Source organism: Vicia villosa, linkage group LG6 (genome assembly GCF_029867415.1).
Source record: "Vicia villosa cultivar HV-30 ecotype Madison, WI linkage group LG6, Vvil1.0, whole genome shotgun sequence".
Lineage (NCBI taxonomy): Eukaryota > Viridiplantae > Streptophyta > Magnoliopsida > Fabales > Fabaceae > Vicia > Vicia villosa.
In genome coordinates, this window is record NC_081185.1 from 131,608,179 (window position 1) to 131,680,267 (window position 72,089).

Below are 72,089 nucleotides of genomic sequence, written 5' to 3' on the forward strand. Positions count from 1 at the left end.
TCATGGAGGTAATCATTCAAACAATGGAGGTAATCATTCAAACAATAATCACCCAAAATCTAATGTTGAGTGCTATCGCTGTCATAAATATGGTCATTATCAAAACGAATGTAGAACTAACTTGAATGGCCAAAATGGAGAAAGGACCAACTTTGCAGAAAGAGAAGAAGAGGAATCTCTCTTGATGGTGTGCAATGTGACCGAGGAAATTCCAGATAATCTGTGGTATTTGGATACCTGCTGCAGCAATCACATGTGCGGTGATACGACGATATTTTCAGATTTGGATGAGTCTTTTTTTTAGCACCGTCAAGTTCGGAGACAACTCCAAAATTAATGTTGCAGGAAGGGGAAATATTATTTTCAAGGCCAAGGGAAATAAAAGTCACAAGATCTCTGATGTCTTCTTTGTCCCAGAATTGAAGACCAACTTGATCAGCCTAGGACAACTTCAAGAAAAAGGGTACGAGATTCTGATCAAGAATGGTGTTTGTCGCGTTCAAGATGAAAAATTAGGGTTGATTGCTCAAGTTAAAATGACAAATAATCGGTTATTTCCGTTGAATTTGCACAAATCCACCGGTTCTTGTTTCTCAGTGAAGATACAAGACTCAACATGGTTATGGCATTTTCGCTATGGCCATCTAAATTTTGGAGGTTTGAAAATGCTACAGCAAAAAAATATGGTGACAGGTCTTCCGGAAATCACACCTACAACTCAGATCTGTGAAGATTGTGCTGTCAGCAAGCAGCACCGAAACTCTTTTCCCTCTGGAAAATCCATCAGAGCCAAGAAGATGCTAGAGGTGGTCATTCCAACATTTGTGGCCTTATAAATCCAATCTCAAATGGAGGTAAACGGTACTTCATTACCTTCATTGACGATTACAGTAGGAAGACATGGATGTATTTTTTGAAAGAAAAATCGGAAGCATTTGATGTTTTCAAGACATTCAAAGTGTCTGTTGAAAAGGAAAGTGGCTGCGTGATTACGGTTCTGCGTACAGATCGTGGTGGAGAGTATACGTCGCATGAAGTCGCAAAGTTTTGCGAAAATCATGGAATTCAAAGGCAGCTTACAGCAGCATATTCACCTCAGCAAAATGGTGTTTGCGAGCGTAAAAATCATACTATTATGAACATGGTCAGAAGCTTGCTAAACCGAAGTGGAATCTCTAAAATGTTTTGGCCGGAAGCAGTGAACTGGAGCGTCCATATTTTGAATAGAAGTCCGACTTTTTCTGTTCAAAACATGACTTCTGAGGAGGCATGGAGTGGAAACAAACCAACTGTCAATCACTTCAGAATCTTTGGGTGTGTTGCCTACGCTCATGTTCCAGATCAGAGAAGAACAAAACTCGAAGACAAAGGAGTGAAATGCATTTTTTTTGGTGTTAGTAATCAATCAAAGGCTTACAAGCTCTATAATCCTAACACTAAGAAGATTGTTATTAGTCGTGATGTGATCTTTGATGAGCAGAATTTTGGATCAGAGATTTAGACAATGGTTGAGCATCGAGATATACATGTTGATTTTGATGAAATAAATGAAAGTAAACAGCAGCAACAGCCAGCAAGCTCAGATTTGCAACTGCAAACAGCAGAACCTACTCCTATTGACAGCAGTCAGCAGAATAGTGGATCACCGACAACACCAATTGCAGAAGTGCGCTCTCAGCGTGCTAGAAGAAGACCGGGATGGATGGCTGATTACGAGGTACAAGGCATACACAAACCAGAAAACCCTTTTACACATTTTGTGTTGTTCTCAGATTGTGATCCAAGAACTTTTGAAGAAGCTGTCAAAGAACCAAAGTGGAAAAAAGCAATGAATGAAGAAATTTCTTCAATTGAGAAAAACAACACATGGGAGCTGGTTGATCTTCCACAAGGGCACAAAACTATTGGTGTGAAGTGGGTTTACAAAACAAAATTAAAAGAAGATGGAGAAGTTGACAAGTACAAAGCAAGGTTAGTTGCAAAAGGCTACAAGCAAGAGTTTGGGGTGGATTATACTGAAGTATTTGCTCCGGTTGCAAGGCATGATACCATCAGAATAATTGTTGCTTTAGCTGCACATAACTCATGGCCCATCTTCTAATTGGATGTAAAATCCGCATTCTTACATGGTGATCTCCAAGAGCAGGTGTTTATTGATCAGCCTCCTGGATACATGAAGTCTGGATGTGAGGACAAAGTCTATAGACTTAAGAAGGCTCTGTATGGATTAAAACAAGCTCCACGCGCTTGGTACAACAAAATTGAAGCTTATTCCCTGAAGGAAGGGTTTGAGAAATGTCCTTTTGAACACACACTTTTTGTGAAAAGTGGGGAAGGAAGAAAATTGTTGACCGTGTGCTTGTATGTGGATGATTTGATATATACTGGGAACGATTTCAACATGTTTTAAAGGTTCAAGCAATCTATGATGTTGGAATTTGATATGTCTGATTTAGGGAAGATGCATTATTTTCTCGACATAGAAGTAGTGCAATCAAAAGCTGGAATTTTTATCTCACAAAAGAAGTATGTGCAAGAGATTCTGAACAGATTTCAGATGTCAAATTGCAATCGTGCTGCTACACCTACTGAAGTAGGCTTGAAACTTGTTTGAAATTCGGATGAAAAGAAGGTTGACAGCCACCTTTACAAGCAAATCGTGGGGAGTTTGATGTATTTAACAGGAACAAGGCCTGATATCATGCATGCTGTAAGTTTGATCAGCAGGTATATGGAAAATCCTAAGGAGAGTCATCTCTTGGCTGCAAAGAGAATTCTTAGATACTTGCGAGGTACTACTAATTTTGGAATCGTCTACAAGAAGGGAGAAAATGCAGATCTGATTGGCTATACAGATAGTGATTATGCTGGAGATATTGATGATAGAAAGAGTACTTCTGGCTATGTCTTTATATTGGGTTCTGGAGCCATCTCATGGTCATCAAAGAAACAAGAGATAGTCACTCTATCAACTACCGAAGCAGAATATGTTGCTGCAACAACATGTGCTTGTCAAGCATTTTGGCTTAAGAGGATTCTTGAAGGACTAAATTTTGGGCAGGAAAGGGAAGTTGATGCTACTGCAATTTACTGCGACAACAGTTCAGCTATCAAACTGTCCAAAAATCTTGTTTTACATGGAAGAAGTAAGCACATAGACGTGAAATTTCATTTTATCCGGAATCTCGCAAAGGATGGAGTAATTGAACTTCACTATTGTAAAAGTGAAGATCAAATTGCTGATATAATGACAAAGCCATTGAAGGTGGCTTCATTTCAAAAGCTCAGAGCATTGTTGGGCGTGTGTGATAAACCAAATGTCTGAATCAGTTTAAGGGAGAATGATAGAAATATTATTTATTATTGTTTTATTTATTATTTATGTTAGTAACGGATTTGTTTTGAGTTTGTCCTAGTCTTTAGGGATATTTGTTTGAGTTAGTAGTGGGTGCTGAATTTTAGGAATATACTGTTAGTGATTCTCAACATTATTAAGTAGTTGCAATCTTTGTTATTTTGAACGTATCAATCAATAAAAACAGCAGTTTTTCTGTGCCTCTTTACTCTAAGTTAACATCTTCTGGGCCTAGGCAAACATGACACATGAAATTGTGGGCACCACTCAGGATTCCTCTATGAGTCAATTTGCCTCTAGTTAGAATTATATGTTGCAAAATAATCTCCCACCAAAGACTTGCACCTTACTCAGAATAAAATACTTCTAAATAAGATCCAATTCTCTTTGAAGCCTTTCCTCTACAAGCCAATCCGAATTGCATAAAGACTCCAGCCTGCTATAGCAGGATCTAGCAGAAAAGCCATCAGGATTAGGCCACCAAACAAAGGTATCGTGCAACTTCCGAACCGGTTGAAAGCCCTACAACAATCACAACAACAAATCGAAATCACAGCCTACAAAAGCAGGAAACAAGTTGACATTCACACCCAATTCCCAGGTCCAAGATCCCTCCTACCACTTGCCACAATCCGCCACCTTTGAATTACCTTCACACACACAGATAAACCTGGACTTTTGGAATTAAAGCCAGAAAAGTCACAGTGCAGCCGTGCAGGCCTTGGGCAATGAAGCACACACATAGAATTCTTTAACACAAGCAGAGAGATCATCACTTTTGATAATGTCTTAAAACCTTTTTAAGAAACACAAGTTAAAATTGTCCGGCCCTTGACACTTCTCGCCATCGCACAATCGCGCTTCCTCCTTAATTTCTTCTTCAGAGAATGGTTCCTTTAGACTAAGGCAATCAACAACTGAAAGGTGCTTAAAGTCTACCCCCTCCAAATTTGGTCTGAGAGCCTTGGGTTCTTAGAATCTACTTTCTAAATGACTCAGAACTTCCAACTTGACATCCTCAACCTGCTCAAGCAAACCCCTCTCTGACTTAAGAGCTAAAATACTATTTCTTCTATATCTCTTCTACATGGTTGCGTGAATAAACTTTGAATTAGAGTCTCCCGCATTTAACCACTTAAATATAGATTAGTCCCCACAAGCTTTCAAATCCTTCCAAAGCTTTCTTTTATAAAGTAAATGACAAGAAGAATAAATCTTAACCAAATACAAAGCCATTCCTTTCCACTCCAGATTAGTCCCCACAAAAGCATCCCCTGTGAAACTGAAGTTGACCTGAATTATTGCGCTGCCACAACCAAAGTTGTCACGTAATGATTGTTCATGTTGGAAAGGTTGACCCCGCACTGAGACAGACAGTTGTTTGGTTGAATTCTTGGGCAAATTTTTGAGCTACATGTACCATGAATATCCTCTTTAGTTCTTGACTCGAGAGGATATTCCCTCCATTCAACAAGATTGCACATCTTTGCAAAAACTTCAGGGTTACAACTTGCTTCAAACGGGATTCAGATAGATTTAGAGCCAAAGCTTGAGTGGAATCAGTTGCCTTTAACAATATGATAATGAAAACAACATAAATAATAATAAAAGTAGATTACAAATTCAGCATAATTTCAATAAAAAAAAACTTTATCATTTCTCAGTACTTGATCAATTTCTTTGAAAGACCTCAACCTACTCCACTTGCTGGCGTCATTACGATATTGGTGGATAACAATATTTCTTGAAGCAAGAATCTTGCATCCCCTAATGCCACGCCCACCCATCATAAGTTAATAATGATTTTTCAATAAGACCATCTATGCCGATTAATGGATTAAGATCGCAATTTTCAATATTTTTGTAACTCTATTACATGATCTTTGAGGCTCCCTTTGAAAAAACAAGCAATATCTATAAATTTAACTTTTTCTATATCCCTTAATCCCATAATAAAGTGATAGTTGTGATGCTACCTAACTACTATTCCTGACAAAATGTAATAGAATTAGAAACTAACAACCAGAAGAAACACAAGTTATAACTATTGTTCAGGAATGTGAAACTTGTGTATAAGTCTCATTCAGACATACGGATGCCTTTCAGAGACTAACCGAATTCCACGGTGTATGTCAACGTGTCCTCTTAGCCATCCCTTTGTCCGCTATATACCCTCTACACTGCCTTGGTAGATAATAGGCAAATAGCTCATGGACAAAAGCAACATTCTTTTATAACAGATATAAGAGAGTACTAAAAGCAATGGCTGCTAACATGACAAGGATAGTCTAAAGCGAGCAATTCAGAAAGGATTATCAACTTTTGATCAACAAATCGGTGGTGGTATTAGATGCACAACGCATAAAAGGAAGTTGCGGTAAGTAAACCATAGTTTGTTATAAAGCTTGAATCCAAATCTGAAAAAAATAAATGAAGAATATAGTCCCACACCGTTAAGGTTCGGAGAAAATAGTTAGTTTATATAAGCCACGCGTAGAGCAATGGTCACGACCTTACTTGAACAGGATCTGTTCTATAGGCTCGTACTACTGTGTCCTTGATTTCAAAGGAGACAGGAACATAAATCTGGCGGATGAACTATTACCGTGCGATCAGAGCGTGATTAATGGCCTTGATGATACTCAGTTTGAGCTATCATCCTTAGGCTGTAGATGATCGTTCTCGGCAGTGACATCACTATCGGGGTGGTCGTACGGTGTTCTGACAGATTAACCCTTTTATTGTCTTCATACAACTTCTTCATTCACAATTATTTTATCAAACACACCCAGAATACATACTACTACTAGTAAACAAGTGTTTTTTTTTATTTACCTTGATTCCGGAACAGAACATGGTAGAAAGATGAAATCTCATCCCTTCCTCCATGATCGGTCCTTCTTTGAGCTGAGCGTTACGGTGTCATCATCTCCCTTCCCTTTGGCTTTTTGTCTACTTTGTTTCGCTTGTAAAGCTCCTTCAGTTGCCACGTAATAGAACTGTGACACGTTTTCTTATCATATCGGATTTTCTTACCATCTATCTATATAATTTATTAAATAAAATTTATTATTTGATCCATCAAAAACAATAATTACTTGATTGTTTCAATTTTTTTTCAAAATTGATTATTGTGTCACGTTTTCTTATCATATAGGAGTAATGATTTTATTTTAATGGACTTTTTTAATTTTGAAGTTGAAAAACCATGACGAATCCGATAGACTCGTTGTGATTGAAGTTGACTTTTTTGAAGCTCGTCAGATACAAGAAGCAATTATGAAGAAATCTACCCCAAACAAGCAAAACACCAACATAATAGTCAGAAGAAACTTGGGACAAAGTATTGAAGAATGATGAGCAAAGTTTTTTAAGATGAGATAGACGAAACATTATAAGTGTATATGAACGACATGATTGTCAATTTAAGTGAAGAAGTGTTGGAATACTTGGAATGATGATAACTTGGAGGAAGAGTTGGAATGATTTATTGACATTAAATAAGCAATAAATGAGCACAAGTAAGAGTTAATATGAAGATGAATTTGAAAAGATTCATTTTAAGTCCCACATTGGAGGGAACACAAATATTAGTAGTGTATATATATTCCAACTTGAACAATTGTTGTTGGGTCCAAGGGCACCTACAATTGTTGCCAGGAAGACACACGCGCGCCGCCCCCGTCCGGCTGGCTCGGTTCGGTGTACATGAATTAATTTTTGAAACCCGAATTAATGGTAATTAATTAATTCGGTAAAACTTAAATACTATTAAATATGAAATTAATTAATATTTAATATTAATTGATACGAATTGGTGACGTGTCCTAAGACCAAGTCTTAACCTAGATTTTGACTAGGTTTACTTGTCCTCCAAACTTGCTGACCAAGTAAATAACGGCTACCTTGACTGGGCCGGTTCAACTCTTCCACTATACTTTCGCCCACGATTTGGTCCACTCTGTTGGATCCCTTTTGCCTATAAATACATTTCCCTCATTCATTTGTTCTGCACTCCAGAATTCACAACCGAATTCTTCCTCCTCTCTCTACTCTACTTCATTTATATTTTCTTTTCTGATTAACGAATGAAATTTATTCCAGATACTGCGACTGGTTTTTAAACCATCTGAAGGTGTAATTCGACCGACACATCATAGTGCAAGTGATTGTCGAATTGTCTGAACGAACTGTTTTATCTTGGAGACGTCCTCGTATTTCGAACTGCTTTGCATTATTACTGGCAGTACGGTGAAACGTCTTAAAGAAAGCGACCTAGTACGCGACTCATCCCGATAATTTTCTCTGTGCCAATATTTTCTAATTCGAAAAACAACAAGAAGAATTGCATGACCAACATCTCACCCACGTCTTTCGAAGAGTCCGACAACATAATATGAGGCTAAATCCTAAAAAATGCACGTTTGGGGTGAGAGCCGGGAAGTTCCTAGGCTTCAGAATTGGGGAGGGGGGATAGAAGCAAACTCGGACAGGCAAAGCAGTGATGCAGATGAATGCACTTATATCAAAGAAAAAGTGATGATGTTGGAAGAGATGTTAACAACTTCTTGCTTGCAGATCTTTTTGCCATTCTTTGTTCATGAGATTCAAGCGCCCTTGAAGCTCTTCTTTTGTCATGCTTGACAAGTCATTCGATACTTCCATGGCTAGTACCACGTGATCAAATTTTTGAAGCAGTGTCCTCAAGATCTTTGCAACTATCAATTTTGATGTCAACACTTCTCCACACATCTTGATTTGATTCACTATTCTCGTTACTCTAGTGAAAAAATAGCTACACTTTCACTTTCTTTCATCTGAAGCAACTCATACGCTCTTTTGTGAGTTTGTAACCTTATCTCTTTCACATTCTCAACACCTCTAAAAGATTTCTCCAAGATGTTCCATGCTTCCTTCGATGAGTCTACATCACCAAATTTCTCAAAGTTGTCTGGTTCAATGCATTGATGGATTATAAAGAGAGTTTTATAATCATTCTTCTTCAGATCTTTATGTGCATCCTTTTGTTCATCATAGCATTCTCGCTAATTGGCGTTACTCCATTCTTCACAAGATATCAAACACCTTGATAGCAGAAGACAACCTTCTCATGCTTACACTAATTATCATAATTATTGTCATTCAAGATGAGAAGATTTGTTGAAAAATGCCCGTTTGGATGAGAAGTCATTGCTCTATGCTTCTCAAGAATCGCAACCAATGCTCTAGATACCAGATGTTGGAATTAATCTTAACGAAACAAGATTCAATCACTTTCTTGATTGATTCAAGATTCTTGTTCTTCACTCTTCACTTGAGTGAGTCAATCACACCTTGATTACAAGACGATTCCCTCACACAAAGATTTGAGAAGAGAGAAGATAACTTGAAGGAGAAAAGGGGAAGAGAAGATGAAATTAGATTTTTGAGAGAAGAGAAGAAGAATAATATTATTGTTTCTAATTGAATACAGAGTTTCTTTCTATCTAAGTTCACAATTGTGAATTCTCTCTATTTCATCTCATAACAAACAATAGGTGCCTTCCTATTTATAATGAGATTATTTGTACATCAAACAGTTTTAAACTAACTAATTGACTTACTAACTTTGATAGACTGTATTCAACTCTCTGTCGAATACACACATCTTCTACTTGTTGTATTTGACTTTCAGTCGAATAGACCCAACTTCACTACTACAAGCTATGTTTAACCTTATGTCGAATACATACATATTCAACTGCTATGAACTAAATTCTACTCTATCAACTACATACTACTTCGACTCTGTCGAATTTACAAGTATTGCTTAACACAAAGAATTATATTCTTAATAGATATGAGTTTTGTTTTGCTGGAGAGAAACTATTCAAGGCTGCAACACCAACTTAGTCGCACGACTCAGGCCAGAGAAGTCTCAAAATCACCATCCAAATGAGCCTGATCATGTCATGATCGATGCCTTCCTGTGGTCTTGTTGTAAGAAGCCCCTACCACATAAAGTGATGCGGCCGATTGGCATCCCTGTGCCTCTTGAACATCTAGAGGTATTTTCATACCACTCTTCATTTAATTTCCACTTGCATGTAAAACAATGTACATAATACTATTATTAGTGTAATGCATAGGTGTTGGAGGAGAGTTTGGACTGGGAAGATATACAATGGTGGCAAAAAAGTGTTTGGATTGCAGGAAAGGAATATACCCTTGCAAGGGTGCATTTCTTGTCAATGAATTCATTTTCTTTTGTTGGGATACTATTTATGTTTTTCATGTCATGGTGAGATGAAATAATCAACGTAATGTATGTGTACTTATTTGGAAAGTTATTGCCTCTTGTAACTGAAGCAGTTTAGTTTATGTAGCATGGCTATGTTGTCTTGAGACCAATAAAAATTGGTGATTGTCAATATTTTTTTAAACCATGCTGATTGCCAGGGGCCTAGCTCATTCGATTGTATCTTTAATCCAGATTGCATATTCAACAATCAATCAAGTATTAGCACATTATTAACATATTTTATATTAAGAGTAATCAGTTTCCATGTAGCAAAAAAGCAACACAAGAACCTCTAGTGTACAATGTAAAAGAAACACATTAAGCTAAAGAATATGCATTATCAAATACAAAATCCACCCATAATTTTGAGATAAGTATAACAAACTGAGGAACATGTGACAACAGTTGTTATGTATTACACCACTGCAAGGTAATGAACTCTGATACTGACTGATACATTACAAATTTAACCAAAACATCCTTTATACATTTCAATGTAGAGATTTCTGACAAAATAAATGCAGTGTACACAAAATTTCATGTTTTCTTTACTACTTGCTAATGAAAAGGACAAATAATGTATCCAAAACAATATCTTCAGTCATTGCAGCATGTAGATGTGAAATCGTTAGGAATTTGAGAGAAAATAAGATCTTGGTAATTGTGAGTCTGAAGCAGACCAACCAAGTTGGATAGTATAATCAGCAGCTCAAATGTGCAAGCCGGCAACTCCATGATTGTAGCCAGCAGCAGATATATCAAGTTCCATCCCATCCATTTCAAGGTCATCTGCACCAGCCTGACCAGTGCATCAGTAAAGACAAACCTCCACAAAAACCAATGATACAATATCTCGTAAAACAACAATCCAAGCAACAGAATTGACAAAATACTCCATTAGCATTCAAAAATTTGAAATCTATATTTGACTGTACAAAAAGTTATGAGACCTATTCAACATGATAATCAACAGCAATTCCCCAATCAATCTCAACTAAATGGAACACCACACTTGCCCTGCAAACATGGCAATCTCAATTAAATTGGTAATATAATGTTAATTTGTGACAACTCTAACAACTGGCCCATTAGCTCAGTTGGTTAGAGCGTCGTGCTAATAACGCGAAGGTCGCAGGTTCGAGACCTGCATGGGCCATTTATTATTATTTTCATTCATTTATTTTTTTCTCCAAATAAAAAATCACCATCCTTGAAACATTTTTTTGTCAAAATCACCATCCTTGAAACATTTTTTTGTCAAGCAGAAAAGGAAAATGAAATAACAAAGAACTTGGCAAAGGAAAATGAAATAACAAAGAACTACATGGAAGGAAGTTGAACACGGAGGGCATCGGCAATCAATGCCCGCTGAAGCTGTTGTGGTGGATAAGCATGGAAGCAATAGACCTCGTGCTGCTCAGCTCCAAGTCTCGATAAAATATCTGCACAAGCATTATCTTCTCTGAGAGAATGGACCAAATTTAGGGACCAATTTCTTTTCATGAGGGAGCGTATGTCAGCCACCAAGCTACGATAGGCATCGTGTTCAATATTGGCCTCTTCAATGTGATTGATAGCTTCCAAAGAATCAGTTTCAACTAACATATTTTTGTAACCCAAATCCCAAGCAGTGATCAAACCTTGACAAATGGCATAAAGCTCAGCTTTCATGTTAGTTGCAAAGCCCAGAGAGCCATAGAACCCACCAAGCCAATTCCCCTCCACATCACGAAAGAGACCCCCATAACCAGCATTTCTAGGATTTTCCATGCAACAACTGTCCACATTCAACTTAACAAAATGCCTGGTAGGTGAGGTGTGTTCTTGTACTAGAGACTTGATCATAGAATACAAACCATTATCTGTTAGAGAATCTCCCTCAGGGATGGAATTATTTCCATCCTTCCAGAGAAGAAAAGTGGTGACTGAAAACCTCAAGCAGTCAGCATCATAGTCTTCACAGTTATTTGGCAACCAGGACTTCCGAAGGAACCTATGCATCCAATCATGAAGAGAAATTGAAAAAAACTCTTCACACACTTGAGGAGGAACCATTTGAACCCAAATTGCACAAGCTCGCCTACAGTCTCTTAAAACATGGATAGTAGGAGTCGCTTCCATGGTACAGAACCTGCACTTTGCAATAGTAGGCAAGCGTTCACATAGGACTGCCAACAGGAAAGTCTTGAAACATCGGGGAACCTTGAGATGGCTTATCCATCTCCAAGATGTTAAAGGAGAAGAAGATAAGCAATTTTCTCGTGAGACACATTGGTTGGCAGAAGAAGTACTGCATTCAGGCAGACTTTTGCGCATGAGTTGTGCATCTTCCTTACATAATACACGCCACCCACATTTCTTTATAACTAACTTACTCTTAAGACTAGAGCTGAAAAATATTAACTGAAACTTGTCTTGAACATAACACCAACGGGATGAAGGAACAGGAATATACAAAACCAATAGATGAGGGTGCTTGGAATTTGGTACCCCAGAAATGAAACCATGCTCCAACAACTTTTGACATAGCTGACCCAAAATATTATTTGTAGTGGCAGGAACTTTTGAAATCCAACCGACACGATAGTCCTGGGAAGGTGTAGAAGAAGCCACATCTTCTACGACAAGACAGACTAACATTCCCCACCACTCACTTCTATCATACCGTTGACGAAACTGAGCTATATCCGTTGATATTGACACAGTAGAATCAGCCCATATGTAGTTATCTTTTAAATATTGTATGTCCCGATCAAAATAATTTTGATAGAAAAATGTTGACGGAATTTCGTTTCCAGGACTTACCATTAAAGTTTTAATTGGACTTGCATCTTGCAACTGTTACAGGGAAATCAGAATGTTAAAAAGTGAACTACAAACTGTGTTATAAAAGAAAGAGATGCATGATTATAGTGTAGTGTACCTTGTCAAAGGCAAATGATGCCAAGTGACCCCATATCTCTTGTGGATTTGATAAGGGTTCCATTGAACCACAATCACTTGCATTTACAAAATGTACATTTGGTGGTAACTTAGGCAATGATTGCAGGTTTTGGCAACTCTTCAACTCAAGTCTTTCTAGCTTTGATAGTTTAGATATGCAGCCATCACGAAGGTTCACAAAATTGTTCCCACTTAAATCTAATGTTACCAATGATGATAAACAGCCAAGATCATCCGGAATTGATTCATCATAGAGATTGCAATAGCTTAAATCTAGTTTCTTCAATGAGGATAAACCAGAAAAAGAAGGTAAGATCAATTTCTTGGGCATTGTATGAGTACCAAACCTGAAAAACTTACCCAAAGGGAGGCGGGAGCTCTCTGAGGTCCATGCAATTCCTTTGCATCCATAAAATAAAAGTAATACAAGATTTTTCAAATGGACAATGGATGGAGGAACTTCTCTTATAGCACTGTCACTCACATTAAGACACTCCAAAGCCTCATTTTCATGCAAATTATCAGGAAGCTTGGAAAATTTTGAGCAACCAGATAGGTTGAGCCTTTTGAGAGATTTCAACTTAGAAAAGGTATTTGGAAGGGAAACAATATTTTTACATTCCCGTAAAACCAAGCTATGAAGACCTGTCAAGTAACCAATAGTTGGAGGTAGTTCAGCTATGGAAATCTCATCCAAAGCAAGTATGGATAGATTTGTCATGCTTTCCCCAAAATCAGGAAGCTTTCTAACTGCTGTGCAGCCTGATAGAATGAGAAGCTTCAAAGAATTCATTTCCAATTTTCCCGGAAGGCTTTTAAGATTTTTGCAATCTTCTAATGTCACATATGAAAGCTTTTTAAGAAGTCCAAGAGAAGCATGAACCTCAACCAGGTTTATGCAGCCTTCAAGATCCAATTTTTCAAGATTTGGAATTCCAGTGAAATCTGGAGTTTGATGTAGATTTTTGGAATTTCTCAAATTAATGGTCTTCAAATTTTCCAGAAGCTGAAAATATATAAATAAATACATTATCTACATTTTCCTACGGAAAGATCTTGCATTGACTACATGTATGTATGACTAAAGTAGTCCTTATATAAGGTTTGGGGTTGGGGAATCATTACTGCCCATAGATGTATACACACACATGCGTACATCTTATCTCTTAAAATTTAATAGGATGTTGAGATTAAATGTAAGAATGTTACCTTCATTCCTCTCCAAAGGTGCTTTATTTTGCTATGACACATATCAAGGTCAACAAGTTCATTCGACTGGTCTCCAACTGGCAATGACTCGAGAGGATATTCCCTCCACACAAGCACTTTTAACCCACTGGGAAGACATTTGAGACCAAGTGGAAGTTGCAATTTATTTAGTATCATGAGCAATCTAAGATTACCCATCTTTGCAAAAGCTTCAGGGTTCCAACTTGCTTCGAATGCTTCAGGAAGACTTAGAACTACAGCTTGAGTGGATTCAGTTCCCTTTAACATATGACAATAAAAACAATATAAGTAACAATGAGAGTAAGTCATAAATTCAGTACAATTTTATTAAAAATCTTACCTTATTACTTCTCAATACTTGATCAATGTCCTTGACAGACCACAACCTACTCCGCTTACTGGCATCATTAAGAGATTCATGCAGAACAATATTTCTACTCATTTCTTGCAGCAAATCGTGCATCCCCAAATGCCACCCATCATCAGTTATCAATGATTTTTCAATAAGAACATCTATAGCTATCAATGGATTAAGACCACATTTTTTCAATATTTGTGTTACATGATCCTTGGGCTTCCCTTTGAAAAAACAAGCAATATCTAAGAATATTGCCTTTTCCATATCCCGCAATCCATCGTAACTTATTCTTAATGTCTTGTAAACATCATTTTGCAGATCCTGCTGCAATATTTTCAACGCATCTTCCCATACAGATGCCCTTCGTCCACAAAGGAATGAACCCAACACTTTGAGTGCCAAAGGAATACCTCCGGCATATTGAACCACCCGTTTTGATAACTCAATGAAATCTTCTTTAGGTTTTGCTCTTCTAAAAGCTTTTTGACAAAAAAGTTGAAGGGATTCATCTCTGTTTAAGATTTGAGCATCATAAGTTTCACACACGCCTAGTGATACTAGGAGATGCCTGTCTCTAGTTGTTATTATTACCCTGCTTCTAGGACCAAACCATTCTTGCTTTCCAGCTAAATTCTCTAGTTGGATATCAGAACTTAGGTCATCAAGGACAAGGAGAACTTTTTTGTTGAATAAAAGATTCCGTATTGTCTCCTTTCCTTGGTCCAAACTTTCAATTCTCAAGCTGCTTATTTTTAGATTTGAAAGCAATTTTCTTTGTAAGCAAAGCAGACCATCTCTTTCGCTAGAAACCTCTCTAATATTCTCAAGAAAGCAACTGAAATCAAATTGGTTATGGATTTTCTTATACACAAGTTTGGCTAGAGTTGTCTTTCCTATGCCACCCATGCCCCATATCCCCGCAAAGCGAATTTCCTGAGACTCTGTCCTTAAAAGTGAACACATGGTGTTTATCCTCGAATCAATTCCAACCAATTCATCATCATACTGTGGCAATTTAGGTTGTAACCTTTTCCATACTTCAGCAACAATTTCTTCAATGAGTTCTGTTTCACGTCTGTAATGAATAAATTTGAAATGAGTTTTTTTTTACTCAAATAATCTCATAGCATTCATTATAATAGAAGAAATACAATCACAAATGTATGGAAAATTATTGCGAGGAGCATAAGAAATAGATGCCCTAACTAAAGAGTAAGCACTACTATTTGTTGATCACCTAGAAAAAACAATTTGATAGTTGTTGTACAATTGTAAGCACTACTATCTGTATTCTGTGTGAATAGATTTAGTCTTGAGCATATCATGAACTACAATCCATGTAAAGAGTTGCAAGTGCATGGCCCAGAGAAATAATTCATTGAATTGCTTGAAAGAGACCCCAAGCTTCCCCTTCCACGGCTTTCATTTTCAGAGGTTTCCTATTTGTTTCAGCTGCCAACACTCGGTCCTCATGATTTTGCAAGCACAGCTTGACACCTGTGCTCCGTCCCGGTCTTTAAAAATAGCTACATCAAGGTTGCATTTAACATAACCATACACTAGAGCAACCACGACCACCTAAGGCTGCTGCTGCAGCTGAGTTTAAAAATCACCATTCCGCTGTCTGTTAGCAGCCTGCTAGGGGCTAAGTGGCTTCTCCGTCTCATGTACCACTCGCTCAACCGGATGTCCTCCCATAACAACTGGTTTCCCTTCTTCCACAAACTCCATCAGCTTTGATTTGGAAACAAGAGCGTTTATGTGAAAGATGATGCAAATGCTCAGCCGGGGCACTTAACGGGTTTCTATGGTATTCTTAACCATAGACAGAGAAAAAAAATCCTTGGAGCATCCTAGATTTCTTGGCATCCTAATCATCACTTCCATGGTGCATATTAGGAGATTTTAATGATTTACTTTAGCATGATTATAAGAGACCTACTACCCATCTTAAGTGGTTGCATAGTGGTTTTTAGGAAGATATGGCTGATTGTGGGCTTGTAGATATTCCTTTGCAGGGGCACGCTTGGTCTCTTAGCCTGAGATGGACTCAATTGTGGAAGAAAGACTAGACAGAGCTATGGCAACAGATGGAGCAAAAAAGGGTCAATCTTTCATACTTGAATCTCACCACCTTCAATTCCCCATTATCTTCAAAAATCATCTTCCCGTAAAGCTAGAAGTATTCATAGCATCATGCTCAACAAACTTATCTATGTAGTTTCCAAATGCTTCACTACTTATTTGGACATAAATCCCACTAGTAGATCATGGATTTGATTTCGAAACATCACATGGTATATAGGGATCTTGTAGGCACATCTTCAGGACCAATGAGACTCGGCAATAATAAGTAGCAATCAAAGGACCAAGGGACTTGGTCCATAACTCTACCAAGCAAAGGCTAGGGTCTGCATAAGGTTCTTATGAGCTTGGTACGTCAAAACTTCTTCATCATCCCTCAGATGTAGGCTCTCTATTCTTGCCACGGCTGTAAAAACAGCCAACACTCTATTCTCATACCATCATCTCACAAAGGAGAGAAAATTGGAAATGAGTTATAACTAATATTTGACATGATAAAGGAAAAAAAGGGTCATGATTAGTAACATTTTTCAACTCATTTAATTTATCTTTTTCATGTCTAATAATTTTGTATAACTTCTCTTTCAAGTTAACAATATTTCTTAATTTGTCTAAGACGACCAAATCGACTTATAGTTTGAGCAGGAGTATAATTGTGTTGAGATTAGTAACTCGCCCTGTAGCACTGACACCTCTAAAAAAAATGTGTGTCCATGTCAGAAACCAACACTTATGATTAAATTTAATTAATTTATTTTTTTAAATTATTACCGGTGTCGACAAGTCTATCGCAGTGACTTGTTTCTGGTGTCCTAGCTTCATAGAAAACTCGTGACACATGATTATGTTTCACTAATTATCCTCTTAACCTTAATCTTTATATATTAAAAATGTATTAACCATTAAAATTATTACTTCCAGTATATAATTTCACATAAAAACGTACCGCCCCTTGGAGCTCCAGCCAGACAACTCAGCAACCTGAGTCAAAGCCTCCCTCCACTTCCCAACTTTTTCACTCTCATCTCCAAACCTTTCTCCATGTTTAACAAAAGCCTCTGCATAAGACCCTCGCTGGTGCCTCACATCGGTGGGATCCACGTCGTAGAACACAGGGAACACATTTTGACCGAATTGAATTCGAGATCGGAGGATGGTAACCAGCTCATCCAAGCACCACCGCGAAGAAGCATAGTCGGGAGAGAGAATCACCACGGAAGAGAGCGATTGCTCGATCGCGTTGAGGAGCTCCGGCGCAATAATTTCGCCACGTTGAAGTTCTGTGTCGTCTTTGAAAACAGTTAGGTCGCTTCCTTTAAACGCAGCGTAGAGGTGATCGGTGAATTTGTTGCGAGTTTCTTCTCCTCTGAAACTCAAGAACACGTGAAATTTCCATGGTGGAGAATTGCTAGCCACTGCCATAGAAAGGAGGAATACAAATTTTCAACGCTTTCTTCTCTGTATGTTTCTTGTTTTGCAATAACTGAATTAGTTGAACTTTCACTTCAAGTGCAACTAATACACACATCAACATTTATGGAGAAAGTAGTGTAATATGTAATGGCCACTTCACTGTCTTCCTCAACATAAATAAGTGGCCCCTTAAAAAAGGAAAAGAAAAATCAAAATAAGCAATATTAAAAAAAATTTAAAATATCTTAACACTATATTGGAAATATCATAAAATAAACAAAGTAAAATAGAGAGGAGAAAAATATGATAAATTTTTGAGAAAAAAAGCACACAAACAAGTAGAAGAAAACTGCTATTTTATTCCAACTAGAATTAGAAGAAAATATCTTAACACTATATTCATAACAAAGTATAATAGAATTAGAAACTCCCAACTAGAATAAACGGAAGTTATGACTATTGTTCAAGAATGTGAACCAACCCTGTGCATAAGTCTCATTCAGAGACCTATGGATGCCTTTCAGAGACTAACTAACCGAATTCCACGGTATATGGCAACGTGTACTCTAAGCTATCCATCCCCTCATCTTCTATATGGCATTGTCTAGGTCCCCACCAAAACCATTAATGCAATATCCTTCCAAATCATGTTGTCGTGATGTGCTGGTGCGGAAACTAACAAGTACAACTCACGAGGGGCCTAGGTAAGGTCCATGGTATAAACGGATCTTGTAGGGAAGGAAGAGCCATTATGACTGTGGCCATTGTAGCCGTGCGGCTGGGACATACGAAAAGTGTGACCACCACCACCGTAGCTTAATTGGTTGACTCTACCTAAGTAATGGTCCATCACAATAATTGGTTGATTCCAACCAAGTAAAGTAATGCTCAGCTTCACATCAACCGGTTTATCAACCAGCTGGGTGAATTTGTTGCTTCCTTCCTTCTGCTCTAAAACTCAAGAAATTTTCACTACGCCACTGCATGTGCCATTGAAATGAGAAATTTATCAATTCAGAACACTTTATTTTGGTCTCTCATTTTGCTTCCTGCATAAACAAACAGCAAATGTTTATCTATGTTTGTTTACTACAATTACCGGATTGGTTGAGCTTTCAACTACATGATATACACATCAACAGTTTGACAGAAAAGGGTTATTGAGCATAAAAGGAATTTGCGGTAAGTAAACCATAGTTTGTTATAAAGCTTGAATCCAAATCTGAAAAAAATAAATCAAGAATATAGTCCCACACCGCTAAAGTTCGGAGAAAATAGCTAGTTTATATAAGCGACGCGTAGAGCGATGGTCACGACCTTACTTGAACAGGATCTGTTCTATAGGCTCGTACTACTGTGTCCTTGATTTCAAAGGAGACAGGAACATAAATCTGGCGGATGAACTATTACCGTGCGATCAGAGCGTGATTAACGGCCTTGATGATCTCAGTTTGAGCTATCATCCTGAGGCTGTAGATGATCGTTCTCGGCAGTGACATTACTATCGGGGTGGTCGTACGGTGTTCTGACAGATTAACCTTTTTTTTTGTCTCATACAACTTCCATTCACAATTTTTTTTATCAAACACACCCAGAATATATACTACTACTAGTAAACAAGTGTTTTTTTATTTACCTTGATTCTGGAACAGAACATGGTAGGAAGTTGAAATCTCATCCCTTCCTCCATGAAAGTCCTTCTTTGAGCTGAGCTTTATGGTGTCATCATCTTCCTTCTCTTGCCTCTTCTCCCCCCAAAGATTGATCGTACCTTCATCACTTGACTTGCTTTACTAACCACAAAGTAAGAAAATGAAGCGTTTACTTTGGATTCAACTAAGAAAACTTTTGGCTTTTTGTTAAACCTCCTCGATTTGCCACGTAATACAATTGTGACACGTTTTTTAATCATCATCTTTCTATATATTTATTTCGATTATTTGACCCATCAAATATAATTATTATTTCATTGTTTCATTTTTTTCAAAATTATTCTTCCATATATTTAAAAACGTTCATATTAAATAATGGTTTTATTTTAATGGACTTTTTTTAGTTTTGAAGTTGAAATACCACGACGAATTCAGTAGATCTGTCGTGATTAAAGTTGACCTTCTTAGAACTCGTTAGAGAAGGCATAATGAATTGTTTAAGAGCTAACGCCAATTTTTTTGCTATTTTTCCTACAAGATGTATGAGATAGATCTCAGCGTGGCTCGTAACCAGCTGAACGTGATCCCAGTGATCGATACATATCACTATTTATAATTTAATTTGATTATGGATGTTGTTTTTTCTATCTAAAGAAGAATTAATCGGGAAAATTTTGAAATTATTTTATTATTTTCTTTTACATTGTTTTTTATTACATTATTTTTTATGGAAGATGCTTATTTAGTGTTTGTGTTTTTGTTGGAATGGAGAAAAAGAAGATTTTGTTGAGAACAAAAGCTTGGAAGCTGAAATTGATTTTCAAAATCATTGAATATTTTGATTTATATTTAATTTAAATGATGTAAATTTGATATGCATTTAAGGAGAATATTATTGTGGTTTGACACATGATTAATGTTCTACCAAAGATTTAATAATTATATTAATCAATAGTAACTATATATATATATATATATATATATATATATATATATATATATATATATATATATATATATATATATAATATTTGGATTTGTGGGAGTGCATAGTATTTGGTGTTGATGTCTGAATTTTTTTCGGTTATTTTACTTAAAGGAATGCACCACTTCAAAATTTTTGATAAATAATTTTCAAAAAAAAAATAAGTTAACCGTGGAAAAAGAAATAATATAAGTATAGACAAAAAAATTATTAGAAGAAAAGTCAAAAATATAAATAAAATTTTGATAATAATGAAGATTAGAATCTTTTAATGATGGACTACACATTATATACAACTGCCTTTTTTCTCTATTGTGACATGATTTTGGTTTAACTTAAAGCAGACAACTCTTGGATATTTCTGTTGTACTTAATTTATTTTTTATATATTTAATTCTCTTAAATATTTGTTATGAACTTTAAATATTTTTTTTATACATTTTAATTTTTAGCAACTTTTTATTTGCATCTTTTTATGATTACTTAAATTAACATAAAAGTTTAGTTTTTTCAATAAATTGTTATATCACATCTATTCTTTTTTCTCTATATGTATATTTTATAAATGAAATGTAATTTAATCAACAAATTTCTATTCTATTGTAATTAATTTTTTTTTCATTTTTTTAATATTATATTTTGTAAACAATTTTGGTAAAACAATTTTGATAATCCACAGGCAATTATCCATTAAAATAATCGGTTATGTCAAGAAAACGGGTACCAGTACCAAAATTTGAACAAACACACAAATTATTATATTTTTCATATAAATTTATGGATCATCTTTTTCAAATATGTGAAAAAGATTAAGATAGTTTTATTAAAAAAGATTCAGTATATATTTTAAAATTGTATAATCTCTTATATAATAATTATCTTATTTGATAAAAAAACTAAAACGATTGATTTATTTAATAAAAGTTACAATAGTTTTTTATCTTAAATCAATTTATTCCTGATATTATTCTTTACATTTCATCTTTTACATGTATAACTATTTCAACTTAAATTTACTTTTATTCTTTATTTTTTTTTCAACTTCACATTTTAAGGATAGTTTGCAAACAAATGCGCGTCCAAAATCATATCCCACCCAAAAACGTACCCGTGCGTATGCACGGGTTTGTTAATTTTTAATGCAACATTAATTTTTAACTTTAATTATTTTATAATTATTGTGTGATTTATTTTAATTTAATATCAATATTTGATATTTATGGTAATAATAAATATATTCATGTTTACCAAAAAGAAAAGACAACATGATTTTTTAAATATATTATTTTTATTACTTAGTGTAAATAAATTAACTGGTGTGAGAATAAAAGAAATAATACAAAGAAGTGGAATCGATCAAAGACAGATAAAAAAAAAATTAAAATTTCAATGTGATGTGAAGACATCAATGCATTTTTTAATAGTAATGATCACATGGTTATAGCTAGGTTTTATCCCCAGTTTAGAATGAGTAGTTTCTACAACATAATGAAAAGCTCGAGTGAAACAATGAGAATATCAACAATGGAGCAACATGTATGGAAGTGGTAGTGAGTGAAAAATTTTCAAAAATTAATTTTTCACTTCCTTTTTCAATAAGTGACAAGGCAGGTATGAATTTTCAAACTTATGAAACGTAGGTTGGTAGTAAATACTGACAGAAGTTCTTTATGGTACACTATTTCTGTTGGATTGGCTTAGCCTTAACCATTGTGAGGAAATCTTTCCATTGTTTACTATATGCAGGAGACCATCAATTATTTCAACTTGTTTGTATCATGCTAAACCAATTGTTGCATTGTTATGTGGAAAATCTGTGAAAGTGATTTAGGCACTTGTTTGAATCTGAGAGTTCTTTTAGCCTATTCCAACGTAAAACTTATTTTCTTCTGTGAGAGTGTGATCCTTTGCTAACCATTCTTTGAGCCCGAGGTCAAGATAAGCATCATAATATGCACCAAGGAAAATACCTGGTGAGTTTTGATCTCAATAAAAAGTTTTGTTTTGGACCATCAACCATAAAATTTGGTGATGTGTTTTCTCTTTGACCTTTTTAGAAAGTAGGGGAGCATTCATATAATCTAAATACAGGTTGATCTCCAAGTTGGGGAGAATCACAATCCAAAGAAAAGTAAGTACAAGTGATAATCGGTGAAGGACAAAAGAAATTCGTAGCTCGAAAAAAAATATTTATGAAAAAAAAGAAGAACATCGTTTGAATCTAACAGTTGTTGAAAAAAGAGAAAAAAAAAACCGAGCTACGAATGAGAAAAGATGACCAGGTGAGAAAGCGAAAGTTTTAAAGAAGGAGGAATGAGTTATGATTCGGATGCTTCCCTAGATTAGGAACAACCCTTGATTATCTTCTTTTCTTTGAATCTAAACCACATTACAACCCTAGAAAGACCTTTTGATTCTCAGATTCCACATGACTTGATGCTAACAATTTGGTGAACGTATGATATGGATCCTTGTTGATTTAATTGATTGGATGAGTGTTTAACCCCTCTTTTATTCATCATACTTTTTGATGAGAGTGATTAGTGCTGATTCAATTACAATTGTGTAGTGTTTTGAACTTCTGGAGGTAATTTGCTTTCAAAATTTGTTTCATGTGTATATTCTGAGTTTGCAGGAAGAGGAGGAGTAATTTGACTTGGTTACTAAATTGAACCACTTGAGAAACCTTTTTGAAAAACTTGTTGCATGACTGTTGGTATGTTTTGTTGGAGGTAAATAATTTTGTTTAGGGACAAACAAAGCTCTAAGTTGGGGAGAGTTTGTTAGGAGTAAATTAATGGTAAATTCATGTGTTAATATAAGTGATTTCTTCTCTAAACTAATGCAAATTGTGATAGATCCATAGGTTTTTAGTGAGAATTGAACTGAAAAGGTTTAGTTCATGTGTAAAGCAAATCAAATCACTTGTGGGTACTGTTGATGCAGGTTTAGAGCTGAACTGGAGCTTTAGGAAAACATGAAGAGGAAAGGAAGCTGGAGGTCTCAAAAGCAAAGCAAAAAGATGAAGTTTGACAAGGGCGCGCCGCGGGAGTTCTAGCCAGCGCCGCGCCAAAGTTTCTGTTTTTGATCGTGCCGCGCACATCCGTTGCCGCGCCGCGGCCTCGGCGTTAAAAGCCCAAAACTTATAAATAGAAGCCCTAGATTTCAAAGTAAATACAGATCCTTTGTGAGCGAAATTAGGAGAGCATTCTGAGTTTGCAGTCAAGAACAACAATTGAAGGCCAATTCTTTACCAATCGAAGACATTCCATTGATGAAGATGAATCCCTCCATTAATTCTTGTGTGTTCTTCATGTCTATGGAGAGCTAAATTCCTCTTGTTGAGTTTAAGGTAGTAGTTAACCTATGAATATACAATGCCATTAATTATTTCCTATGAACAATTGTTTGAATTTATTATCAATAAGAAACCTTGTTTTTAATTTACACCATTGTTGAATCTTTGATCGAAAGAAAGGATTTTAACTTTTGCCCTAGGTTACTATATTGATTCAATCTCAATTTGCAGAGATGGAATTGTGATTGAGTTTTCATAATTATCTTTCCTTATTACTATTATCGATATTTATATTTGGAGAGATCGAATCTCATACCGGTAAAAGTTCATCTAATTTGATTTGCAGACATGGAATCATATTTGAGGATAAGTGAAGATAGTAATCCAAATGATTGTTCAATTGTGAATTAATTGATAAATTGTATAGGAATAGGTTGATGAACCCTAAAGCTCAACATATTTCCTTAATCATTAACAAACGTTCATTATTTGCATTTAAATTAGTGTTTACATTTGATAGTATTAGAATCATAAAACAAATCCAATCAACTTTTCTCACTAAAAATAATCAACTATAGAACGACAGTGATATTAAACCAATCCCTGTGGATACGATATATTACAGAAAATATTTACCCACAAATACTTTCAACAATCACCTCTGTGACTCGTTTTGAGCTTGCGATTTGGATTTTCGGGTCTAGTTTTGCGCGTAGGCAATGTTGAATTACTGTTGGGTGATAATGGGTGAGAAAATATTAATCATAGGTGATGATGAATCAATTATTTCATGATTAAATGATAGATTTTATTGGTATGTGTATTATGTGCAAAATTATGATTACTGTTGAATTATATTGATGTTGCACTTAAGTTATGTGCATGTTATTTATCGTGATATTATTGGTGAAGCGTTAATTAATTAAGAATTGTTGGTGTGTACATGATATGCAACTTATGAATGGTGATAAATTTGGTGATATTTCATGTTTGATTGTATGCCTATTATGATTGTGTGTTGGCATTATTGGTGGTATGCATGGTTGTAATACGGTGAATTGACTTTATCGAAATGTTGCGGATAGCAAGAGTCGCCACCGACTTTTATTTTCTCCAAATATCGGAAAGGCTAAAAGAACAGGAAAAACCTTTTAAATAAAAACAGGGTTCGGGGGGTAATTATGCAAAGGGAAGGTGTAAGGCACCCTTTGCATCCATGGTTTTCCATGGGCTCTTAATTGCTTTGCTCTTTTGAAGGAAAAAAAGTATATAAAAGAAATAAGACTTTAGCTTGTAAATAAGCGTAGCTTTTTGAAGGTTTATGAGAAAGAATATGAAAAGATTTTTAGAGCAAGGCAAAGCAATTAGGGGCAATTACCTTATAGTTTTAAAAAACATTCTTTTAGCCTTTCAGGGTGAAAGGGTATATCCATGCCATAAGAGGGCAGGAAGCCGTTCATTTGGAGGTTGAAGGGTCATCGAGAGTTCGTTCGCCATAAGACTGTCCCATGCCATAGAGAGGCAGGTAGTTTAAGGGAAGAACCAGAATAGCCTTTCGTAGGCAGCCAGAGGATACCTCAGCCTTTCGTAGGCAACTTCCGAGGGACGAGATCATGTTTAGTGTATCGAAGGCAACATCATTAGGGACCCATGATCTTAATTGAGGCAACATGGCTGAGGTATCCTCGTATTCGAGGGACATGACTTATTCTGCAAAAACACAAGGCAACAAAGGCAACAAGCAGCAAAGAGGTTACCCCAAAAGTGTGCGTGGGTGCAACAATCACGTGATTAAATTCAGTTATTTATCTTGTAATTAGTTATCCTAATTCAGTTCAAGGCTTGCACTCCCTAAGATTACTAACCACAACAATTAATATTAAATACGGGGAAGGGGAAAAAGAAACCAGCGGGAAAAAGGGAAATTGAAACCAGCGGGATAAACAGAGCAATAAGTTTGAAACAAGTAATAATTGAGATCAGGGTTTAGGGTTACCGACTATTCGTAGCTTCGGCAATTGGCAAACCCTGAAAAGGTGGGAAAAATAGGAAACAGGATATATGTGAGTGCATTATCAGTTCAGCCATAAATATGGTTAACCCTAATCAATAAAAGTAAAAATACAAGAAAAGGGTAAAGACACTTAGCTTCGATTGACGAAGGTTGATGGGCAAAGATTTGCCTTGAGCCTTAAGCATTGACCCTGACCATTAGAGAATTGGCAAAAGAATAAAAGGAAAAAGTAAGTGTAGGAGGAGTTCCATTGACAAGGGAATTAAACCCTAATAAAATTAAATAAGAGGTAAATAAATATTTAAATAAGAGAGGTTAGAACTTAGCTTTGCATTAGGCGTGGCGCGTAATCGGGAGGAAACCCCGTTGCTAACCCTGGAAAAAAAATGCACAAAGAAATATTTTTCAGTGCAGGCGCGATCTTCGTAAACCCCGATCAGGGTACAAATTAGCCATGGTTAATAGAATAAATAAAATCAATTTAATTAATTATTGGTTTTTCAACCTAATTAATTAAATCGGTGGAAATAAAGTTTCAATCAAATGTCTAACCCTTGCGTGTATTTTTTAATCAATGAATGAAATTAATAATCAACTAAATAATTTAAACAATTTAGATTAACTTAAGAAAACAATTAAAATACAATTTAAACAAATAAATATATTTTTATTATTTATTATATTTTTAAAAAAGGAAATTAAGTTTTATGAAAAAAAGAAATTGGTTTTAAAAAAAGTTTTAAAACAAATAATTAAATCAAAATAAAAAAACTAAATTATCTAATTAAAATAAAAGAAATTTAGAAAACTTAGCTGGTGATCAGGTATGGTACATCTATGGTGGATCATGGTACGCCAGCAACTTCTGTGCGTTGGATTTGGAATAAGAGAGATCTGAGGGTGGGTTGCTGAGGGTGCATCATGAGCTTCGCTGGATGTGCCGTATTGAATCACGTAAACAAGTAAATGGTGAAAAATAAAATTTGCAAAACCTTAGGATCGAACTCAGGCCCTGCCTCTCACCAAGATCACTCACGCGTTTTCCACTATACCAAGACTGATTTGTTGTTAGCTTAGTAAACAATAAGGTAAATATATGACGCAAACACACAAACTTCCCAAAGCAAAAGCGCGCCAAGGATTTTTGAACCGAGCCAATGATTACTCGCCACGTATGCTTCTTCTTCATGCATCCGTTGTCTTAGATATGGCTACGGCGACGGTTTTTTCCAACCATGGCTATAGGACCTGAGAATCTCAACACCACAGAATAACAGCTATAAACGAAATATAAGAACATGACTCGATTCGGAATCATCTCCTGAATACGTCAGTAGCGTTAGTTTTGTTTAATTCGTCCTAAAACAAAAAACCCCAAAAGAGCACCTTCGAGCCCTAACAATGGTGATAGGTCTGAACACATATCAATCCTCAATTAACTCTCCAGGAATCGTCAAAACATTGATATAAACGTAATTATGCAAGCAAAATCTGATTATAATGCGTGAATGATCGAGATCGTGAAGGTTTAGAGGTGTGCAAACCGTGACTTCTGGACATGTTTTCTGGGCGATTCAAGACCTTGCGATGATTGATATAGCTTCAGAAAGTCCTCTGGAACGTGTTTGATCTTTTAAAATGCTTTGAACAAAGCTCGATATCCAAAACCGAATTCACAATTTTCTTGAGTTTTTGGAATAGGTGTTCTTGCCTGCAACCCTTGTCCATCCCCCTCTCAATGCAAACAAATTGTATACTTATAGTTGAACACATTAGGGCAACAATTCTGCATCAAATCCTTTTTGAATCCAATATTGGAGCATGATTGAAAATTTTGTTTAAAAGCTTCCATAATTGTCCAAAGTTTGATTGAATGTTTCCAATCTTCATTAACACGAAATTAGATCATCTATAATGTCTAATTGGTGATTGAAATTGATTAGGAAAATCTCTCCCACCAAATCTTTGATTATTATCTCAATTATTTGATTTATACCATTTTTTAAATGAATAAAAATCAATATAAAATAAAATAAAAATCATTAATTCGTGAAATTAAGATTATATCTTCTTGATGACTTGGGAAACAAGATTGAATAAAAAATATTGGGTTCTTTTGCAAAAAGATTCATTTTGGAGCCCTTTTCTTCATATTTTTTCCTCAAAAGTTGTCCAACTTTGACAAGGCATATCTCTCTCAATTTTTAAGGTATGGAGGAGCTCTAGGACTTTTTAGAAACCTTAGAGAGTCCTCTAACCAGTGTCTTTGGTATCATATCAAAATGATTTTCCATGCTCCTTATATGTCTTTTTGAAAAAAGTGACTTCTTGTTGACTTTTGAAAAGGACCTATAATGTTTTGGTCCATATCTCTCAAATGAAGCATTTTTAGACTTGGCATGTGAGAGACAAAGTTGTAGAGAATCAAATTCCCTTCAAAATAAGATTTGGATGAAAAATTTCTGATGTTCCATGTGAGAGTTATGGCTGGTCAAAGTTCAGTTGACTTTCTCCTATATAAACCCTAATTTATAAACTTTTTGATTTGTTGATTTTTGATCTTTCCTTGATGAACCATGATCAATTCTTGATCAAATGGTGAATGATACTTCAATATGAGGATCTTGACAAAAAAATCAGGAGTTTTGACTTTACTTTGACCACAGTTGACTTTTAGGTCAACCTAGTCGACTGTTGACTTTCTAAGCAATTGAATGATCAATCTTTTGAATTAGAGCCTGAGTTTTGTCATGGAGATAGTCTGAAATATCATAAACCATATGAGGTGTCTTGACTTTGAATTTGAATAGGAGAAATAGTATGGGCAAATTTTGGGGTATGACAATGGTCAAATGAGGAACCAGATGTGCATATGTGTATTTGTATGTTGTTGAATATCATGCATCATGGTGTACGAACTTCGGTTCAATTTGGTGTGCTCTTGTCCGATGATGTGGATTCAGGAGCAATTAGCTCGTTCTAGATGGGAATCGGTGAAGCCTTATTAAAGGTGTTAGTAGCGATTTTGCATGGTCTGGTCCGATGGTGTGGATTCAAGAGTGAGATGGACCTCTGTTATCTATAATGGCACCGCATGCATACATATTTAGTTGCAGAGTACATTTGCATATATGTTTGCATATTTGATTGATTATTCATGGTATTGTTGACTGTTTGAGAATACTTGTCGTGATTGATATTGGTTGCGATTAGCGAGTGTATGTGATGATTGTGTAATTATGCTACCCTTGATTTGTTTTGTACCCCTAACTTAAATTGAGTGTATTCTCACCCCTTTTGTTTGTAGTGGTGTATGTGCTCCTGTAAAGTACTGACGAGCAGGTAAATAAGTAGATGTTTAAAAGATGAAGGATGGCGTTAAGGATGTTCTTCTTTCATGTTATTTATGTGATTATTTTTATTTCCGTTGCTTTGATTTGTAACATTGGGCGAGCGAACGATTACGTTTTCTTATTTTTTACTTTATTTTGATGTTGCGAGAATTAAAGTTGTTATATTATGTGCTGCTTAAGATGGAAGATATTTTGCCATAACTAAGTTTTATTTTGAAAAGAAAGTATTATCTTAAGTTAATTGTTGGTTGAACTGATTTATTCTAATAATTCTCCGGCGATGAACCTAAGTAAAGGCGAGTATATGGTGACATGTGTTAAATTATTGCATGATGCTTATTAATCCGTGTTACGGAGCACGTTTTTGTTGTGTCTAGTGACACCCTATGTGTGTTGTTTAAATTTGTATTATTTACGCATGGGGTTTTTAAGGTGTTACAGCGGACGCCCAGCGAAGGACATATATCGCCCTATTTCGGGGCCCACATAAATATATCGCTACATGTATGAAGTGAGTTCTTCATATGAACTGGTGATTAAATTGTTATGCCGGGGAGATCAAGAAATCAAATCCAAACTCCTAAGGATAATACCTAATGTTAAGTCGTATTTGGTGGAATCACTTATGATCTTCACCCAAGAAATATCTCTGATGATGGTATATATCAAGATGCCCTATCAAGCCTAATGAGATAGAAGTGAAGTGTTAATTCTCAATTTATGATTGGAATTAATTTTAGTAAAACAAATTAGGCAACAACATGTTAAATAGGATATTCCAACTTGAAGAAACTATGTTTTACAAGATGTCCTATCCTGATCATTCGACATCGTGTCTGTTACAATTTATAGTTTGGATTTTGTTAGTTTGTTGCAAATGCCGAATATCTTGGGAATATTATGCAATCCTGTGTGGCGTTTAATTTAAGGATAAAAGATTTGATTTGTTTTCAAGATGTATTCTTAATTTCTAAATATGGAGATTATTTAGGAAACTAACTATTGAAGACAAATTTTTATGGAGAAGCTTTTGCAGATTTTTAGTAGTCTTCTTGTTGCGTTTTTGAAGCCCAAATCCAATACAGATGTGTGCTTTAAATAGATTGTCACTAACCTAGTATTAGGTGGAACTTACGTTGTATTTTGCTAGGATTTGTGTGTGTTAATTGTGAGCCTCTCTAATACCATCTTGATATAAGAGTAGGATTGTTTCTATTATATTGTAAGTTTTATCATTCATTCATAAGCTTTTAAGTATTGAATGATTTTGTATCACTCATGTATCTTTTGATGCGTTGAGTTGAGTGTGTGTTGCTTGTTTATCAAGTTATTGTTCTTGATCGAAGCTTTTAAGCAAGACCAAGAATTATTCTTGATTAAGAGGTTTCTTAACCTAGTATTGCTTTGTATTTGAAGTCTTAGGTGAAAGGCTGTCAATATCAGTAATTGAGACTGTGAGACATCACTGCGGTGATTGGAAATGAGAGGGTGATGAGTGCCAAATTATAATTATTTTTGTATATAGTTTCGCGGCACTTATCGACTCTTTTTTTCTTAAATTGGGCGTGAATGCGCATGTTTTCATCATATATGTACATATTATGTATTATTTGAGTTTTTGATTCATTTATGTACCGTTTAATAGTTTTTCATACATTTTATAGGTATTGGTGCATATTGGAGCCTCGAGTTAAAAAGTGCCAAAGACACACCTTCAAGAATGCAAATTTTGGAGAAAATAATGTCTGAGCACGCTAAGCCCCGTCTATAGCACACTACAGCTTTTCTGGAAGAGGCGGAGCCAACTTCGCAAGCCCGTTAAGCGCGTTATTCCTTCTTAGCGTGGTCCAGTTTCTGGAGCCAAATATTTTTGTAATAAGTGGCAGCGCGCTAAGCCCAGTGAGCCTGCTTAGCGGGCCTGCGTAAATTTTGCCTATATCGTTCTCATTTCAGCATTGTTAGGGTTAATGGTTTTGGGCATTTTATCTCCCCATTCCATCACCAACATTCTTAAGTTAGATTAGGCTTAGGAAATCAACAATGGATGATGCATCTTGATGATTGGGAGTAGGATGTGCACTTTTGTTAGAGAAATGGACTTTTGTGTTTGTTTCTCTTTTCTCTTATCTATGTATTTTTCATTTATTGAGGATTGTGTAATTTATTTGTCTTGTATGTATATGTACTGATCATGGCATTGTATGAAATCTCTTTTACAAATCTTTATCGGTGTTTATCCTTGTTTTTGCTTTATTGCTAGGATTTAAGTTGTTATAGACATATACTTCTCTGATCTTGTTCTTGGATGAATATTTGTTAGGTTCTAAACTCTAGACATAGATTTAGGTTTAATATTCAATGTGAGTGTCGACTCTTAATGCTTTATGTTATTTAGTTGTGTGAGACATCCACAAGGAAACAATACGATTGACATCTCAACTCTGTGTTAGACATAACCTCTGTTATGACCGATACATGATGATGTTGATGAGTAATTTAGGTTGAGTACAATTGATCAGTAGGTTTAAGTATTTGACAGGTAGATGAAATTCAATCCCGAGAGTTCTCTTCTCTCTGAAGAATGTATTTATTTTCCTGTTTATATCTTTTTACTTTTAATTCATTTTAACCCAAGCTCAAAAACACGGAAAGTGTTGAATGACATTTTTCCCTCCACCATTCTCTGTGGACACGATAAATCCCGAAATATTTCCGGTCTTTTTCTTGCCACTTTACTGCGTCAACAAATGGCGCCGCTACCGGAGAATGGTGTTTTGTGTTAGAATTGCATCGCAATAGTTCCTATGGTTTTGAGCTTTATATATATATATATATATATATATATATATATATATATATGTGTGTGTGTGTGTGTGTGTGTGTGTGTGTGTGTGTGTGTGTGTGTGTGTGTGTGTGTGTGTGTGTGTGTGTGTGTGTGTGTGTGTGTGCGCGCGCGTATATATCGTATATATTGTATATGTTCACTTGTATATTTTCACTTGTATATGTTTACACATGAATATACTTTATTGATGAATGTTGGCTAAACAAGTTGAAATTGGACCAGTTCTTAAATTTAAATCTTCACTTTTCAACTTGCGTATCCAACATTCACCTATTTTTCTTCTTTTATGTTCGTGCAAGTGTTGTATATATTTGTACCTGTAACATTTGTTAATTGTTTTAGTTAGGGAACTTTTTTAGGTTTGCACGGTGAGACATCACCTGGCATGGAGAGAGAAAGCTACTTGCCAAGTACCAAAACAATAGAGGCGTCGAGCTAATGACGTAGAACAAGCGCTTGTTGGGAGGCACCCCAACGATTGTAAGTTTTGTAATTTTTGCATCTAAGACAAATAAGTGTTAGTGGAGGTAGGCTGAAGAATTAGACTCTGTCTAATTTTTCTGAGTTTTCCTGATGCGCTAAGCTCGGTCTAGCCCGCTTAGTGCGCTCAGGAAATTTTAACCTCTTTGCTCTGTGCTAGTGGATTCCCTTGGCCCTCCTTTTTTCCACTTTTACCAAGGCTATTTAGTAGTGGATAATAGTATTATTTTTTTCTAATTCTTTTTTTGGTTTTTTGGACTCAAATTTTGGTTTGTTAAATCAAAGATTTTTGAGATGATTTTCCAAGATTGAGTGTTTCAACCTACGGATGTATGGTAATGATATTTTTGAAGTTGTATCATTCATGATACTAGTTTATCGCCTCCTATAGCATAACATGTTAAGGAAAATTTTCATTTGTACAATTATCATGCCATTCATTCTTTTCCATTACTTTCTTGTTGATTAAATCACTTTAGTTACCAAACCTCAAACGAGATAAAGTTTTCCATTGTTCATATATGTTGGAGGCCACAATCTTTAGTTTAACAAGATTTTATTATGTTTAATCTGTTATTTATGTTGATTATATGAAAGCATGAAAAGGATCAAGGCATTTGTTTCATTTTGAGAACAACCACCTGTCGCTACCGCGAAAATTAACAGAGTCGCCACTAACATATTTATCCTGAAAAGGAAGGGAATGCCAGCAAACCACGAAACAAAACAACGGTCTCATGACCAGAGAAAAGGGTAAGGGAGTCGGTTACGCGAGGGGAAGGTGTTAGCACCCCTCACGCCCATCGTACTCGATGGTATCCACGCTCGTGTCTAAAACTATGGGTGTGTAAGCAAACTGCGCTAATCTGGACTAAAATGCATGTAAAATGTAGGGAAAAGAAAGAGTTATACTCGCACGGGCCCTACCCCGCTGCCTACATATCCTTTTTGAGGAATCAGAGGTACCGTAGCTCAGCTAACTAGTTTTTGTTTGTTTTGTGTTTTTAGGTGAACGAGTTACATTCGCACTCCGCTGCTCGACCTTTGGAGTCTTACGCTTGGGAATGGAGCGAAAATAACAAGCTCTTAAGAAAAGAAAATCAAAGAATGTGGTTTGTGTTTTAAAGAATGCATGAGGAAAACCTAAGCTAGGGGGAAAGCTTGCTACCTATGTTATCATACAAAGGGTACAAGTCTAAACTAAACTAGCAACCTACGAGGGAAAAGGAATGCAAACAAAAGTATCACACAAACGAGCTCCGCTCGTAAAGCAAACAAAACCACCGGCGCGGGCCGAGTAGTAGAAAAGCGGTCCCGCCATAGCCAAGGGGAGCGGATAACCCGAGTCAACCAAGCATTAGACCTCGCGAAAATGATCGGGCCATAGAGAAGAGAAGCGAGTCCCTCTCAGCAACCAAGTCGTCACGGATCCAAAAGGAAAATAGTGCGTGCGTACACTGAGCATCAACGTCGGTCAACGTGAGCTATCGGAAATGTGGGGGTCCGATTGCATGAACCCTTTTCCTGACATACTCGATAACAAGATCGTGTGCTAGTTCAGAAGCGAGCCACGCGAAGCATGCACATACTGAACGGACTCGATGAGACTGCGCGGGGGTTGATTGCTAACCCTTTCTGCATGCCTTCCATGAGGACTTAACGGAGTGCCTTTAAAGGTCTTATTATACCGTGAATCCCTGCCGAAAAACACAAATATAAACACACCAACAAAAACAGAGCTTCTTTCGAGGGCTTGGCCAGATGAATGTCTAAGTCCTACTTCTCATGTTAAAGGATGATGCAAAAAGCGGTAAAGTGCGAGAAAGATAAAATGAAACGGGATCAATGCCGAACGGATTATGATCCGTAAACTGCAACGAAGAGAGAGAGAGAGAGAAAAAACTAGGGATCCTGCGAGCGAGCTAGCAAAGGCAATAGCAAATAGTCAGCACACCGATTAGCCATGTAAGCAAACAAGGGTCGACGTATGCGTCGAGCATAATCACAATACACTTGCAAGAGGAACAAGCAATCCAAGCAAATAGATATAAAGTAAAAGAAACGTGTCTCCAAGATGAGAACACGAAACAGTGAATGAAATTGTGTCCCGCAAATAAAGCGGAACACTCAAGTGATAAGCGTCGATCGGTGACTATCCAAATGTCTTGCACACTAGCACACAAGTTAGAAATATCAAACATCACAATCGGAATTGCGTTGGTGCTTTACACCGAAAAAGGATAACGAAATGAGAAATTTGACATTAATACACTTTTAAAACATAAATCGAGCGAAAGTAAGATAACAACCAGAAATAGCACTCAAATGTTAGTCAAATATGTACACAAGTATTATGGAAACCAAAGCAAGTATTTACAAGTCAAAAGGTACATCGAAACGGTAAAATCGGGAAAAACGATAAAAACTAAACTTGTCGAAATTAAACCAAAATTTATGGTAAGCTAGAAACATGCCAAAGAACCCAAATATGCGGTCGGAATTTACAAAATCGGTCCGGAAGTGCGACTTTCGGAACAGGGGTAGTGGCAAAAACGGTAAAAAAAGTCGGTCGAAACCGAAAATAAACTGTAAAAATAGCCCCGAAAACATTATTTCACTCAAGAAACATTATTCATATGCGTTAAAACTCTAAGCAGATCAAAAGATATTATAAAACACAATATCGAACAAATTACGTCCATTTACGGCAAACATAACATAACAAGCAAACGCATTGAGACGCAACATAAAACCAATACAAAATTCGAGCAAGAAACATTATCATTTATCAGAATTTTCAGTGATGATTTCCACGCAATCGGACTCGGCAAAACGGCCGATTCGGTCAATTTTCAGCCTAAAAAGTCAATTTTTGCACTTGCTGTCACAACTTCCAGAATTGACCAAAAATTACCCGAATCAAAATTTTGTTCGCGTGGAAAGCTTCAGAATCCTTGAATTAGTACGTATACATGTACAAAAGTCGAAAAAACTCCTCACGGATCAAAAGATATGACATTTTTAGCAAAGCCGACGTATCGCGCGCATTGTGGAACATTGAGGAAAAAAAGCCACAAGCAAAGCATAGCAGAAATTTCCAGCAAGTAAGAGCAACAATTAACATGCAAACAAACTTTATTATCACTTTGAATCAACACTAAACCATAAGCAAATGTCAACAACTAACAACCACAACACTGCCTTTCAATCTTTCATCAATTATAGTCAAACATAAACTCTCACATTCATTTTATCAAACATGTTATGTGCCAATTTTGAAATCAAGAACAAACTCAATATCATCAACAATCAATTACCAAAAGCCACAATCAACTCTTATATTCGAATCAATTCAACATGTAGTATGTCAATTCACATCATCAAACATCAATTACATGCCACAATTATTAGATCTAATCAAACTTCATATAATATGCACCAAATCAATCACCGACATGCAAATTCACCGATCAATCATCATCGAACATCATTAATAAAAAATAAAACCTAGATCTAGATTAAAATTCATGTAATGATCAACAATTAAGCACTTAATTCAAGATCCGAAAGCTTACCGAATGAAGTTCTAACCCGACGCGCGAATACGAACACAAAGCAAAGTTGAAAATCAAATCCCAAGGGGAGGAAAGAGTGGCGCGCAAGGACTAGAGAGAGAAGGAGAAGAAATTTGGACCGATCTTGATTCTTCAATCCATGTTGTTCTTGATCTTCATGAGAATTGATGAATATTGATGAAAGTTTTATGTGATTTGTGGTTTTGATCTATGAGAATTGAGAGAAAATGTTTGTGAAAATTTTGGTGAGTTAAAATTATGAGCCTCCTCCCTTTTATTTGTGAAGGGCAAAAGTTTATATATTGTCAACGCAAAATGTCCAAATTGCCCTCGCCGCGTCTCATTTTGGCTCGTTTTTAAGGAAACTCGGTTCGGCTCTGAATTCCGGAACGAAACCAACGCCATTGTGAAGATGACCAAATTTGTGACTCGTCACCGCGATAATCGTCTCAATCCGATAAGTGGTGAAGAAATTACGCGCGTTTGAATGTCGAGAAACGTCGATTAATCTGGCGGGACTGTGTAGAATTTTGCGTGTACCGTTCAAAGAACTCGATAAAAATCATCCTTCGGCTCGAAATATGATCAGGCGCGTGTGACGAAGAAACGAAGCCAACGAAATTTCCGAGAGAATGCCGCCGGAATGGGCTTCATACGATAAAAATCGAAGAAGTTATGAAATTCGAACTTGGCGCGACATATCCGAAAACACAATTTTCACCGAAAAACTACAATGCTCCTCAAAATTCTGGGCCTTTTAGGTGCATAGTTTGTTGATGACTCGAACATATGAAATCACGAGAATAACAGCGTGAAGCTGCAGTTAAAATCTTGAGCGAATCCGACGAGCGGTTCATGAGATATGAATTTTCTAAGGTCCAAAAACCTACATTCAGCACCATTTTTCACTATTAAAATCCAAGTAGTTTGCCAATTTGACGACCTTCCTCAAAGAATTGGCTCCCGAGCCAAACACGAAAGTTGTAGGGAACGCCGAAACAGTCCCAACCGCGCAAGAACCGAGCTCATAACACCTTCCAGATAGGACTTATGAATTTTTTTGCACTTTCACCCTTTAAACCATTCTTCACGTCGCACTTCCTTAAAACCATAAGAACTCTTTATTATTTTTCTTCAATTTTTGAACGACGAAATAAACGTCGTTAATAACTTATATCTCAAATAAAGAGGACAAATTTTGGGGTGCAACACCACCCTAACCAAATAGTCAATTCACCTTGTGAGTGTGTGATCATTTGTTAACCCCTTTGAGCTTTTATCAATATCCATTTTTCATTTGAACTTGATGCTTGTCTATGAGTAGTTAGTTCTCTTTTTTGTATGTTGATTTTTCTTATTTTCTAGAACCATCAACCATGATTTTTGATTTGAATTTTTATCTTGCCTTAGAAAGTATGGAGTATTCATACTTTGATGTTGGTTAAAATCAAGTTGGGGAGAGAAATTTTTGCTACTTATTTGGTTGTTTCTATGATGTTGAAAAGAAAAGAAAAAAATGTGAAAAATAAAGGAAAAGAAAAAGAAAGAAAAAAGAGAAAAGTTGTGAAAAAGAAAAGAAAAAAATATCCAATAATTGTGCTAAATAAGTATTGTGTTTGGTGTGACAATGTGGGAATGCAGAAAAAAATTTGATTGAGATTTTGTTGTTTGAAACTTTGGATTGATCACTCCCTTAGGTTTAAGTAAGTTTTTGTTTCAATTAGCTTTAGAAATTGCCTCTTGTTTGTTAACTAAGTCATATTACAACCTTGAAAAGTCCTTGTGATTCTCGCTTTTGTATTTTCAATATTATTTTTGGATGAATGCATAATTTAGTCTTTTGTTTGCAAGATTGTTGGATGAGTGTCAAAGTCCCTCATTTTTGTGTGTTTTTCATCCCTCGATGAATTTTTCCTAGGCGTGATTCATGATTAAGCTTGTATAGTTTTAGAATGCTTTGTATGATTTTTGTACTTAGGATTTGTTTCATTTACATGTTGTCGTTGTAGGATTGTGGTTAGTATTACTTTGTTTGTGCATTTTTATGTTGAACCATACATTTGTTTTTGTTTTTGTTTTTCGAAACTTGTTAATTCCTGATTCTTTAGTTTATTACTTTTGTTTCTTTAAGTTGGGGAGTGTTTGACAAGTCTCAAATTGTAGTTATTTTTTAATATAGTTTTTCGGCACTTATCAACTTTTTTTCCTCGACTTATGCGTGAATGCGTACGTTTTCATCATATTTGTACATAATATGTATTATTTGAGTTTTTGATTCATTTATGTACCGTTTGATAGTTTTTCATACATTTTACAAGTATTGCTGCATATTGAAGCCTCGAGCAATAAAGTGCCAAAAACATGGCTTCAAGAATACAAATTTTGGAGAAAATAATGTCTAAGTCTGCTAAGCTACGTCTCTAGCACGCTACAATTTTCCTAGCAGAGGCAGAGCCAACTTCACAAGCCCGCTAAACGCGCTATTCCTGCTTAGCGCGGTCTAGTTTCCTAAGCCATATATTTTTGTAATAAGTGGCAGCACGCTAAGCGGGCTCAGTTCTTATAACATTATTATAGGGCATCCAAATTTTAACCAATTGGTGCCACCTTGTCTATTTTGTATTTAGGCATGAAATACCCGCTCTCTGATGGGCGGGTTGGAGTCATCCAAGAAGACTAGGAAATTTCTTATAAATGTTATATAGAGAGTCTTAAGCTTAAAAGAGTTCGAACCCTAGGCGTGAATACCAGGAAGGTCGGCTCAGGAATCAAGCCGCCAAAATAAGCTCGCAAAGATGAATGGGCTCCTCCTCAAAAGATAGAGAAGATGGGAGACTGAATCCTGGGCAGGAATGCCCTCCAGGTGTTTATTTTATTTACCATTTTAATTTGCTTTGCTGCTATTTCTTATTAGGTGAGTACCTTATCTTTGACGCTTGTAATGACATGTTGCTTTTTTGAGGACATACTATTTTCCCTTTATGCCTCGTATGGGGCGAGGGTTTTTAATGAGGCTCCTCATGAAATTCTTTGTTAATTATTTGCGTTGCTATCCTCTTTTTCTCTCTACAAGAAACCTAAGGGTATTGAAGAAGACCGCCCTCTAAGGCAATCAAAACGATGGACCTCTACGAGGGATCCTTTCACCCTCCGAGGCGATCAAAATGTTGGATCCCTATAAGGGATCCTTGCCGCCCTATGAGGCAATTAAATTGTTGGATCCTTACGAGGTATCTTTGGTGCCCTCCAAGGAGATTAAAACGCCGGATTCATACGAGGGATCCCTGCTGCCCTCTAAGGCAATCAAATTGTTGGATCCCTACGAGGGATCCCTGCTAGGGGTGTTCAAAAATATGGTTAATTGAATTGTTCAAAAATATGGTTAATTGAATTGTATACTTAACTGAACTGCATTGCACCATAAAAAAAATGAATCACTTAAATGATCAATGAAATGAACCATTTAATTTAAACAATTCAAATTCAGTTTAAAACCGGTTCAGAACCAATTTTCTTTTATAAATTGGTTTAATTATATAAATTAGTTTTCCATAAAAAAAATTAATAATTTTTTCCTAAAAATAATATTTTGTTGAAAATTAATTTTTTGTTATTTTTTTCCAATTTTTTTTTTAAAAATCTTTTTCCAAAAAAAATTTCTGAGAAAAATACTTTACAAGTATCTTTATACAGATTCAAAATATTTATTTTACTATATATTTATCCATTTTCTATTATGCATTCTAGTTATGTTTTATATTATTTTAGTACGAGTAATTATACATTCATATATTATATATAATATAAAGCTGAGTTTATTTTGTTTTGACAACTAACCGCAGATGATTTTTTTTGGGTAAATCGCAGATGAAATTTTGCAATTGAGGTCTTTATTTCAATTATCGCATTGTATATCAAAGTAATTGATGACAGTAAAACATTTCTTTTTGTTTCATAATTATAAGTAGTATTTTTTGCTTTCTACGCAACATCAATCCAAGACTTTGTTTGATAATTAATTTGATCTTCTTAAATTTAGTTTTAGACAAATTCAAGAGTTTTTATGAGAGGAGTATATATTAAAATTAATTTTAAAAAATATGATTTTAAAACAAATCAGTTTTAAAACTAATTCATAAAATACAATCAATTGTAATAAAGGTTTTGCCCGCTTAGCGCGCCTGTGTAAATTTTGCCTATATCTTTCTCATTTCAGCATAGTTAGGGTTAAAGGTTTTGGGGATTTTTGCTCACAATTTCATCACCAACATTTTTAGGTTAGATTAGGCTTAGGAAATCAACAATGGATGATGCATCTTGACGATTGGGTGTGGGATGTGCACTTTTGTTAGAGAAATCGACATTTGTGTTTGTAAATCGGAGGTTGTTTTGCTTCAAATTAATACTAGTGATAGTTGATTTCCTTCCTGACTCGGTAGCCTATAGAGTATGTGTTGTTGTACACTGAACCAGATTAACAATTTCGTGCGCCGGTTCCAAATCTCCAGGTGTCATCTCGACTAAGAAGTTTGCAAATTACTGGGCCTTTAGTGCCTTTCTAGTTTCATATAAAGTGTCAAATTTAAACATCTAAACAGACCATTTAGTGAACCTCCCTACCAGATTTGGTCGAAGGAGGACTTGTTTTAATGGAAGGTCTGTCAGGCTAAAAAAGTAACGTCGTTGTTTCCTTGAAGCGGTTACAAGGGCTAAAGTCGTCTTATCATTCTTTTGAAACTGTGTTTATGGTCCGACTAGAAATTTTGAAATGAAATACACCGAGTGCTGTTGACTATCTGGTTCCATGACGCGGACGATGCTAACTTTTTCTTGAGAGACAACAAAGTAGAGAAACAAGGATTCTCCTAGCAAGAGCCTAGTTAAGATTGGTTGGGGTGGATAAAGCTTCTTTCAAGGAAGTGAATGCTTGCTGACATTGTGGCATCCATTCAAAATGGGCCTCTTTCTTCAACATTTTATATAAGGGGATTGCATGTTGTGCTGAATTTTAAGTGAATCAGTTCAAAGTTGTTAGCATCTCGTTCAACTTCATAATTTTGTTCTTTGACGTAGGTGCATTCCTCCGCATGATTGAAAGACTTTGTTCATCATTCTTTGATAAGTTGCCTTGACATTCTTCAAGCAGAATGACATGACATTATATTGGTGGTTTGCGTGTTTGGTCATAAAGGTAGTCTGACTCATACACCGATATCTGGGTATAGCTAGAGTATGCGTCCGTGAAGGACAGAAGTTTGTATCCGACAGAAATGTCGACCAACTTGTCTATGTTAGGAGGCGAATAAGAATCATTGTTCAAGACAGTATAGTCAACACACATTCTCCATTTCCTAAAAGTTATCTTGACTATCACTACATTAGACAACCACTAAGTATACTAGAATCTAGTAGCCCTTGGACCGTCTTCACAGTTGCCTTCGCCTTCTCGATTAATTGCCTCGATCGTCTCTATGATATGTATCGAGCACTGGGATCACGTTCAGCTGGTTACGAGCCACGCTGAGATCTATCTCATACATCTTGTAGGAAAAATAGCAAAAAAATTGGCGTTAGCTCTTAAACAATTCATTATGCCTTCTCTAACGAGTTCTAAGAAGGTCAACTTTAATCACGACAGATCTACTGAATTCGTCGTGGTATTTCAACTTCAAAACTAAAAAAAGTCCATTAAAATAAAACCATTATTTAATATGAACGTTTTTAAATATATGGAAGAATAATTTTGAAAAAAATGAAACAATGAAATAATAATTATATTTGATGGGTCAAATAATCGAAATAAATATATAGAAAGATGATGATTAAAAAACGTGTCACAATTGTATTACGTGGCAAATCGAGGAGGTTTAACAAAAAGCCAAAAGTTTTCTTAGTTGAATCCAAAGTAAACGCTTCATTTTCTTACTTTGTGGTTAGTAAAGCAAGTCAAGTGATGAAGGTACGATCAATCTTTGGGGGGAGAAGAGGCAAGAGAAGGAAGATGATGACACCATAAAGCTCAGCTCAAAGAAGGACTTTCATGGAGGAAGGGATGAGATTTCAACTTCCTACCATGTTCTGTTCCAGAATCAAGGTAAATAAAAAAACACTTGTTTACTAGTAGTAGTATATATTCTGGGTGTGTTTGATAAAAAAAATTGTGAATGGAAGTTGTATGAGACAAAAAAAAAGGTTAATCTGTCAGAACACCGTACGACCACCCCGATAGTAATGTCACTGCCGAGAACGATCATCTACAGCCTCAGGATGATAGCTCAAACTGAGATCATCAAGGCCGTTAATCACGCTCTGATCGCACGGTAATAGTTCATCCGCCAGATTTATGTTCCTGTCTCCTTTGAAATCAAGGACACAGTAGTACGAGCCTATAGAACAGATCCTGTTCAAGTAAGGTCGTGACCATCGCTCTACGCGTCGCTTATATAAACTAGCTATTTTCTCCGAACTTTAGCGGTGTGGGACTATATTCTTGATTTATTTTTTTCAGATTTGGATTCAAGCTTTATAACAAACTATGGTTTACTTACCGCAAATTCCTTTTATGCTCAATAACCCTTTTCTGTCAAACTGTTGATGTGTATATCATGTAGTTGAAAGCTCAACCAATCCGGTAATTGTAGTAAACAAACATAGATAAACATTTGCTGTTTGTTTATGCAGGAAGCAAAATGAGAGACCAAAATAAAGTGTTCTGAATTGATAAATTTCTCATTTCAATGGCACATGCAGTGGCGTAGTGAAAATTTCTTGAGTTTTAGAGCAGAAGGAAGGAAGCAACAAATTCACCCAGCTGGTTGATAAACCGGTTGATGTGAAGCTGAGCATTACTTTACTTGGTTGGAATCAACCAATTATCGTGATGGACCATTACTTAGGTAGAGTCAACCAATTAAGCTACGGTGGTGGTGGTCACACTTTTCGTATGTCCCAGCCGCACGGCTACAATGGCCACAGTCATAATGGCTCTTCCTTCCCTACAAGATCCGTTTATACCATGGACCTTACCTAGGCCCCTCGTGAGTTGTACTTGTTAGTTTCCGCACCAGCACATCACGACAACATGATTTGGAAGGATATTGCATTAATGGTTTTGGTGGGGACCTAGACAATGCCATATAGAAGATGAGGGGATGGATAGCTTAGAGTACACGTTGCCATATACCGTGGAATTCGGTTAGTTAGTCTCTGAAAGGCATCCATAGGTCTCTGAATGAGACTTATGCACAGGGTTGGTTCACATTCCTGAACAATAGTCATAACTTCTGTTTATTCTAGTTGGTAGTTTCGAATTCTATTATATTTTGTTACGAATTATAGTTAGATAGCATCACAGTTCATGACTACTATCAATTTTTTCATGTCAAATTAAACAAGTTGGAACTAAGGTGTGATCAGTTTTTCTGAGTTCATGGCTCTTAGTCTGCTTGGTTTACATATGGCAACGGATATGGTGTTGATAGAGTCTCGTGCATTTCAATAGATACTCATATAGTACCCATCAACTTTAATAGACGGCCACTGTAGGATTGTGAATAAGCTAATCTTGATTTTAAAATGGATGACATGTGAAGATGCTGCAGGGTAACAGTTGTTCCGCACTATCTATCATATGGCAGCTGTGAGGAACACCAAAACAATGTTGTGTTCAACCAGAAAGTAGTGGATCCCATTGAGGTTGTCAGAAGAAGTTCAGAATTCAACTAAGCTACTGTGTCTCAGTGAAGGATCAACCTTTCCAGCCTGCAGATGTTGTAGCAATACCCTCTTTTATTTGCTAAGGCATGTGGTGTTTACAATGTACTACTACTAGTAAATTGAGTATGGAAAAAACCATAGATAAGTAAGGGTATATTTTGGATTGAGGGTTTTGGAGGGGAAGATTTTGAAGTCCATGTTTTTTGTTTAAAAATAGGTATACAAATAACATGATAAACTATTGTAGGTTGCACGATAATTCATGTTGATGTAGTGTAGGATTTTTTTCCTGATGCAAACATGGGGTGGTGGTAGTATGGTTTTCAAACACCAATCTGCAGAAGAGTGCAACTAACACCCTCCTCTATTTAGAATTTTTTATGAAATTGAATCTGGAAAAAATCGTATGAGTGACCTTATCAATAAGAAAGTTGATGTGGAATAGAAATTTAAGAATGAAAAGAGTGCAATAGTCATTTTTTTTCCATAACAAACCTCGTTTTGGTTAGAGAAATTGGAAAAATAAAAGATCATAAAATGCTTTTTACAAATATCACAATTTCGAAAAGAGGCTTGCTATGTTGACACTTAATTTCTCTACACCGTAATTATATCGTAAACATTACAAATCAATTTCGTGCTGACACAAAAACCAAGGCAAATTAAAAAATTATTAAAAAAAATCAAGAGTATATCTAACCGCATCAATATACGGTGTGGTTGTATCTTTTAGTGTCATACTAGTCTTTCTCTTTCAAAAAACCAATTTAGATAACCAATTTAGATGCTTTTAAGAGAGTTAATTGGTATTTTTGGTGTAAGTAGAAGGGACATAAGAATTTTGATGGTCCAAAGTTCAAAATTTGGCTAGAGAACTTTAAAAGTCTGATGGTAATAACTTTGCTTTTTTTGTTTTGTTTTGAGTTTAATCTAATGTTCCTGTAGATTTTTGTGTGGCTTGATAGTGGTTTGACAATCTATATTGTTGTGTCTTTGCAGAGGTTCAAAAACTTGAGGAAGCTAGATATAAAATTATCTAGTTAGTCATCACATATAAAAACTCACATACAAAAACTTGAAGAAACTCTTTCAAGACTTTGGAGTTAAGCACCATTTTACACCAATGGAGTACCCTCAATCCAATGGGTAGGAAGAGGCTACCAACAAATTCATATTGAGGGGACTAAACAAATATATGAGGGGGTTCAAAGGGAATGGGACAGAAGAGCTTTCACATGTTCTATGGGCATGCCGAACAACATCTCATTAAAGAAGAGCTTTCACATGTTCTATGGGCATGCCGAACAACATCTCATTAAACCATCAGGGAAACACCTTTTAGGCTCACTTATGACACTTACGACACTAACACTATATTTCCCGTCGAAGTTGGAGAGCTAAAATGGACTGTGGTAATATCTCTAAATTCAACCGCAATATTTTTTATTTTTAAATTAAAAATAGGTAACAAATTACCACGGTTGTTTAGAACAACTGTAGTGATATCATTAACCTTTCATGGGTTCGAATCCCAGCACCATCAAATTCGTGATTTCTTCAGTATTTTAGTTGCGCCTTTGTACTATTACTAAGAGTGATTTTACTTTCATTGGGTTAATGTCACCCAAAAGTAGATAACTTTGATCGGAACTAGGTTAACAATTCTAATGTTATTCAGTCTAAATTATTTGGAATTAACTAAAGAGGAATTTAAGATAACATAAATAGTGAACCCAAAGTAGAGCAAGAATACGCGAACCACCAAGAGTCTAACCAACCTTTAATCCAACACAAACTAAACCTTAAAACTTGTAAGTCTCAACAAATCTGGAACCAATTTGAGAGACAATGGTCAGAAAAGTCAACCACATCTTGCACCCGAGAGGATTGTCCTACAACCACCAAAACCATTGGAAAACAATGTTGATGATGAAAAACATAATTGTCACATGGAACCTGGACAACAATAGAATTCATTCCACAAACCAAAACTTCAACCTAACCAACCCCAGACCCGTTGTGGGGTGATGGAAAAACTTAAACCTTGAAACCTTTCAAATCTCAACAGATCGAAAACCAAACAGAGAATCAAAGGAAGAAATCCAACTTCGAACTTGAAGCAATGAACAACTAGAGTGAATGGAAGATTAAAAAGACACCCAACATATCAAGATCCCAACAAAGATAATTAAAAACAACCAGTCTTAGGACGACCAAGACGTCAATTCCAGTAGAGAACAAACTCTTTCGGGTTTAAAACCCAATCATGAGAAATAATTTGTTGAATGGTGGTGCTGCTAAATGTGAGGGTTTGACGCATCTCAATCTCTAAAGCTACATTCGAGAAGGAGGATTTGGATCGTGTGTGTGTGGGAGAGAGAAAGGGAGAGAGAGAGAGAGAGAGAGAGAGATAATGGTGATTTTTTTTACAACAATGCCACCTATTTGAAAATTATATACCACATTGCCAGAAGTTAATTTTTTTTCAATGTGCCACTTTTTCCCCTTAGGGTTCGTCCAATGCATGGACGATCATATGCATTTTTGTGCCAATTAAGGTTCGGCCAGGAGTTAGCCGACGCTGTACTATGGCTTTTTTTGTGTTTTTTTTTTAAATTTTTGAATAATTAAATAATGTTTTTGATTTATTAGGATTATTAATTATTTATTTAAACTATTAATTGAATTTAATATAATATAATATAATATTAAAATATTTTTTAATTATATAATAATATATTTTAAAATTTAATTGAATTATTGTTTTATAATAAGTTAATTAATAAAATATTTTATTAAGTAAATTAATATAATATAATATGGTTGGTGCTTCAATGGTCGATCCGTTGAAACGAGTATACTAAAAAGGCATAGGTTGGACGAGCGCATAAAGAAGATATGTGCATGTGTAGGCTCGGCCAATGGATGGTCGAGCGCATATATTTTAATTTTTTGTTACCTATAAATAAGAACAGTTCGCACCAAATTACATGGTTCCGAGAAATGTAAGTTTATAATTGTACCTTATATTAACTTTTTCATCTACGTGGATGCGAGTTTGAACTCTAATTATTAAATTTTGTGTAACAGTTTTGTGGAGGCCCTACCCAGATTACCCTTCTTGTGTTCGACGAGATAGTCCGCGTGGAGTCCAACTACTTATATTATATGCTTTTATGTGGTGGAAATGCATCAAGTAGACAGGGTCAGACTTCAGTTTGGGTTTACTCAACCCATCCCTGCTCCACCGAGATGTCTTCGGAAACACCACATAACAGATATGAACGATACAAGGGATGCTGCACAGATCAATTTGAACATCAGTGAGAATAACGACTGGAAAAATAGAAAAAAGTTAGTATTGATTGGCAACGTGAGTACTAGTTTGCAACAAAACGAAGAATATATGCAATGGTTTAGAAATATTCCATTAGTGTATATGTCTCAAGAACAGTTTCTGGAAGACCCCCGTCATTATGCCTCATCTTCCTCAACACAACAAACAACCCCACCTCCCTTTCATCAAGAAATCCCCCGAATGAACCCAACACAATTCCAAACCCAAACATCTTCACTCCCCTAACAAACATATTATCACATCTAAACCACGCAACAACTCACATTTATTGCCACCGCATCTCAAAAACCAACTCCTTACACCCCAACCCCCCACACATACTACTACTACTACCATCAACAACAATATTAACAATAATCAACACTTTGACCACCACTACAATTCAACCTAATCCTTCAACCCGACTTCGACTACTCATTTTATCTCAGTCCCAACAATAGCACTTTAACCCATCGCCCTCCCAATCTAACCTTGACCACCCATTCTCTCAGTCTCAACCACAATCCTTTACCCCTTCACTCTCCCTACTCACATATGCATATGATGTTATGAATGCTTATTACCCAGACATTCAAGAGTCTATGCCAAAAACCTATGTACCTATGTCCCAATCACTCCCCAACATTACACTCATTGATGATCAGTTTCTGGATTTACCGCCTCTAACTAGTGAACAAATGGAATTTGCAATGACTACGGTCCATCTCAGCAGAACGAATATCTTTCAAGCGACAAATTCCCTCCAAGGCAACCTCCACCAAACGATGAATCAAAGTTGGACTAGGGGCAGCGGAACAAAAAAGCTATCTGCTGTTACACTGGAACACATATGGTCGAGCCAAAGCCAAAGAAAAATATATTTTTTTTTTGTAAATTGTTTATGTCTCTTAATAAAAAAATATCATTAATAAATTTTTTATATTTTTATTATATAAGAAAAATAATATTTAAATATTATATTAAATTTAATTAATAGTTTAAAAAAATAATTAATAATATTAATAAATCAAAAATATTATTTAATTATTCAAAATAAAAAAAATTAAAAAAAGCCATAGTACAGGGTCGGCCAACCCCTGGCTGAACCCCTACTGACACTAAAAAAATGCATGTGGACGTCCATGCATTGGACGAACCCTAAGGAGAAAAAGTGACACATTGGAAAAAATGTGACAATGTGGTATATAATTTTCAAATAGGTGTTGGAAAAAAATTGAGAATGGTAATCGGAGGTTGTGACTAAAATAATGGGAACAAATGCAAGACAGAATCCATTACATCAAATTACAAATATATTCTAGGGTTAAATAGCTTTCACTCCCTGCAATAGTAGCGTGTTTTGATTTTTCCCCATATTAAAAAAAAATTTAGTCTTCGCCCCTTAGAAAAAAGATTCTGTTTTCAGACACCCCTTATTCCATGTTTGGCTGACTGGGCGTATGACGTGGTTGTCTTTGGAAAGCTTGGAAAAATATTGCAAATTAATAAGTTGCAAAACCTAGGATTCAAACCCAAGTCACAAAGGCAACATCACTGCAAGCTTACCAGCAAATCATTCATGTTTAGTTGTATATAATTGCAAAGGAGTTCTATATTTTAATGCTCCATTCTTTTTCAATAATATATATATGTTTAATTTTATTAATGTATTATTTAATAATTTATTAAATAAATAATTTACTAAAATGTTGTATATAATTTAAAATTAATAAGTTTAGGGAATAATTTTTATAAAAAAACTGTACATATAAATAATAATTTTAAAAAAAACGGTACATATTAATATATATACTTTTATAAACTTTATTTTTTTTATAAACTTCATTTTTGTATATATTAATTACTAAACTAAAAAACTGTACATATAAATATAAAAGGAATAATTAAAGTTTTATATAAAAAAATATTTCCAAAAATAAATAGATTAAATGATCAATTAAAACCGTTAGATTAATGAAAATCAATGGTTAAGATTTGGAGTAAGTGTTCAACACTTACTCTTGGAGTCAATATAACCCTCCTCTCTCTCTCTCTCTATATATATATATATATATATATATATATATATATATATATATATATATATATATATATATATATATATATATATATAGAGGATGTATCAAGTATATATATATATATATATATATATATATATATATATATATATATATATATATATATATATATATATATATATATATAGGGGACGACTCAAGTGAGAACACTTGGTTATTATGAGAAATGAGAACAATGAATCACGGCCAGTAAATTTGATTTTAATGGACTTGATTGGTTTCTCTTTCTATGATCCTTAATATTTATTTTAAATTAACATAGAAAGAGAAACCAATCAAGTCCATTAAAATCAAATTTAATGGCCGTGATTCATTGTTCTCATTTCTCATAATAACCAAGTGTTCTCACTTGAGTCGTCCCCTATATATATATATATATATATATATATATATATATATATATATATATATATATATATATATATATATATATATATATATATATATATATATATATATATATATATATATATATATATATATATAGAGGATGTATCAAGTAGGAGGGTTTTTAAAATAGGAGATAGGAGGATTAAATGATAACCATTGGATTAGATATATGGTCTTGATGAACATTAATTACAAGCATAAACAATTAATGTTCATCAAGACCATATATCCAATCAAATGGTTATAATTTATCCTCTTATCTCCTATTTTAAAAACCCTCCTACTTGATACATCCCCTATAGTGATATATATATATATATATATATATATATATATATATATATATATATATATATATATATATATATATATATATATATATATATATATATATATATATATATATATATATATATATATATATATATATATATATATATAATTAGATACATCTAATTTAAAATTTTAAATTAGAAAACTTTAATTTACTTATTTAAAAAAATCATTTGTTTGACTTATGAAGTGATCAATTTGTTAAGTAAATTAAATAAGTCAATAAAGTTATATAAAAAATAAAAAATGCCAATGAATATTATTCTTATTAAATATATGAATTTAGATTAACAAAAAAACACACTCACTAAAATATCATGACTTTTATTAGAACAAAAACCACAAATGATAAAGACTCCAAACAAGAACAAATACAAATAGACTAATAATTTAGTTTATTGTAGGTAATGCCTTTTCAAACCATACAATGGGGTGGCATTTGACGTGGTTCTCAACTACCGTTATTGTAGTGCCTGGTCCATAAAGATGCCTTGTGAGAGTGATTACACCGACAACTATAACAACGAGCAAAATAAGGATTGGAAATCAATTCATTCCAATGTTTGCAGACACTTTTAAACCTCAATAGAGATTTTATAGGAAGGTACATAATAATTTCTTTCATGAAATGTTCTGGAAAGTGATGGTTGTTTGACATCACATTATGGTTATTAACTGCCATTTGAGAAGCCTATGGATTGAAACTTTCTTCTCTGCTTTACTAAGTTGAGACTCTACTCCCTTCACTCTTGATTATATAAGAAGCTTCATATTTATTAGTTTAATCTATGTGTGACAATAATCAGAGGCGCATCCAGAGTTCTATTAAACAGTGGGCGAATAAATTTGGTCATCTAATTTTTACCGATTCATAGAATTGACCTCTATTTTGATTATGTTTAGTTATGTCCTTATATTTTGGAAATGTATTTTCGAAATCATTTTTTTTTGAAAAAAAGATTGATTTCGGAAGTGTACTTCCGAAAACACTTTATTTTAATGAGAAAAAAAAGGTGTTTTCGGAGATGCATTTCCGAAAAACACCCTTTTTTTTCAATTAAAAAAAAAAGGTGAATGCATTTCCGAATTCACTCCTAGAATATTTCGGAAGTACACTTCCGAAATATTGTCTGATACAGAAAACAAAAATCAAGGTGAATCAATTGTATTAATAATATAATTAATTTTCATTAATTAAAATTATATAATTACCAAGATTAGATTAAAATTAATTGATTATATAATTGGTTGATAAAATTAGTTGATTAATTTCCAAAATTAGATTAGATTAAGTGTTCTTTAAAAAAAATAAACTACTGTATTCAATTATATTTATGTTAATTCTTTTCATTTTGGTACTTTAATTCTATACATAAAATTTTAAATTAGTAAAAATAATTATTCAATCTTTTCTTTTCAAATATTAATTCTTTTCATTTTGATAAAACTTTAAAATATTATTATTCTCTTAATTTAATTTTTTATTTTTTAATTCTTATTTATTTTTTTAATATATATTTTATCAATGATATGTCATTAAATAATCATTAGAACATATAAATTAATCAAAAAATTTATATATATTTTAATATACTGAATATACAAGTATCGTGAATATTTTATATACCAATGATAAAACTTTAAAATATTATTATTTTACTAATTTAATTATTTATAACTTTAATCTTTATTAATTTATTTTTTAATTATTATTAACTATTTAAAAAGTAAATAGTTGAATTATTAAATAAATTATTTATAAAATTGTAACTATTTAACTAAATTATTGAGATTATCTAAAAGTTATTACGTTAATTACAAAATAGCTAAATTATAAATATAAATAGTTTAATAGTTAATTACAAAATATAATTTTAACTTTAATTATAAAATATCTAAAAGTAATAAAATTTATAAAAAATACAATTAAAATTTTAATTTTAACAATTAAAACTTAACTCAAATTTATAAATAAATTAATAAAATTCAAAAATTAAATAGGAAAATTATTAAACTAATAATGATTTAAATTTGTATTGATGAAATGTCATAAAAAAATCATTTGAAATACGCAAGTGCACCACGTGAAACTTTGCAAAAAAAAATTAAATTAAAATAGTAGCAAATAATTTAGAGGAATCAAAATTTATAATTTTTTTAATATACTAAAAATAATAGTTGATAGATTCAAAAGAATAAAAAAACAAAGTATCAAAATGAAAAAAAAATTAATTGATAGAAATAAAATGAACTCAATATGGCAGTTTTTGGGTCATTCTAATATAATAAATTCATTCTAATTTTGTGTATCATTATTAATTCAATATAGCAAATTTCCAAAATTATTAACATATCTTTTTCTATTCTAAAAGGAATGTACTTATTCCATTTATAAGATGTTTTATTTGATTGGTCCAAAATTTAAAATAGTTGTTCCCTATAATTAAAATCGATATATTTGTCTTTATTAACTAATAAATAGTATAAATCTTTGAAGATCTTAATTTTAAACCACCATTTCAAAATAATTTTATACTTCAAAACTTCTGCATTTTTTCGGAAGTGTACTTCCGAAATCCCAAAAAATGGGATTTCAGAAATACATTTCCGAATTCTGGAAAAATTTAAAAAAAAAAATTATTTCGAAAATGCATTTTTGAAATAGGAGTATTTAGGAGTTTTTACTGGGGTCAGTCCCATAGGGAGGTGAAGAAAGAAATTCTCTTTAAAAAATCGCTTGAAATTTAATAGGAGTTATAGATCCATTCATTATATTTTATTTTGAGAATTAAAATGTATCAAATCTCCACTTTTTAGTCTACAAAATTTAGAGAATCAAAACTATATAAATTAGGTAACATCTAAGGTGAACCATCACCTAAATGGTTCACGGTGAACCATGAAAAAAAACCGTTGGATTAAAGAATTATATTATATGTTATAATGTATCACCCACATAGAATAATTTCTTTTTTTTTGTTCTCTTCTCATTTCATGGGCTTCCTACCACCACCATGACTCCCAAATTATCATCTTCTCTAAAATTACGAAAGTTTTGTTTGTTCTTTCTCAAATTCTTGTTCTTTTGCTGCTATCATTGAATTTTAAAAATCTTCAAAATAATGTTAATTGAAAATTTGGATTGAAAAAAATTAGATCAAGCATTGTGAGTGACTGAATGATGTTAAGTACTTCATAATGTATCACTTTTGTCATCCATTATACATCTGGAAAGGTTTTTCCTTTTATATTTAAAATTGAAAATTTTGTTATTATGAATACATTTAGTTTGAGGAATTATACCTGTCCTTTGAAATTTTGTTCCAGGACACGACTCAGTTTTCAAAAAAATTCTTTCTTAATTAAATGCCCATTTCCAATCTAATAAAAATGATCTAGTATTGAATTGCTATTCTAATTTTTTTTACTGTTCTTGTCACTCATTTATGATAAATATCAGCAGAGAAACCGTTTGAGTTGGCTTAACCATGAATAACCCTTAAATGGTAACCTTTGTTGCCTTTTTATATTTAATTTTATTACTTGGTGAAAACTACATGAAATGAAGATGGAGAAGAAGAAGTTATATGACAGAAAAATAATTAAAACAAACTTAGCGTGTTTTTTTTCTATGGGTATTTTTTTTAGGCATTCATATGACTGTGTAGTTGAAAAAACATGAGTGGGAAGATTTAGATCTCAAGAAGAAATAGTTGAAATTGTGTACTTGTTGTTTAAATTCAAATGAAAGTATAGGAATCTGGTAGTGAAACTAAAAAGAGCGAGAGGTTTGGTCCGGTTGAGATTCTGAAACAATAGGTGGTTGCAACTTGCAAGAGACAGAGATGTTATTTGTTAGCCGAAACAGAAATAAAATTGGGACGTGTGGAGAGATTAAATCTAATACAGTAAAGTATAATAACATATTGTATACTTGTGTGATCTCACGGTAAAATTGGACGGTACACCAGTGAGGGATTTAAATGAGCCCTCATTCTAGACTTAACCTATAAATTAAATATTTCAATTTTTTTTTAAAAATAAATAATTCATTTATGTTGTCACAACTTAAAATAAAAAGTAAAAGTTGATTATATTGTATGAATTTGAATTTGGAATGGCCGAACATATGGTTCATCTCATAATACAAAAGAAAAGAGTAAATTCTTGTTAGATTTGAATTTGAGTTTCAAATGGATTTGGCCTGTATATATATCAATTTGCACGTTTTAAATGAGAATTTCTCTCTCAACCTCATGGCCCTTTTACGTACCACCGAATTAACCATTTTGCCCCCGTATTTCAGTAGATGGATCTCCGAAAGTATTTTTTTTATTTAACGTTGTTTTGTTTCTTAGATGCACCTACGAAAGCCTTTCGTATATGCATCTACGGAATAAACCCAGCACCTAGAAAATCAAAACAGAAGCATTTGTAAACCTAAAAGACAATGCATTGATTCATTGATTAATCGATATTACACCGAAATTTCAAACAGAAAATTAAGAAAACTCATAGATCTAAGAAATTACAACGGTTAAAACAATGTCATCTAATCTATGCATCATTTGAATGCAATCCATGTCCCATTTCACTTCAACCCACCAAAAAGTTTGAGTGTTGGAGTGAAATAAGTTATTGATGATGTAGAGGTTTTAGGGTGTAGAGTATGATAAGTTTGTAGAAATGAAACAATGGGGGGAGTGATCATGCTGGTTCAAACTATATCAGACCCTTCCGTAGATGCATTTACGGAACAATGTGGCGCTAAGCTATTCCGTAGATGCATCTACAGAAGCTTCACTTAAGATATTTTAATGTGTATTTTTATCTCATATACACTGATTTATTACCTTTACGTAGATGCATCTACGGAAGGAATCAAATTTTTTCAAAATATGGGGTGCTTCCGGTTGTGGATCTACGGAAGCTAGGGGCAAATGTGGAATTTTGCGTGGTGTGTAAGATAAGCATGGGTGAGTTGAGAAACTTTCTTTTAAATTTGGTTTTGAAATTCGATATGGGTCAATTAAATGTATAATCGAGAAAAAAAACATAAAAATCAAATCAATTTAAATCAAATATGATAAAATTGATAGTTCATATGGTGTAAAGTTGAGCTCATATATCTCACTCGTGGGTTGGTTCGATTTAGGGGTTTCATCCCAAACCAACTATGTCCACTCCTAAGCTGTTATACGTTATGGTTGATAAATTAATTGTTGTGATGAATCATTATTTAGGTAGAGAACCAATTAATCTCATATTGTTCATTTAGAGGCTGAGTTTAAAGAGGTCTAGAGGTATAGTACATGGTTGAACCTCGAAAAACATATATTTATCGTTAAAACAAGGAAGTTTTTGAATACTACCTCACACATAAGGAGTATAGAGGTCAACCCAGAAAAATGTAAAGTTGTTATAGGCATGACCATCCCAAGACAAAATAGATAGTACAACGACTAAACAAGATGTTAATTTCCCACTCAAGGTTCATCACTAATTTGGCCGACTACACAATATTGTTCTACAAGTTACTGAGGAAGGAGGAAACTTTTGAATGACACCTGAGTGCAAGGCCTTATTCACCAAACTCGAGGGGCATGGTCGGCATAACATAATGTGAGGCATAAGACGACTATTATGTTCATCCACTATGATTAAAATATTTGATTTTTAGGAGACGCTCTACGATATTTTTACGACTAATCATTTTGATATTTACTGTGAAACTAATGTGAAAGTCTTTTTATATTTTGATTAAACTAAAATATTTTATTAGTTTTTTAAAAGTCTTTTATATATATGCGAGAGTAACACAAAAAAAAAAATTTACAAAATTAAAATTAAAAATTATTTAGATAGTAAAATTTATAATTTATCAATAATTCATTTTAAAAAATATGTTTGAATATAATTTTAATTTATATAAAATATTTATGTTTTAATTTTATGTAAGGTAAGGATTTAAAAATATTAAAATTAAAAATACATTTAATTTTAAAGTTAAATATTAAATTAGTATTATAATTATATAAATAAAAAAATTCTATCTTATTTAATAATAATTTATGTATTCAAATTACTTTCTAATTAATAAAAAAATATTTTTTCCTTGTTAAGAAAAAACAATGTTTAAAAAAACAAAACAACTGAAAAAGCTATTAATTCTAATCATAAAAAAAATTAACAAAAATATGTCTTTTAAACCTCCAAAACATATTCGAACACAAGATAAATAATTAGTCTAGAGTTAAGCAAATAATTGGATGTAAATTTCGTTATCCTAAAAATATTAAATTTTTTTTAGGCCAATTTTTTTTTTAAAACAAATATTGTTGAGTCCAAGACCTAGTCCGCCTTACTCTTAAAACGACTCGGTTGAAGAGGTATTATCCTAACTTATCATTATGATCAGACCACAAGCCGAATAAATCCTACTATATAGTATTGGAGTTGAGATCCTCTCCATTTCTTTAAAGAAATGGATATGTCAATTACTATAGTTTTGGATTAAATCAATGATATAATTGCACATATTTATGGAAATTGAAACATTAAATGCACATTTATTCACAAAAAGCATAGTAATGGAGATGTCCATTTCTTTTAGGAAATGGAGAGGATCTCTACTCATAGTATTGCTATCGGCATAGGTCATTGAAGATGTCTCAATGTTAAGGGACAAAATATAGTACTTGTTTCCTTCCATTTTAAGTGTTACTTTTGTTTAAAATTTTTGTTTTTGTTTATTTATCGTTTTCAAAATGCAAGGTAGTATTAATTGTCACTTTTGTTAAAATTGTCTCTATGGAAGAAAAAAAGGTCAAATGAATTAGTAAGTTAAATGTATTATATAAAAAAAAGAAAATTATTACATAAAATTTAGTAAAATTTATTAGTTCCTTTGTATGTAAAAAAGTTTTTTTAAAAAAAAAAGGACATTTAAAAAGAATGGAGGGAGTACGATAAAATTAGGGGTGTTCGCGGTGCGGTTTGGGCGGTTTTGACGAAAAAAATCATCCGAACCGCAAGAGAAAAAATTGTGTGGTTTGGTTTGGTTCGGTTGGCTTTTAAAAAAAATACGAATCAAACCAAACTAATGCGGTTTGGTTCGGTTCGGTTTTTTACAAATATTTTATTGAACCATACATATACATATAGATGACAACATAACTTTGTATTTAGACATTCATACACTATCAGATAACAAAAAAACTCGTCATATTTTGACAACAACTTTTTATTTAATATGTAAAAATTAAATTACTCAAAAGTGAAATAATAAACATAAAATAATAGTATAAAACAATATAAAAATTATTAGAATGAAACAAAAAAGTAGAAGAGACGAGAGATTAGTGAAGGTGAGAAAGAAAAAACAAAAGAGTTGAGAGATTAGAGAAGAAGATGTGCGATAAAAACGAAATTGAAATAGGAAACATTTGCATAAAAATGAGAAGGTGAAAAAGAAAGAATATAAGAGAGTAGAGATTATAGAAAAATAAGGAAGATGTATGTGGCAAAGAATGCACGATAATGCTATTAGAGATTTGAGAAGATCGGGACTAAAATCATATGTGTAAGGATGAGAAAATTATTCGTAATCATAAGGTTAAAGTATAATAGATTTAAGTTTGGGTTGGATGTGAGTTAAGTAAAAGTTAGGTTGTAACATAATGCGGTTTGATTCGGTTTACAAAATACAAACCGCAAACCGAACCGAACCGTGCGGTTTTGTTAAAAGATGACCCAAACTAATCCGAACCAAATGCGATTTTTTGCGGTTTCGATTTGGTTTGGTTTAGTTTGCGGTTTTTTATTGGGTTGGTTTAGTTTTGATCACTCCTAGATAAAATGGCCCTCACAATCACAAGCACGACTCACAAGCTGAGGCAATCCATCTAAGTCAATGCGAGATAGAGTTAGCAAATGTCTTTGTCTTTTAGGTGCGTTACATAAATGACTATGGACAGTACTGAAGTCACTTGTTGAATATACTAAGCCTCTTGTGATGGACCGTTACCTAGGTAGAGTCGACCAATTAAGCTCCGGTGGTGGTCACACATGGCTACGGTGGCCACAATCATAATGCCCGTTGGCTCCCTGTAGAATCTATTTTGTCCATGCCCCTTGTGAGGAGGGTTTGTAAATTTCCATACACCAATAATCACGACAGCATGAATTGGAAGGATATTTTAGCAGCCAAATTAATGGTTTTGGTGGGGACCAAGGCAATGCAGAGGAGATAGCTTGAGGACACGCAACACACCATGAAATTCAGGTAATTTTTTATTATTCCAATTGTTAGTTTTTGGTATGTTGTTAGGAGAGAGAGGTAGTTAGGCAGCATGCTCATAACTAGTATTTGGTGTATCACATTTGTTTAATCAAATTACAAACAATTTAAAATTAAGGAGTGATCTTTTTTCTCTCAACTCATGATTCTACTTCAAAAAGCAGGTTTACCAGAACCGGCACTAATACTTTTGGGGACATTTACATGTTTTAAATTTTTTCGAAGAAACTAACATTTTATGTTTCTACTATTTCCTTGATGAAACATTCATGTGAAAAACAATAAATAGAGTTAAATTAACCTTATTAATTTAGAGTGTAAGAAAAGTATTGTCATAGAGTTTATAGAGTTTAAAGGTAGTGCATTGTAGTGTAAAATATTTTAAACGGTCAGCAGAGACGGACCCAAAAAATTTACATTGTGGGGGCTAAATAAATTATCATTCAAAAATAATTTTATGTGTATTATTATAAAGTAAATGTTTTATATTTTGAATTTATATAAAATTAAATAAATTAATATTAAAAAAGATTAACTTATTTATATTATTAATTTTTTTCTTTCATTCATAATTTTTTAAATAATTTGTGAAAAATAAAAAAATATGCTCATTGAATTATAGCAAATGAGCATTGCTATAATCATTTTTGTTAATGTTGCCTGAGTAACTTTGTTGTCATTGGGATCTTTGATCGCCTTGCTTGTATGGGTTTTTGAATCTAATAAAGTTTATTTCATTCAAAAAAAAAAAGAGCATTAAGAGATAAAACATTAAACATATAAAGATAAAATGATAGGAGAGATATATGCAGTATATTTATAGTTGTTTTTATCAAATTAAAATATATGCATAGTTTAGAAGATTTTTAAATTTAAGTGGGGGCCTTTGACTACACCCCAATTGGTGTAGGCCCGTCTCTGACGGTCAGTGCATCATAACCTTTAAAAAGAAATATTTTATATGTGATTTAAAGAAAAAGTTAAACTTTTATAAAAATTAACGATTATGATTATATTGACAGTGTAAAACTGTTTTATACTGTCGGTGTATTTTCATTAAATCCAAAATGATATGTTATGAAATACAAATATAAAATTACAACATACTCAAATAACTCATTATCATTTTGATATTTATTTTTTTGGATAACGTGCAAGATATTATAACGGTTATGACTATAACCGTTGTTAAATTTTTTTACATAATTAACAAATATTATCCTACTTTTATAATTAATCTCATTTTTTTAACTTGTATTATTGTTCACCATATCACAGGAGAAAGTAAAACTCACATTTGTGATAAAGTTATCTGAATAATATTAATTGTATCATATTCATAATATCACATAATTGTATCATATTCAAATGAACCATAACAAACATCCTATAATTTATCACAACAAACAATATATAGTTTACACATTACATAACACCACATAAATGTAACTTGGTGTTTTGGTGTCTTAACTCTTGGTGTCTTGACTTTAAAGACCCATATAATTTCAATTAATTATACTTGTTAGTAAAAATACATGAAAACTATAACATACATAAATATATTATGAATAAAGAATAAATTACGTACTTGTTAATTTTCCCAAATGCTTTTTTCAGGATCGGTTCAAATAGCATGGACAATATCTCCATCAACTTCGTCATATCAAGTAGGAACTTGTGTTGTGTAAGAAGGTGTGGACGAAATATCAAGACTTTCATCACTAAGAGGAATGTGTTTTCCTTGGAGAACGATTGACCATTTCCCCATTATGTTTGATGGGTTGGTAACATAGAAAACTTGTTTTGCCTGAGAAGCCATGATGAATGGTTCGGTCATAAAAGATGTCTTGCCAAGGTCGACCCGGGTGAATTCTAAGTTATCAATGTGTACATCATTACTATTATTGGAAATCCACTTGCGTTTAAATAAAGCCACTTTAACATAATCAATCTCCTAACTCTCATCAATGACACCATAAAACGCGGTAGTTGCCAATAAAGGATTTTATCTTATGAATTAGAGAAATACATCGATTCAGATTCAACCATAACTTGAGATCTTTCATTGATACAAGTTTCTTGATGTTTGATGAGTAACCTTGCGGAACTTTAATACCTTGCAAATACTCATAGAAAATTTTCCTTTCCTTTTTATATAGAGTGTGACATGCTGGAGGCAGATAAGTTCTTTTTCCTTTGTCTATTGGAGCCAACTGTTTTCGTATACCCATCGCCTCCATATCAAGAAGGGAAGTCTTATTATCTTTAGTCTTTCTTGAAATATTTAGAAGTGTGCCAATCAAACTATCACACACATTTTTCTTCACGTGCATCACATCAAAACAATGTCTAAACATCAAGACTTGACCAGTATGGAAGATCAAAGAAGAAGAGCCTCTTTTTCCATATATTTTTCGCAACTGACCCTTTTTCTTTTTCTCTCTTCCCGAAGACAAAATTAATGTGTTCCTGTCATTGGTAAACTTCATCCCTGGTTAAAGGTTCAAGAGTCTCATCAAACTCTTTCTCTCCATTAAAAGCCTTCTGCAATCTACGATAAGGATGACCGGGTTTTAGAAATTTTCGATGCCTAAGGTAAATGATCTTTTTTCCAAACTCAAGTTGGTGATAACAAGTATTATCTTCACAAATAGGACACATGTTATGTCCTTTGACACTATATCCAACCAAGTTACTGTAAGCAAGAAAGTCATTGATTTTGCAAAATAACATTGCACGCATCTTAAAATTTCCCCCAGAATATGCATCATCAAATTCAACGCCTTCATCCCACAAGATTCATAAATCATCAATTAATGGACTTAGATAAACTTCTACGTCGTAAATAGTAAGAACATGTCACGGAGAATGATTAGTGCTCAGATTACCAAAGGGGTTCATTCCATCGGTGGCAAGCCCAAGCCTAAGGCTTCTTGGCCCAACTCCAAAATATGGAAACAACGAATCAATTTTCTTCCATTGCAACAAATCAGTTACATGGCGAATGTTTCCATCACGAGTTCTTTCATCTGCATGCCATCTAAGATTCTTTGTGTCATTCGAATTAGCAAAAAGTCTCTTAAATCATGAAATTATTGGCAAGTACCATAACACTTTAGTAAGAGGATGATTCCTACTAACATTGTCATAGTCATTGTCATCACCATTGTTGGCCTTCAGCTTGTAACGCGACACACCATATTTAAGATATTGATACAAGTCTTCATACTCTTTCCTGTACAATATACAATCATTAGGGAAATAATGTATTTTGATATACTCTAGAACCATTAGACACAATATCTTCTTGGCCTCATAGCAACAATCTGGCAATTTGTTATCTTCTGGTAACATTTGCTTTAGAAATTCAAGTAATTCCGTGAAACTTTTATCCGACCATCCATTTTTTGCCTTCAGATTAAACAACTTTAACACTGTCGATAATCATGTAAAATCTGTGTATCCCTTATATAAAGAGGTGTCTTTATCACTACATAAGGTATCATAAATAGGAGCATTCTTAACAAAACATTCCTCAATATTACAGAACATATCCTCTAGTTGATCCTCTATATATTCATCTTCATGCACTCTTTGACTTTGTGGCGCCCGACTTTGCTCTTTATCCACCTCACCATGCCACGTCCATATTATATAATTTTGACATATACCATCACAACAAAGGTGTTGTAATATTTTTTCTTTGTACCCTTATTGATATTCGCATAAACAACGCAAGGACGATAAAAGATACCATTATTATCGGAAAGATGTTTATCAGTGTATTCAAGGAATTCAAAAACTCCTTTCTCATAAACCGGACCTAATCTATCGGCTTTCATCCAACTACAATCCATAATAACTTCTTAAATTTATTATACACCTATAATACTGTGAATGACACACTAAAATCTAAACCTAAAGCAAATATAAACCTAAAGCATATGAAAAATGTACTCTCATACTAACTTAAGCATATATATAAAGAAAAAAGGAATGAAGATGTTGAAGAGTACTGTACTTTTAAGTTGAAGAATCTTATGCACGTAAGGAATGGAAATGTTGAAGAGTACTGTACTTCAAAGCTGAAGAATCAAATGAACGAAGAGGGTGAAGATTTAAGAATATGCAACATAAACCAAGAAAAAACGAGTGAAGATGTTGAAGAGTACTTGTTGAAAGTATTTTGGATAAATATTTTCTAATATATCGTATCCACAGAGACTGAGTAATATTGCTGCCGTTCTATAGTTGGATTAAAATGAGTTAGCGAAAAGTAGTGGTTTTGATTGTTTGTTCTCAAATTGCATATAACAGAATAATAATTGACTGATAAAAAGCTTAAAGACGGATAAAAATGGTGAATAAATATGTTGAGTTTTAGGGTTCATCAACCTATTCACATACAATAATCAGTTAATCCACGAGTGAATATTATTTAAGTTAATATCTTCATTCATCCTCAAAACTGATATTATGTCTAATGATCAATCTAGAACCACCTCTACCGGTATGATATTCGATCTCTCAGAATAACTATAAAGATAAAGGGAATTAACCACGATGATTTATGAAAACTTCTTCAAAATCTCATCTCTGAGTATTAATCAACAAGTCAATGTAAAAACCTAGGGCAAAAGTATAAACCCTATCTCTCGATTGATAGTTCAACAATGATATAAAATAAAAGCAAGGTTTTTCATTGATAATAAAGCTTAAACAATTCTTCACAGGAATTAATCAAAGTAATTGCATCTTCATAGGTTAACTACCACCTTAAACTCAACACAACGGGGTTTAGCTCTCCATAGCCATGAAGAACACACAAGATTTCATGGAAGGATTCATCTTCATCAAGGGAATGTCTTCAATTGATGTTGAATTCTCAGTCGGAAATTGTTTTCTGCTCTAGAATATGATTGCTCTCTGAAATTCGTTCACCAAGGACTCCCTCTTATGAGGATTAGGGCTTCTATTTATAACAATTTATCCTTGTAACGCAACCATCGCGCCTCGGCATGTATTGGCACTGCGCGAACCCAAGGCAGAAGGGATGGCGCGTCTCGCTCCTTATTGGCGCGACTCGGCCTTTGTTTTACCTTCCTTCTTCGTGATTCTTCTTCTCTAGAAGCTCTACACCTGCGTGTTTCTTCGTCTCTACTGCTAAACTTCAATATCTGCATAAATAACACCTAAAGTGACGCAAGTTGTTTTACAATTAGCATCGAACCTCTAAAGTTCAATTCTAACTATAAAATCCTTAAAAAGCACAAGATATGTTCACTTTCAACTCAAAAGGTAGTTAATTTGACAAATGAAAACACTACTAATTCACTCCTAACAAACTCTCCCCTACTTAGAGTTTTGTTTTTCCCTAAACAAAATTACTTACCTCAATGAATACAACAAAACATACCAACAATCATGCAACAAGTTTTCCAAAAAGGTTTTTCAAGTGGTTCGATTCAGTAACCAAATCAGACACTCTTCATCTTCCTACAAACTCAGAACATACACATGAAACAGATTTTGAAAGAAAATTACCTCCAGAAGTTCAAAACACTACACGATTGCAATTGAATCAGCACTAATCACTCTCATCAAAAAGTATGATGAATAATAGAGGGGTTAAACACTCATCCAAACAATTAAATCAACAAGAATCCATATCATACGTTCACCATATTGTTAGCATCAAGTCCTGTGGAATCTGAGAATCAGAAGGTCTTTCCAGGGTTGTAATGTGGTTTAGATTCAAAGAAAAGAAGAAAATCAAGGGTTGTTCCTATTCTAGGGAAGCATCCGAATCATAACTCCTTCCTTTTTCTTTATACCTTTAACTTTCTCACCCATTCCTCTTTTTCACTCGTAGCTCGATGTTTCCTTTTTTTTTTTTTCAAGCTACGAATTTCTTTCGTTCTTTGCAAATCACCACCTATATACTTACTCTTTTTTTGATTATGACTCTCCCCAACTTGGAGATCAACCTGTATCTAGATTCTATTCATGCTCCCCTATTTTCTATGAAGGTCAAAGAGAAAACACATCACCAAAGTTTATGGTTGATGGTTCAAAACAAAATTTTTTATTGAGATCAAAACTTTTTTGTGTTTAATAAATTATCTTTTGAGACATGTGGATGCTCAATATTTTAGTGGATAATTAATAAATTATCTTTTGAGACATGTGGATGCTCAATATTTTAGTGGATAATTCTTCCTATTGAAATTCTAACATTAATTTGTGGCATCATATGAAAGTATATCCCTTACTAAATCAATCAACCTCAGCTGGTAATCTATAATTTCTAAATAATTAAGAACAAAAGTAGTAATTTAGTTGAAAAGGAAATATATCAACAAAAATGAAAGAGAAAGATGACATTTCAAATTTTCATCGCACCTTACATAATGATGTTACAATATCCGCATCAATAATACTTCACCTTCTAAACATATCCCAATTTAAAAAATATGAAAACAACCCATCACAATTTTTCAATCCCTTTATAACCATACTAACAAAAAAAGAAAATCATAAAAAGATTCTTCTACCTATCACGATCGCATATACTATGTGAACAATCAACCCAACATTGTTTCACAAAAAAACAAAAATACACTAGAAATCAAGAGAGGGTATATTGTAATATTGATTAAAATTAAATTAACATAAGCAAATGAATACACACACTAATTAAAAATTACAATGCCGTCTCAAAACATTAAAATATTTACAACACCTGTCTTTTTCCATAGTTTATCATTTTTCTCCTTTTTACAGGATTTTATTAAATTTTAATCATGTTAATCAACTTTATCAAAATATCTAATTTTTCATAAAATTGAATTATTTTTTATCAAACAAATATTATCCTGATAAAAAATATTTATTATTATTAATGGAAAAAATATTAAAAATCATAAATTTAATATTCTTATTAACTTTTTTTTAATTTAGTCAATAGAATCCAATATTTAAAGTCAATAAATTTAATATTCCTTTAATAGGGTAAAACCTACTTAAGTTGTTTAGGGAGAAAGCTTGACCCACTTGATATCAGAGCTAATCTCTCAAACCGGACTAAATTGATGATGATAAAGAAAAAAAAATTGTTTAGGCCAATATTTAAAAATGTTGATATTTGGTCAATTTCATAAAAATTGATTATTTATAATTGTGAGTTGAATACCAACTGAAAATACTATATACGAACTGAAAATACCAACGAAAAAACGGCTTTTGAATAAGCAGTTCTGAAAATTCCTTCTCAACTCGTTTTCAGTTTCAGTCTTCTTCTTCCCTCATCAACACGCTTCACCAAAATCCAATTTCGATTTCAATATTTATATGTAAACAACACCAACAATAACAACACCAACATTCCTCTCAAATCCCGCACTCCCTAACCATGGCGGGTGCACACTCTTCTCATCACAGACCGCCCACCGCAACCACCTCCTCCTCCCGTCTCCTCCTTCTCCTCACCGTCCTCCCCCTCACCCTCGCCGCCTTCGCCTTCATCCTCCAATGGCGCGGCGGAATCACCGATCCCGTCACCCGGTGGTCACCCGATCAAAACGTGTTCCCCGGTATGTCAATCTCCAGCCACCAACAACAACAATCGCAAACTCGTTCACGTTCCGATTGTTCTAACCTTTTCCCCAATTCTCATTCCCCTTCTTTCCCTTACTTCCGTGATTGGAAAATCGATTACTCCGTCGATCTTTCCCCTAAGGTATTGTCCTTTTCTTCCTCTCGCTCTTGGATCTATCGTCCATTTCTTTATTCTTAAACCCTATGTCGTTTTGTTTTTTATAAATTTTTGAATCCATGAATTGTGGAATTGTGATTTTTTTTATGTCGAATTTGAAATATATTGTTTTTGTTATGTGGTAGATATGTATTACGACGAGTACTTCTGCTGATTTGGAACAAACATTGCCGTGGATCTTTTATCATAAGGTTATGGGAGTTTCGAGTTTTTTCCTTTTCGTTGAAGGGAAAGCTGCGTCGCCTAATGTATCTAGAGTTTTAGAAAGCATTCCGGTGAGTTCGATTAGTTTTGATTAGTTGTTACTATTAGCTATATTTTGATCCTTGATTAAAAGGACTTTTCTTGTTTAGGGGGTTAAAGTTATATATAGAACAAGAGAATTAGAGGAGCAACAAGCTAAAAGGTATGCTTTTTCTTTTGTTTTTTTCTTCAATTCAAAGTTTTTTTTCATCATTTGTTGAGTATGTAACTGTTGTTTAACATTGGGAGCCATGCCTTTAGTCATATGGTGTGTTTGTTTCAAGTTTAGAAATAAAATTCCTCGGATACATGAATAAGAAATCTGTATATCCATGTTTGTTACAAGATTGAAAATAATTAATTCCTAGGTATAAAAATTTCAAAGAAAAAAATAACTCGGAACTTCTCATATTCTCATGAAATTATTCCCATGTAAAAGGAGGGAATGTGGATTTCAATGAAATTTTATAAACTTTTTTTAAAAAATTAATTAAAACCATAAATTTTCCTAGGAATATCAAAATGTTTGTCAAACAGCTTTTAAAAATAATTCTTTGGAATAAATTTCCTATCTTTATTTTCCCGGGTAAGTAATTCCTGGGAATAAATTATGTTTCCGTGAAACAAACGCCCCCATTTAATTATTATATTTCTGTAATTTGAATAAACAATGTTGTGTGGTTTAAGTATACTTCATTGATATTATGTTTTTCTGGATTTAAAGGTCGACATTCTGGATCTGGTTTGGCTTTAATATTCAAACCGTCTTGCTTTGTAGTACAGGTCATTCATCATTGGCAGAATTATATATTCAAATAGTCTATTAACCATGTTTGTGAAACATATGGATGACAATGATTCTTACATGTTTTATAGTGAGATGATTCTGCGACTTATCTAAATGTAAATTCAGTGATCACTCAGTGCCTATTTGAACATGATCAGGTTCAAATTAATATCTGATCAAAAGCTAGTCTCATAAGATGTTCCTAGTATAGTTCATGTGATTAAGGTTTTTGTACTTTTGAAATTTTCATTCCTTTTTTAGGTTTTTCTTTTTTGTTATGAAACCGAGCTATGAATAGTTGAGACTTGAACCTTTGCTTAATAGCTAAAACTAGATTGGTCAATTAAATCTGACATTAGATCAAAGATGGTTACTCAAACATCTTTTTTTTCGCCTCCTGTTAATTACATTTATCATCACACACATTTATCAGTTTTCTTTTTTGTTCTTAAATATTCACTAGTCTTTCGATTCCCCCACCTTCAGTAATTTACATATTAAAAGAATTTTTTTATGGAAGTGAGCCTTGTGCTTTCTAGCAGTGGTAGATTTTCTGCTTTGTAGCTGATAGTCAGAGGTTTTAATGCGCAAAAACTCTCACAATGGTGAGAGCAAGTAATTTGTATTGCTCTCTTTGTATGAAATGATAAATAATAAATAATAAATCATTGGGGTATAATCTGCGCATGTTAATTTGTGTTCCAAACACCTCATCGGTTTACTTTGAAGTATAAAATCCATTCTCCGGGTTTTTGTTTTACAGCTTGAGATATTGGACTTGGTAGATTTTTATAATTTAAATATTCATTCATACTAAGATACATTACTTTAATATTATGTGCTAAATTTTGCTACCTCCACATAATGCCGCAACCTATTTTGATAAGGTTGATTAATACTTTCTTTACACTTTGTATTTTGCTATGTACTAGCCGTATATGGAATGAAACTTGGTTGGCAAGCTTCTTCTACAAACCATGTAACTATGAGTTGTTTGTGAAGCAATCTTTGAACATGGAAATGGCGATTGTCATGGCAAGGGTATGGATTTCGATTTCTTTTATTGGATTATTATTATAATAAACTAGCAAATGTCTTTTTAAAGTAATTTATTTTACCAAGATCTTAATGTCTGTCTTTACAATGTTCTTTAACTCAGGATTCTGGCATGGATTGGATCATCCATCTAGATACTGATGAACTGATACATCCAGCAGGAACTCAGGAATATTCAATGAGACAGTTGCTATCTGATGTGCCTGGGGATGTTGATATGGTTGTTTTTCCAAATTATGTGAGTTCAAGAGTTTTGTTTCGATCCGGAAGTCACTATCATTCAATAAATTTAGTTGATCTACTGTGATCTTATAACCTCTTTGATATTCGTTGATAGTTATAACTTAATGTTGGAATGTTGTTTGCTTCAGGAAAGCAGTGTTGAGCAAGACGATATCAAGGAGCCTTTCAGTGAGGTATTTGCATAAATAGCTTTTCTTATTTTTCAAACTGGTTTGATTGAATATAATTATTAATTTAATTTCTGTTTGTGATTTCTTTTCTTTCCTTTGTTTTTCCATATATTTTGTTTGGAAAAATAAAATATGTACTGAAAGTTGAAGATGAATTACTGAATATGTTAAAAGGCTGACTCATTGAGAAATGATATAATCAAAATTTGTGCACAAATTTTATATTGACATATCTATCTGCAAAGGCATTCTCACTCGAGAGTTCTGTGTGTGTTTTCCAATTAACCTTTTAAGCAATATATACAGTGCATAAAAAGAGTATTTTGGCTGACTTTATGCATTGTTTAGTATTTAACTATTTATGCTTCATTACAAGAGCCTTTTTGATAATGTCTATGGAAGAGAGATGAATTGGAAGTTAGCTTGTTAGAATTATGTGATTCAGCCATTCAGGAACAAACAAGTCATTAGATATGTCAAAAAGAAAAAAAAGTCATTGGAATATGCTAAAAAAAACTATATACACATAAATTAATCCGCTTCACACACATTTTCATATGAATTGCTGGCATTTGTTTGGATACAGCTATATTGTTGACAACCTTGTAATGTGGCTGTTGTAGTTTCTAAGTTGTTTTTAAATCATAATTTGGAAGTGTCTATTTTGGTAAAAGCCAATGGTGCGAATCCAATTCTTTGCGTGTTTCATCGTTGTTTTTGTTGTTCCAACTTTTTGGCTTTTGGAAACTAAGTTTATTCAGCAACATATTTAACTTGCAATGTTGTCATAGGTTTCAATGTTCAAGAAGAACTATGATCACCTTCCAAAGGATGTGTATTTTGGAAATTACAAAGAAGCAACTCGTGGCAATCCAAACTATTTTCTAACTTATGGAAATGGGAAAGCAGCAGCCAGGGTTCAGGATCATCTCCGTCCTAATGGTGCACATAGATGGCACAACTATATGAAGACACCTAAGTAAGTTGGTTCTGCACATCGTTAATTAATGAGCATGCATTTGACAATTATGTATGTATCTATGTACATTTAAAATAACGTTAGTTTATAGTTAAAGGGAGATATTATTGAATCGGCATGTATTTTGGAGTTTATGACTAGGTCTAGTGGACCAAGGCTAACCATAAAAAAATCATGGGAATGTTGGTTTCATATCATGCAAGTGTTTTTTTTTTTCTGCCAACTGTTGATCTTATATTAAAAGGTTTTTCGAATTTGATGGCAATTTATGCTGTCTTCAGTCAGCTGTCTTTATTTTTAGGCGTGGACATTTTTCTGTTGTAGTAGTAACTAATTAATGTTAGTTTAATTCCATACCATTTTAAGTAAAATGTTTAAATCCATAATATAATATTAATAGTGAAGAATGCATTTTTTCTGCTCATATTTTACACTAATTTGTACCAAATCTTTTAACAGTGAGATCAAGTTGGACGAAGCTGCTGTTCTGCATTACACTTACACCAAATTTTCTGATTTGACTTCAAGACGTGATCGGTGTGGCTGCAAGCCTACAAAAGATGATGTAAAAAGATGTTTCATGTTAGACTTTGACAGAGCTGTAAGTTTTAGTATCCCATTACATGCTCTCCAATCTTCTAGTTCTAATTAATGTAATTACTAATAACTTCTTGAAGTGTATCGAGTACATTGTTATCTGCAGTTACATTCTTCTTTTTCAAATATTTATATCCATCATGAGTTTTTGCATCTTGATGTTTCTTTAAGGCCCAACACTCAGGCTATGTTTTGTTGTTATTTTCTGTTCATTTCTTAACATTGTAATTATTAAAAATTAGTTGTTCCTGGTTTACTATTTCATTTAGCACCGTTGCCTCTATTTCATTTGATGGCTAACCTAAAGTAATTGGTGTTTACTCATTGAGTTTTTGTTCTTTACTTTCTAGCACATTCGGCTGTGAAGTTGCGCAAGTCTACATTTTTGGATTGTTTGTTGGGTGGGGTGGGGGACAAGGAAGTTTTAAATTGCACCCATGTATATATATTTATAATCTGACTACTCTGTTCTGTGTCTGATGTAGGCGTTCATAATTGCTTCAACTGCTACTGAGGAAGAAATGCTTCAATGGTAAGTTTGGGAATACTTAAATTAATGCTATATTGTTTTCCTGGTGGGAATAGTTATATATGTCAGTAATCGACATTTTTCGTTTGTCCATACACTCATTAACTTATGCTGTATGGGATTATACATTTTCTGTCAGTTGTATTTTAAAACATGAACTGCGTGGGAATGAATTGTAATTCTGCGCCGAGGAGCTCCTGTTGTTCTTAGATGATTTGCTGGCAGATATTGTGCCAAGTGAGAATTTGGTGGATTTGGCTCCTGAAATAAAGATTCTGTTGGAACACTAATATCTTACAATATAAATTGAAAATAATATTTGATGCTTAAATGAAGACTAGAAATAACATTAATTTTTTTCTCCCCATTTAGGTACCGTGAACACATTGTGTGGACAGACAAAGCACTAAAGATGAAACTTATTAGAAAAGGCATCTTATCTCGCATTTATGCTCCCATGGTAAAGTTCATTTCCTCAAATTTGCTTTCTGGTTTCTACTCGAGCAATAAATACTGTTATCTTACCGCTCTTAGAGAATGTCCTAACTTTTCTTCCAAAACATTGCTTTTGCAGGTCATTATTCAAAGTTTGAAAGAATCTGGTGTTTTTAGCTCGGTGATTGCGAAAGCTGCTCAGACAACAATATCAAAAGACAAATTTTTAAAATCTGTTGAGAGTAGCAATTCAAGTAGGAATGGCAGATCAGAAATGATATCTTCTAGAAAAATTGATGCTGGTGGAGTATCCCAAGCAATTGCAAGAAGAATCTTGGAGGTTATAGATGATTCAATTCCCTCTGCAATTCCACCATTATCTCCACCCAGCCATGACGATGCTGACTTCCTTATGTCCTAGATTTCGACTGACTCCTTGCCATGGCCATAAATTCTAGAGATTTTTTTAAGAAAGGCAATGATAGAAGCACGTCTGTCTATTATGATGGGCATATCAGTTTTAGGATTCATGGGTTTTTTCCCGATCATTACCCCAAGCGCTTATGTAAATTTCAGGTATAGAGTGTAGGCTTAGTGTAGGTATCATCATACAGGGCAGACTTTTCTATCTGTTCGTTATTCTTTTCTTATTTCTACTGGGCAGATTGGCTGCGATTGTAACGGAAATTAGAGGCCTGTTCTATTTTTGTTCACACACATTGAGAGAAGCATGTTATACTTACAGGTTGAGATTATCTCCCCCAGTTGGAGAAAGGAGAAATGATTTATACAATGGAAATGATATTTTGCGAGTTTTTGCCAGACATTGAATTAGACTTCATTACTTTAGTGCCCTGCATACAAAGGGAAGTAGAAGAGTTTTAAGAATAGTGTGAGAGGAGTGTGGTCAATGAAAAGATGGTTACAGATCTGGATTTTAATGTATTAAAGCATAAGTGGTGCGAGTCCGTTTAAATTTCAGCTAATAAGATAGTGTTCTCTTCAAAAAAATTCTCATCCAACTTAAATCAACAAATTTAGTTTTATTCGATAAAAAATTTCCCCTGTCCTTGCAATATTTGAAATGATCAGACCAGTCAGTTAACACATTAATGAATACTCCTTCGGCTTGGCTTCTATTAAGAAAAATTTTGATTTTGTTTTTTGATTTATTAGATAATTAATGTATCTAGTTTATATAGTGTCTAACTACATTGATTATTCAATGAATATAAA

At 33.8% G+C, this 72,089-nt stretch overlaps 3 protein-coding genes, 1 long non-coding RNA gene and 4 other non-coding genes across 11 annotated transcripts; 5 read left to right on the forward strand and 3 right to left on the reverse strand.

Annotated features, from left to right (window-relative positions):
- The first annotated feature begins 2,701 nt into the window (after positions 1 to 2,701).
- LOC131614678 (secreted RxLR effector protein 161-like) lies at positions 2,702 to 3,325 on the forward strand. The gene has a single exon (XM_058886239.1). The coding sequence runs from the start codon at positions 2,702 to 2,704 to the stop codon at positions 3,323 to 3,325; it is 624 nt and encodes a 207-aa protein (XP_058742222.1).
- Positions 3,326 to 3,488: 163 nt separating this feature from the next.
- Positions 3,489 to 6,458, reverse strand: LOC131610026 (uncharacterized). The gene is made up of 2 exons (XR_009286388.1): positions 5,005 to 6,458; positions 3,489 to 4,922 (listed from the first exon to the last, which is right to left on the reverse strand). It is a non-coding gene; the product is annotated as an uncharacterized LOC131610026 (long non-coding RNA).
- On the forward strand, positions 5,863 to 6,086 carry LOC131615447 (small nucleolar RNA U3). Its single transcript, XR_009287856.1, has one exon. It is a non-coding gene; the product is annotated as a small nucleolar RNA U3 (small nucleolar RNA).
- Positions 6,459 to 9,953: 3,495 nt separating the features above from the next.
- Positions 9,954 to 19,526, reverse strand: LOC131610027 (TMV resistance protein N-like). 4 transcript variants are annotated; one of them, XM_058881884.1, is made up of 8 exons: positions 19,301 to 19,526; positions 18,146 to 18,713; positions 17,198 to 17,852; positions 14,149 to 15,241; positions 13,788 to 14,066; positions 12,559 to 13,584; positions 10,960 to 12,473; positions 9,955 to 10,424 (listed from the first exon to the last, which is right to left on the reverse strand). In XM_058881884.1, the coding sequence occupies exons 3-8, from the start codon at positions 17,671 to 17,673 to the stop codon at positions 10,421 to 10,423; spliced, it is 4,392 nt and encodes a 1,463-aa protein (XP_058737867.1). In that variant the 5' UTR covers positions 17,674 to 17,852; positions 18,146 to 18,713; positions 19,301 to 19,526; the 3' UTR covers positions 9,955 to 10,420. The 4 variants fall into 4 exon arrangements, with proteins under 4 accessions (XP_058737865.1, XP_058737868.1, XP_058737869.1 ...); XM_058881882.1 differs by lacking the exon at positions 18,146 to 18,713 and having other exon boundaries at positions 9,954 to 12,473; positions 19,301 to 19,525; XM_058881885.1 differs by lacking the exons at positions 17,198 to 17,852; positions 18,146 to 18,713 and having other exon boundaries at positions 9,954 to 12,473.
- Positions 10,718 to 10,791, forward strand: TRNAI-AAU (transfer RNA isoleucine (anticodon AAU)). Its single transcript has one exon. It is a non-coding gene; the product is annotated as a tRNA-Ile (tRNA).
- Positions 18,977 to 19,199, forward strand: LOC131615448 (small nucleolar RNA U3). The gene has a single exon (XR_009287857.1). It is a non-coding gene; the product is annotated as a small nucleolar RNA U3 (small nucleolar RNA).
- Positions 19,527 to 42,061: 22,535 nt separating the features above from the next.
- LOC131615449 (small nucleolar RNA U3) lies at positions 42,062 to 42,284 on the reverse strand. The gene has a single exon (XR_009287858.1). It is a non-coding gene; the product is annotated as a small nucleolar RNA U3 (small nucleolar RNA).
- Positions 42,285 to 65,257: 22,973 nt separating this feature from the next.
- LOC131610028 (glycosyltransferase-like At2g41451) lies at positions 65,258 to 71,679 on the forward strand. Its single transcript, XM_058881887.1, has 11 exons — positions 65,258 to 65,778; positions 65,940 to 66,089; positions 66,168 to 66,220; positions 67,777 to 67,885; positions 68,004 to 68,138; positions 68,272 to 68,316; positions 69,105 to 69,292; positions 69,752 to 69,893; positions 70,375 to 70,421; positions 70,791 to 70,878; positions 70,993 to 71,679. Exons 1-11 carry the CDS (start codon positions 65,452 to 65,454, stop codon positions 71,272 to 71,274), a joined length of 1,566 nt encoding a protein of 521 aa, XP_058737870.1. The 5' UTR covers positions 65,258 to 65,451; the 3' UTR covers positions 71,275 to 71,679.
- The last annotated feature ends 410 nt before the right edge of the window (positions 71,680 to 72,089 follow it).

Bases quoted from the DNA above. Each gene is read 5' to 3' on its own strand.
- LOC131614678 (XM_058886239.1), top strand. From the start codon at position 2,702: ATGCATGCTGTAAGTTTGATCAGCAGGTATATGGAAAATCCTAAGGAG.
- LOC131610027 (XM_058881882.1), bottom strand. From the start codon at position 17,673: ATGGCAGTGGCTAGCAATTCTCCACCATGGAAATTTCACGTGTTCTTG. The intron at 15,242-17,197 runs GTACGTTTTTAT...TATTCATTACAG, and splicing joins GGCTGGAGCTCCAAGGGGCG to ACGTGAAACAGAACTCATTG. The intron at 13,585-13,787 runs GTAACATTCTTA...ATATATTTTCAG, and splicing joins ACCTTTGGAGAGGAATGAAG to CTTCTGGAAAATTTGAAGAC.
- LOC131610028 (XM_058881887.1), top strand. From the start codon at position 65,452: ATGGCGGGTGCACACTCTTCTCATCACAGACCGCCCACCGCAACCACC. The intron at 67,886-68,003 runs GTATGGATTTCG...TCTTTAACTCAG, and splicing joins TGGCGATTGTCATGGCAAGG to GATTCTGGCATGGATTGGAT. The intron at 70,422-70,790 runs GTAAGTTTGGGA...CTCCCCATTTAG, and splicing joins GAGGAAGAAATGCTTCAATG to GTACCGTGAACACATTGTGT.